Genomic DNA, 72,089 nt, shown 5'->3' with positions numbered 1-72,089 from the left:
CAAAGACAATAAAGAATGATTTACAAAGCAATACATAGCAGGCAGTATACATTAAAAAATAAAGCTTTAAAAGACACTTACAAAGCGAGTGATTTCCACGGTTGGATCAACACAAAGAGAAGTGCATAGACAGAGGTTCAAACTGCTGCATACCACAACTAACCAGATCCAGAGGTTTTTATACCTTAAAGATATGCTTCAGACGTGACCGAAACAAGAGATAAAGGGGTGTCTATGTGAGACACATAGGGTGTATTGAATTCAAATGTTTATTATGGGACCTACATGCTTTACGTGAGTTTCACAGACTTTTATAGCACCACTGTGAGTGTGGGACGTGACTGACTGATGTGTTAATAAATCATAAGATGAAGGGGGAGGACAGTTCAACAAATAATAGCTAACAACATGTGGGGAAGAACATGCACCATGCCAATGGCATTCTCCCATGCTTGTGATGACATACAAGAAACAACCGACTAAGTGTGTTTTTTTTGTCTTTTTTTGCCTAGACCTACATTTCAAATTAAGAACTTTTCAAAGATGACTTGATCAATCATTGTGCCACTTGGACCTCATTGGGTAAAAGTGAACCTAAACCAAATAGACAAGTTGTGAAATTACATTAGGTATAACAATAGTTTTCTTTTTTTCATTCACTTTATCATCAGTAGGTACAGTTTATTTATTTATAACCACCCCCCATCACCATTGATTTTGCTAACTTCTATTGTTTAGACTCTCAATAAGCTATAGATTGTTTTAAAAGTAAAACAGGAGAAAACTAAACATCACACAAAGTGTCATAAATCGATCTGTACACACAGTCAAATTAGAACAATTTCATTCAGTCAGACTGAGAAATTTATGATCTGCAGAAGGCAGGCATACTTCCTTCAGAAAACCCAGAATTCCAGTGAGAACAGGGAAATATAATAAAGAAATCACTGCTGTGAAATAAGACCCAAACACATTGAGGCTTGTCCTTCACCACTGCCTTACTTTTTATTTTTGTTTCACGAAAAGTAAATATTGACACAGTTAACAGGTTTTATGTGCAGTATTAGTTTTGAATTTAAATGTTATTGTTAATTTATAGTGTGAGCATTTTCCCAATTGAGAATAGATTAGACATGAATTGTATCAAACCATAAACATTATGCTCCCTTTGGCATATTAAATTGATCAGGAGCTGCAGAAAGGAAAATTATGCATATGGTGAGAGCAGAAGGCTATACTGTAATATTTAATTGGCCATTCTGGAGTTTTGTATTATTTTGTTTGTTTATTTCATCCTGTATATATCCTAGAAGCTAGTTATATTTATTGATTTTTATGAGGCATGTACAACCACATTTTTTTATAAATTATTGTGGCGGGTTGGATAATGGATGGATAAACTGAAATGAACACAATTTATTGCACTTGCATTAAAAACATCTCTTTTTTTCATTCTTGGATTGATGCATTTTTTGTTATCTGTGAGCAGAGGTAATTGAGTTAAAGTGTCGCTTCTCCTTTTTTTAACCTGAAAAGGAGCATTACCCAAGGCTGCAAAGTCATTAATATGATTGCTCTCAGTAAACAATTTTGTTTAATTCTATAGTTCTTGACAGTAACTATGGCTGACAAAAACCACGGGAGTTTGTTTTCTTTAAGGATTAACTTTTTCATGCTGTACTGACTACAAGAAAATAATTTTTGCCATATTATGTTATACATTTTAGAGATGTACTTTCCGTCTTTTCAGACAGCAGTGTGTGCAAGGCAGTAACTAACCATGGATGGGATGCAAGTGCATTGCATGACACATTTATTCACTCAACGCTATTGAACAGCTCAATATCAAACTAACTGCATATCAATGAACTGTGAGAGGGAGGAAAGACACATCAAGATAGTAAGAACACACAAACCCAACATAGAAAGCTGCTATGGCAGGTAAGAAACTAGAGCCCATCTGTTTCCAATAAGATGAAGTAGTCAATTGAGACAAGCCAAAGTAAGAAACTATGATGCACTAAAGGTTGGACTGCTGAATGTTTTAATTTGGAGAATTTTATAACTGCATGACAAAACATAACATACCATAACATTCTCAAACCCAGTTAATCCACTTTAAGGTTGCATGAAACTAAAGCTACACAGGCAGGAACCTCTGGAGTGCAAGTAAGGAACCTGCTCCAGGAGGATCAGCAGGACCCACCAAATTACCTTTTGGCAAAATTGCTCCCCAAGATCTTTTGTACTGGAGTAGTATGTTGGAAAATGTTGTAGGATTTTTGATTGATTAATAATCAATAAGACGGTAACCCAGAAGGATGCCGTAATAACATGGGATTTGAAAAAGAAATTTGAACTTGGTTAATTATTTATCAGTGTTACCTTTGGCAATGCAGATAATTCATCAAATAATTCTGCATTTTTTTATTTTATTACCTTACCTTTCTCTGTTGTAGGAGGGGTATCTGACCTTTAGACTTATATCAAGGTTACTGAAGCGCACTCATTTTAAGAAATAGAATAATGCAATTTATTAATAAACACAAGGTTTATAGAAATATTATAACTACATATATATGCAGGCAGAGTAGATAGACAAACATATAACATATAGACAGGCTTTTTACTGGTATTTAGAGTTCTACTTTGTGTTGTTGCTCCAGGTTCAAGTGGAGGATTCTTCATGTGTGGGAGTTCACTCTTTGTCTTTGCTACATGATCCTTGTTTGCTCTGTGCTGCCGCTTCTTCAGTTTGCCTCTTGCTGCCTTTTTCCACTTCATAGGGAAAAGGCAATACTCATTCTGGCCCAAGAGTTTATATGTTGAAGTTCCCTTTTTGAAGTAATCGCTGCTCCTAAGCAGACAGATCTCAATGCCTAGCTTGGCAGACTGGAACTCGGCTCTCAGGCTCACAAAGAGGAAAGTCTGTCAACTTCAGCTCATAGCTTTTAGATTCAGAGATCAGGATTCAGATATTTTCAGTCATTTTGGAGAATCCCAGAGAGGTTGGCCAGAGAGAATCCCCAGGGATTTCAGTGAGTGTCCATTCTCTCCTTTCATTTCACCTAGTTTTAGAGATGGGTTGCATGTGGCTTTAAAGGAAGGTTGAACCTTCTCCTGATTGGATTATAGTCACTTCCAGTTACAAAATCAGTGTCTTTTAGTAGGTGGTTTCTTCTGTGCATCCCTTGAATTAAAGGTCTTTGTCATTGCTTGAGTCCATATTTTAACTTCTGGCTTAAGATGTCTGTAGAAGGGCCTCTGGTGAGATGTCAGGTCAGCTCTGATTTACACCTTTATTATCACGTGAAGTCCAGGAAGATCCTGGTACAAGTTGGAGTTTAGTCATTTAGTTTGGAATGCAAATGGAGGTTTTGTGCACCTGGACACCTGCAACCCTGTTAAATCTGCTTTCTTATCAGGCCTGGTGTGCCACGAAAGACGAGCAGAATGGAATGCTTACTTTGTCCTGTAATGTCTTTATAAATTAAAGGTTTACTGTCATGAGGACGTCCATTCATGCATAGCTTCTACATTAGCATATTCATTATTAAATGTAACTACCTTGGGGCACACACGTTTATATATAAACTAGCTGTGTGAACCCATGCTGTAAAAAGCGCAGGGTCCTAGAAACTATTGAAATTGTCAGGAAAAAAAAAACGAAATATAGAGATGTCAGGTACTTAATAGGAACTACTCTGGGCATCTCTCTCCTAGGAGGTTTTGTTTTGCTGATGTAATCGCATCGCTTGTGCATTAGCAGCGGGAGGAGAAGTAAAAAGGATACCATTTTGCCGATGTTGTCTTTCTTCTGAGGTTTCATTTTGCTGAAGTGCTGGCCCCACTTCTGTTAGTGGCTAAGCAAGATTTCTGTTTCCTCGGAGAAGGACCCCTTAACCCGACTCCACCTCTCACTTCCGGGCCGGACAGACACACACACTTGCACGCATAAACGTTTATATATAAGAAAAGCAGATATTTTATATAAGCTGGGAGCTCGAAGTGCTAAGGATGTTGCTACAATTATTTTAATCAATTCAGAACTAAGAGCCAGATTACCTATAGGAAAGCTACAGTTTTTTTCTCTATTCACCTTTTCCATTCCAAGGCCATTGCTATAATGTTTAAGAATTCCAGGAGTTCCTTTTATTTTGAAATGAAACAAACAAATATATATATACACGTTTAGATGGTGTCTATTTGCCCTGGAATCAAAAGCTGTGAAAGTGTTGGTGTATGGTAGAAACTGGTTCAGCAAATGGACAGATGGATAGGTTGATGATTAAAATTATTAGTATGAGGTCCGAGTTTCAACAAAATGGGTTAGCCATTGATGAGCACCACCCGCTCCTGGTAATAATCTTATATTTTATTTGTTAATTTGCATATCATGAATACAATGTGCTATTTGTGTGTTTCTTTTTCTTCACACCGCCGCAACAATATTGCATCTTTTTTCTGCCAGTTCTTTCCAGTATGAAATTGAACTTCTTGAAGGAGAACATTTGTCTTGTTTTTTATTTAAAGCTGATAATCCAAGTTGAAGGGGGAGCTGGATATGTTTTTCAATTCTTTTTCTTTTTTTTGGATGCACTGTTGTCATTTTATTAATACTTTAAAGGTAAAATAGATAAGGAACAAGAGAAGCAGCAAGGCTTTTTGGGAGGTGCATTTGTTGTCTATATTTCACACTGCTCATGTCCTCTCAGACTGTATTCTTAATGCCATAATTAAGAGTTTAATTAGCTTCAACCATTTGTGTCATTGGCAGTCAGTTGTTCATATACTGTACCCCAGTGCCAATCAAAGCCTCTATGGAGCCCTAGGTGATGTTCCCCTTACGTTTCCAGAGCATTGCCTCTTAATCTTATGTCACTTAATGGATTGACCGGCTGAACTACTTCCAGTTGCTGTCAGTGTAGAGTGTGCATCTTCTCTCTATGTGTTTCTGCTCTGGTTTTAATACAGCTTCTGAAAAACAGTTAATTGTCCGTGTATGTGTGTGTGTGCACATGTTTGAGCTATCCCAGCAACAGACTGGTGTACAGCCAAGAGCTGCTTCCTGCTTTGCACCCAGTGTACCAGGATAGGCTCTCGTACCCCACATCCTTGAATTGGAGTAAGCAGGTTTGATTATGTTGTGTCATGAAATCTTTAGACTTACACATAATGAATACTTTAATGGACTCCACTTGGGACTATACTTTAAATTGTCACCTCTGTATGGTTTGAAATGTGTTTTCAGTTCATGACAGCTCATTCCTCAACTAACTTCAATCATGGATTACTGGACATACATTTTCAAATTCTACCCTGCCTAATAAAATACTCTGCCAGTTTTTACCTGCAAGTTTTTACCATGATCTCTCTATCTTGTATAAGAGGGGTGTTTACTGCTTAAATGTAGTTTTTACTAAAACTTTGTACTTGTCTGTATAATTATTGACTTTTTTCCACTTACCTTACCTCATTAACTATTGTATTTATCACCATTACTGAATTAGTCATCTCCTCTTTGTATGGAGTAAGAATTAGGAAATATTAAAATAGTAATAGACTGAATTAAGTTCTGTATCTTCAAGCTATAATAAGATTTATTATTTATTCTTAAAAGAACATATAGTTTATTTTTTTTAATGTTCTCAACCCTTGTCATTTAATTAGGTCCTGCAATGTGGTAATAGATTAGAATACCCATGTTGTTGCAGAGGCGGCGCAGTGTTAGCGCTACTGCCTCGCACTTAGGAGACCTGGGTTTGCTTCCCGGGTTCTCCCTGCGTGGAGCTTGCATGTTCTCCCCGTGTCTGCGTGGGTTTTCTCCATGTACTCTGGTTTCCTCCTACAGTCCAAAGACATGCAGGTTAGGTGAACTGGCGATCCTAAATTGTCCCTAGTGTGTGCTTGGTGTGTGTGTGTGTCCTGCTCAGGGTTTGTTTCCTGACTTGCGTCCTGTGTTGGCTGGGATTGGCTCCAGTGGACTCCTGTGACCCTGTAGTTAACATATAGCGGGTTGAATAACGTATGGATGGATGGATGTTGTTGCAGAACTCAATTTTAAAAGTTTAATCTTGTAAGCTTTTCCTATCTGCCACTTCCAGTCTTCCACAGCACAAATCCATATTGTAGTTTCTTCTTGATATAGTACTCTGTTATAAGCAATATATTCTTATTTTTTTTTATTTTTGTGGTCTTTGTTTCGCTTGATGTAGTGTTACTAAATGATAACTTGAAAGTACATTTCCTTCAGTTCAGGCCAGTGGTAGGGTACTGGAGCTATAATTATGCCACTTAATGCTAAATGTCTTCATCATTTAAGCATATACATTTCTTTCCTGTACTATTCTTATTATTTTGTATTCCATAATGACCCTGGTTATTTATTTACTAACTCTTTTGCAACTATGACCCAAATTTCTATACCCATTTTCATATCACCTAATAGAGCACACAACAGTGCAAACCTTGGCAATCTGATCTGAAGGAACAAAGGATATGGAGAAAGTTTTGTATTAAAATCTAATGTGTATCACCCCATCATTTGTAGAGAAGTAGTCTGTAATTTAAAGCTCTTAAATTTTACACCGCAACTTGGCTCTGCCTACCCATCTAACTATACAGAATGTCAGCTAAAGGACAACAGTACTCACATGATACACTAAGATCTAACAGATTCCATTTGATTGAACACACGATGAGCTGTGCTGCATACCAGTAAAATACTACTACTACAACTTTGATCCAGTTTGAAAATGGCTAACTTGTTAATTAAACAGTGGCCGGCCTGTTCCAACCTCTTTTTTTATATGTTATTGAATTTATTACATGCAAATAACATTCCAGTCAAAGTCAAATTTTACCAAACTAAGTTCAAATCAAATCAACTCCCACCCTTGAGAAAGAGAGCTAGGCCAACAGATAATTAAATAAGGGGCAGCCGGTGGTGCAGTGGTAGCTCTGCTGCCTCACAGTTAGGAGACCTGGGTTCACTTCCCAGGTCCTCCTGCGTGGAGCTTGCATGTTCTCCCTGTGTCTGCGTGGGTTTCCTCCCACAGTTCAAAGACATGCAGGTTAGGTGGATTGGTGATTCTAGATTGTCCCTGGTGTGTGGGTGTGTGTGTGTGTGCACTGTGGTGGGCTGGCACCCTGTGTTGGCTGGGATTGGCTCCAGCAGACCCCTATGACCCAGTAGTTAGGATATAGCGGGTTGGATAATGGATGGATGGATTAAATAAGGGAAGAGAATCCACTTCCTCAATGTAAATGCTTATTCTAAAATGTTATTAATTAGATCCTGCCTGGTTTTAAAAAAAAGTTTTGCACAGATCCTCTAAGAGAGAATTAGATTTTTTCCAATTTCAAATAATATATAACATCAGTTACCCACTGCCATAAAAGAGGTGGGTTTTCTTATATATGCCTCCAGGTTCTTCCATAATACATACAATAATAGCTGCATTGCTGAATCATGTATCTCTATACTAACTAACATCAGTTTCTACATACATTTTAATATATAAATTAAATGTGTTTAGATCTAATTCTTTTATGAGATTTTGGTGTTCCTCATAGTAATTCAATTTACAATAAAAGTACTGTAGATTGACCCCCATTGACTTATTGATGTTCAATTGCTCCCTGCAGAATTTGGATCATGAATTTTTATTCCTGCATTGATTCATTTTACTTTGGCTTCTCTTACATAAGCAACTTTACAGGAAGTATGAATTTAACATTTGCTCAGTGGGGAATAACTAGAGGTTTGATACAGTAGGTGGTTGTTAATGCAGGGAAATGCAGAGGTGTTCATTATTCATAGTTATTCTTTGTCATATAAAGAAACAGCTATATGACATCAATTTTTAAGGCCTTTCCTCTTTGTACTGTACTCAGTGTGTATGTTGACAATATTTTGCTTTGAAATTTCCAATAATTCTCCTGGTTTGAAAAAATTGTTCAGTATAAATCAAGGGACATTACGCTCAGCTCCTATAATACACAAGTGAGTCCACATGTCGAGTGCTGTGTACAATCTGATTACACTTCAAAAAAGACATGGCAGCAGTAGGACCTGTAAGGAGAAGAACAGACAAGTGCATCAACCCTTGATAAAAAGGATGTTCTACTTTGTCATGGTAAGGGCATTTTAGTAGAGAAGAATGAGAAGGGAACCTAATGCAAGTCTCCAAAATTCTTAAAGCTTAAAGTTAAGAAAATTGGTCTAGAAGAATTCTGTCACTAAGTAGTGAATCACACAATTGAAGACACCATTGAGAATCAAGAGAAAGCACTTAAAATAACAGAATCAATCAATCAACATTTATTTATATAGCACATATTCATACAAAACAATGTAGCTCAAAGTGCTTTACAAAATGAATAGAAAAATAGAAGACACAATAAAAAATAAACATAAGTCAACATTAATTAACATAGAATAAGTAAGGTCCGATGGCCAGGGTGGACAGAAAAAACAAAAAAAAAAACCCAAAGCTGGAGAAAAAAAATAAAATCTGTAGGGGTTCCAGACCACGAGACCGCCCAGTCCCCTCTGGGCAATCTACCTAACATAAGTCAAACAGTCCTCTTGTTAAGTCAAGAAGTCAAGAAGACATTCTTCACTCAGAGTCAAACCTACTAAGCCATTTGTATGAAATGGAAACCTTGACAACTTCAAGGATTAAGGTTTCTCAGTTAGTTTAGAAAATGGCAAAGAAGGAATGGTCTCTGCTTATTTGTATAATGTCTTGAAAATTATTTTACACATACATATTCACATTACTGAAAAGAATAAAGCAAACTGCATTTATTTCTGACTATAGAGAAAACAGAACCCTCAAGTAAGTCTTTATACAACCAAGCAGAACTGTTGTAATGCATCTTTGACTAACAGAACTAAACATTCCTGCCATTTTCAGCCAAAGGGCCGCAAGATGAGGTCCTATGGAATTGCTCTGAATTGCTCATTCCACTAACTAACTCCCAATCTAACAAAGAAACTCTACGTATCACCATTATTATGAATATCAACCTAATCTATGAATGTGGCCCCATTACCTTTGCTTTGAGTAATGCCTCTGGTGCATTTCATAAAACTCTGAAAAGCTGAACTCCTACAGGACAATGTTATTCGGAAGAATGATGCTGGTCTATTTTAATGCTGATGGTTTATAGCTCCATGCCATGTTTTGAGTTTCATGTTATGGTAGCAACATTGCAGTCTTTCTTGGCTGATATACAGAAATGGCTTACTGTACATTTCCTTAGGATAAAAATGTAAAAGTGCAATCACTGACAGTCCTACAAAAATTTGAAAACGTATTTCTCTTTTGATTGATAACCACACTGAATGGTTATTTGTATGTCATTTTGTTATTGTCCCGAACTTTAGGTTTACACTACAGTTCCATGTAGGCAATGTAAATAAGCCATATCTTGTGACTTCTCTTTCCTGTTGTCTCCTCCTCAATAATGTTTTTAAATTAATTGATGCTAACCCGTCTTCACAGCTGGACTACTACTTGATGCTACAAGCCTGTCTAATTCAAAAAACATTTGTCAAGCTTCAAGAGTTCAAATTGCTGCTTCATTAATAATATGATCTAAGCTGAGGCATCATGCCGCTTCAATCTTATGCCATCTGTTCAAGCATTCAGTTTCATTTGAGGTTAATTTGGAATCATTAACTTTCATTTTAAATACCTGCATAACCTTGCTCCCTTCATATTAAGCTGAATTTCTGTACTCATATACTGTATTCTTTGCTACTCTGCATGGCTTTTAAGAATTATTCTTTTTAACTTTTACAAAATGCATTTTGCAGGGTTAGAGGAAGTATTGAGGTCTTTTAACTCTGACTTCAGAATTCAGAAAAGACCTCCTTTTCTTTTGAATATTTGCTCACTTTCTGAACACAAATATACCATTCCAGGGTCAAATGAAATCAGGACCTGTCTGAAAAATGTTAATTGCATATGAGGAGTGAAAACCTTGGTAGTGTCCCAGAACAAACACTCACACATACAGAATCATCTTGTGGAAGGGCAATTCCTTGGCTTAATGGGCAGGGGCCCATTTTTGAATAAATAAACAAATAATGGATGTGGACATTTTGAGGAGTGGAGCAGATGCGAGTGATCTGCTGAGAAGACGGCCCATCTCTGGGTTGATGCAAGGTAGTTAGCCATCCATGCGTTGCCTTGCTGGCATGTGTAGGCGGTCTGATTGTCTCATTATCAACCCAGGGAGGCAATCCTGCGATTGCACCTGCAACCACTCCCCAATATATAAAAGGGGAGCACAGGATCAAAAAGGGGAAAGACAAGAAATGAATGGAGTCAGTGAGGCTCAGACTGGGAGCCACAGAGTGAGCACCATGGCCTTTGGGTACCTGGGCCTTAGGTTCGGTTCAGTAAGCTTTATTGCAGCCATGGAGTGGCAGGGGCCTGGACAAGTAGAATAATTGTTGTGCCTATAGATTGTCATTGTAACGACATTCTGCTTTTTGAAGCACCTTGGATATGTACAAATATGAGGCATATTTTCCACCTGATAATCTTTTCATTCGCTTTCTTTCAAAGTCGTTCACCGTGCTCAGGTGGAATGTTGACATAAAATGAGGCCAAGATAGCCAGAGAAAGAGCTATTACTGGACGGGACTCCTGACTGATGAATTAGGGGAGAGGCAGATCTTCAATTCCAAACAACATTCTCATTGGAGTGCACTCCCCATTGTGTCTTTGTTATCTCTGTTCCCCAAAAAAACATAAGATTCAAATACTACTAATAAAACAGGGTAAATAACAGATAAAAAGTAACTATTTTTGGGTTGAGTGCTTCATTGATGACATGTTGTTTGATGAATTTTCATTTCAAAATGTAAATATGTGCAACTATAAAGGAGCGTGTCTTCGTAATATTATACTTTAGTAAGGATTCCTTCTTTGGCTGTGGTTCAAATTCATGTTTTTTGTCACTTTTGTTCAACTCTTGATTCTTTTATATACGCAGATAATGTGTATCATTCTTCGTTTTTGATTTTGTCTATGTATGTAAGCTGCCTTTACAATGTTCCATGTGTTTTGAGGGTGGGGCCACCTGCCAATCACCGCCAAATACCGCCCTCCGCTCTGTAAAACCACAGGGTCTCCCACAGTTCCAGGTTGTTCATTGTGAATGCACTCTGGAATTGATAAATTCTTGTTGTGCTTTGTGGTTTTCTGAATGACTTGATTTTTGATTCTCTTGCTGTTTTTTAAACCACTCTTTCTGGATATCGCACTGGGGCTGTGTTTACTATGGATTGCATTATTGTTTTAGCAGCTTTGCCTTTGCCCTTTGGAGCTTCATTCTTGTTACACCTAAGAATTTCCACTGCTTTATGATCTTCAGCACTCTGTGCATAGACTCATTGAAAAGCACTTAATAAAAATCAGCTGAATTGAAACTGAATTGAATCATTTGTGCCAAGGTAGACACAGGCTTCATGTGTATTGAAAGCATGTACTGAAAGTGCTGAAAGAAAATATTAGGCAGTTAATACAAAGGTTGCCCAAAATGTTTTGCATTAAATTTTTTCTTGCTAGTATATTAGCCAGTATTGTTTAAGTGTGATATCGACATCATGTTGCATGTTCGTCAGACTTGCAAGTAAGAAATTCACTATACTCTGTACACATGACAACTATTACTACAACTAAAATCAATTTTTCTACATCATTTCTCTTAACTTTAACAGCATTGCACCAGTAAAAAACAAGAATGGGTACCTCCTTTCAAAAGAAAAAATAATGTGGCTACTGTTTTACAGCCATACTAGAGCAGGTCTGTGAAGTTCACTTTTCATTTCTCAGTACTTGCAATATGTTAAGTTCAATGACTAGCACTGTTTAATTAAAGAATTGTCTCTGTATAAATTGTTTTAATTTTATGGTGTTTATAGATCTCATTATGACAAGTAACACACCATGTTCAGTCAAGAATGCAGGTAAATGGGTAATCTGCATCCTGCTCAAGTAGATTTTATACGTTATAGTCAAGCTAGATGAGTATGATATACAGTTATTAGCTGGAGGATACAATGATTTGACATTTAAACTGAAAACTCACTTTCCCAATTATTTCCAAAAATTATCAAGGGGTGCACATCCTTCTACAGATCTACAGGGACCTGTCAAATTAACCACAGAATAAATTACAAAACATTTCCTATTATTTTCAGGCATAAAAATGGTTGTAACCTTATTTGGTAATCTTCACAATTTAATGAGGATTATGTAGTTAGTTTTTTTTTTTCAGGACCCATATATTGTGCAACCCGCAGCTCAGACCTTAGTTGAGACATGTTGCTTGGACATCCATGGACTGTTACAAGAGATGGAGCAACCTGGAAAAACCATTAAAGTAGCCCAAGCAGTGGATGGAAAAGACAGGCATGAGTTGAGAGAACTTACTTGCAAGATCTTCGGAGGCACATCTCCGTTTCGAAGGTCTGTTGGCCTGGGTGCATGGGCACCAGTGAGTCTTGGGAAGAACCTGCCATTGGATTAGCTCATGGAATTGAGAAAAATGAGGCGGAAGGTGTTACCTGAGATTAACTGAGTTATGTGAGATGGAGCCAGCAGCATGAATGAGCAGAAAGTGGGTGAAGTAGTTGAAAATGCGTATAATAGAATAGCAGGAGTTGTGGAAGATCAGGGTTGCAACAGTAGAAAGGAAATGGTAGTTAAGGCCACAGAAGAACCAATAGTCTCTTTAAGGGACAATCAACCAGATGTTGACTAATTATTGAAATCATTTCTAACCTGGGGATGGTATGATGTTATTGCTGTAGAGCCAGAGCCTATCCCTTGGAGTAGGACATGGCCCAGATTTGGTGGGATGCCAGTCCATACCCTGTACCTCATACTCAAACAAGACCAATTTTGACTCTCCATTCAATGTGTCCTCTACAACTTTAGAACATTGGAGGACAACACAGAAAAATAACTTGTGTAGACATGGGAAAGACATGCCCACTCCACTCAGAGATTGACTAGGAATTTGAGCTTGAGACTCTGGCACTCTGAGAAGGCATCACCAAATACAGTGTCACTCACCAATACATTCATTACAGAATATATTAAAAGAAGACAACAACTATGGTAATTTCTATCTGTATAATGAATAAAATGTTTTAAAGAGAATTAAAAATAGATTAAACTTTTTCTATCCACTGCTCAGTCGTGAAGATATTATCTAAAACAGCTGTTTTCAACCTTTTTGTCTTGTAAACTGAGAAACTCTCCATGGGTCAAGGAGATGAAAAATATAATAAACTTCTGAAGTGGAAATTGCCTACATAAATAATATCAGAGATTTTACCATCCAGATTTGTTAACATTGGATCAGAAGTGCGGGTCCTTCCTTAGAGTTTCCTGTCTCCAGATATAGTAACATTAGATGAGACAGCGGTTTTATCTTTGGTGTTTTGAGCAACCAGAGAGAACATGAAACCATTTTTCTTTTGAAATGTTATCTACAAAGTGTTCACATTGGCTAAAAAACATCATTTGGGAATTCTCTGATTTTTGCATAACCATGGGCCGTCGGTAAGGAAACATTTTTAGGTTCTAAAATAATTATTGAATTACATAGTGCTTTGTGGATGAACTTTGCATTTATTTATTTAAAGTTTATATTTGTAACTGGATAAAACAATTTAGAGGCTTTTAAAATTAAGATAAAAGAAACTATGTGGCAAAACACTCAGAAACTGACAAAATTAACTGCACCAAAAGTCAATTTTAAAGTTTTAAAAAACATTTAATGAGTCAGGAAAACATCAAATATGTGTCTCATTTAGTGGAAAAACATGTATTCTATTTGTTCAAAGGCAAAAGGAAAATATGAAAAAAAAAATATTTCATGAATGATTTTGGCTAGCCTGAATTAAAAAAAAATGCAGTATATATACTCTGTTTAATATATATTCTTATTAATCATCCTTTCAGCTTCTGTGCCATTGCCTCTAAGCTGTTAATAAATCAGGGGTTGGCTTGGAACATGCATTTGATATTCCAAGTCTAAAAGGAATTCAAACCAGTTAAATATACTGACAGCCATTTGTAGAAATTCTGCTCTAAATTTGCCAGGTGATTTGATTAATACTGCAAATAAACTACAGTCTGTTTCATGATAATATAATCAGTAATTTCAATTCGATTGCTGTGATAAGTAATCTTGCCAAACGAACTGTAAGATTTTTAATTGAAGTGAATATGAGTATAAGGCAATCTGTCAAATAAATACAAAGGAGTTTATTAATATGGAAAACAGAACTTTGCTTACAACAACAGCCAGTAAATGATGAAAACCACTGATACAATCTGATGCCAGTGTAACAAGAAAAAGCCACATGTGATATGTAAAATGTACATTTAAATACTAATTATTTAACTCTATTGAGCCCATTTAGCTTACAGAATTCCTGGTTCTACCATATGAATTAGTCTGTGTCTTAATACCTAAGCAACACAAATATTTGAGAATGGCTGGAATAAGACACAATTTGCAAAAAAGGATAAATTATAAACTCTCCATCTGGGAAAACTCCCATCAGTAATATGTAGGGAGATACAGTGATTAATGCTGTTACTTCAGTGCTCCAGCGGACTAGGTTTGATAATCAACTCGGTCTTTATTTGTGTGGAGTTCACATATTCTCCCCTTGTGTATCCCTCATTTTTCCTCCCACATCCTAGTGAGATTCAGTCTAGAGATTATCTGGAAAAAAAAAAATCCTGGTCTAAGTATGTGCACATGAGTGTATATGACTGTGTGTTTCCTGCGAGTATCTGGAATCCAAAGCCAAGGTTGGTGGCTAGTATACTGTATGTGTGTGTGCGTATATATATATATGTACATATACAGTATGAATAATTTTTTATTTGATTTTAAATAATAGGAAGAGGATAACAAATTAAAAAACACTTTCATATACAGTATATAACTGAAACCCCACCACTGGCACCTACCTCTACCCATCCTTCCCTGGGGCTATACAAAAGAGAACAGAATAAAGTTTAAATTAATAAAACATGTAGGTCCCTGAATATATATATCTAAAGGTGCTAGATATACTGTATATATAAATGTTTATTTGCAAATATATTATATAATATGTGTGTAGTAGTGTGCAGCAAACAACGTGCAATTACAAGTATGGAAGATACTTGTCAACAGTGGTGCCGACCAACTGGCAATGTTCTTCAGTCGAATTGTTGATGAAGGCAAGGTCTCCAAACACTGGTCTGCTGGCACCATGATCCTGATATGGAAAGGTAAAGGAGAAATAAGTGAATGTGCAGCCTACTGCCCGATTCAACTATTCTGCCACACCATGAAGATCTTTGAATGAGTGCTGGATAGATGAATATAAAACATCACGACCATCACAACCAGCCAGTGTGGTTTCAGCGGCCGTGGTATGACTGATTCAATACATGCCTTACACCTCCTGATGGAGAAGCATCAAGGAAAGAACTGACCACTCCACCTGATCTTCTTGGATCTGGAGAAACCATTCGACTGAGTCCCTCATGATCTTATAAGACAAGTAGATGAAGATTCTCTATGACAAGTCCACCAGTGTCATATCATGACTGGCATTTCACTACCTTTCAACATCAGTGTGGGTGTCCACCAAGGACTGGTGCTCAAGCTGTTCAATTTATGTATGGACATGGCCACAGCGGATCTCCAGATGCTGCACCCATGGACACACCTGTATGCTGATGACATTGCACTCACGGATGAAACCAAACAGGCCATAGAAAAGCCTCACAGAAAGGTGGAAAACAAGACTCGAAGTAAATGACCTTGGCTTGAACATCAAGAAAAGGGAACACATGGAATGTGACGCGCAGATCAACAGCAATATACAGATCAATGGCTAGGAACTCAAGAAGGTCACCAAATTTAAATAACTTTGCTGATCTGCAGTGACAGCGATACGCTGCCAGACACCAAAGCCCGAACTAACATGGCTGGCTGAAGTGGCAACAGGTTACAAGGGTCCTCTGTGATCGCAAGATTCTAAACTGTCTCAAGGTGAAGATCTACAAAGCAGTGGTCTGCTCTGTGGCCAAGTATGAAGCCGAATGTTGGCCAGCCATCACCAAGCATGAACAAGTGTTATGCAATACATCATGGAGATGCAAATGCTGTGGTGACTCTTGGCCTAGCCAGATTTGACCATATCATGAATGAAAATGTTCAGGGGATCCTGACTGTGGTGCCAATCAAAAAGAAGATGCACAGTGCACACCTACAATGGTATGGCCACGTCATTCACAGTGATGACAACTCAGTGGCCATGAAAGATTTACGATTGAGCCTACCTGGCAAATAGCCACACAGGAGACTAAATCTAGGGAAACATGTGACAAGTTGATTTTGCCCCCAAAGATGCCCTCCATAGAAACAAGTGGCAAAAGCTCTGCTCAACAGCTGACCCTGCACATGCGCGGGTTAAAAGCTAGGAAGAAAACGAATTGTGTGTAGACATGTGTGTGTGCATGAAAGACAGATTAAGGGCTTTGATGAAGGTAATTTTTCACCACTCCAGGCACTGTTTGATTTCCTCACTCTCTAGTAAACAAGATTGAAACCTCTGCACCAAAACGTCCAAACTCCATTTTTTCATTTTCACCTATTTTATGAGATTGAAATATTTTCAGTTATACAGTGTTTGCCCAAGGACTCTGTTCTCTCATTGCACTAAGCATGTTTACTAGTGACACAGCTTTAAACTAAACAGCATCAAAGGATGGATAAATAAGTGCATTTATCTGAAGTGCATTTATTTGTTATCTGAAGGTGTAATATAAGAAAGTATGAAGTAATTATTTAAATATTTAGGAGAAGGCTATGAATGTTTATCATACTTTTAACATAGCGAGAGAAATACTTAATGCATGGGCCCTGCTATTGATCGTCATTAGTGTGGGATGCAAGTTGGGGCTTTTACCCTGTAAGTGTTCATCAGTTTCATGTGATTAAGCAGGTAGGGATCCCCAGGGTCAGTTGGAATGGATTCATTATCAGGAAGATTTTTGACTGACACAATATGCACAATTAAGTATATATTTAACTATACACTGAATGTGCAGTAATGTCATTTTTGGTACATTTTACAATAAAATTGCCAGCTTTGTTTTATTTTTATTTGTACAAATGTGCTTTACCTAACTATGCTTAGGTCTGAACAAGTTAAGTCTGGGTAATCATTAAACTGTATAGTTATGTCACACTCCAAAGAACAATAAACAGAATCTGAGTGTTGTCTCTTATATATCTGTAAGCAATTACAAGCACATATTATACATGAGCATCATTATATTATTATGAAAACACAGATAGTAAATCCTAAACCTACTTTTAGAATAAAATAAGACTAATAAGAGCTGATAAATATATTGTTAACTATGCTGTGGATAGCAAACAGATTGTACTGTTTAACAAAATAATGCATACTGCAGCACTAAGTAAATCTGTTATGCAGTCATTCCCTTGTCTGACTATCTTTTTTTAACTGTCCAAATGATGTATCACTTCCCTAAACATGCTTTCTGCTGCTCTGGTCTGAATTCTACATCAGATTCTGCAAAGGGAAATGTTTTATTACCTTTTATCAATACTGTCATTATTCATTTTGGTTCAGAAGCCACAGGTGCATATATCTACACAGCTGACCTTTAGAAGCACCTCTGACTGTTTTAATTTTTTAATATAAGAATTAATGTGTCACAGCTCTTCAGTATGATAGGGGAAAGAAGAGTTTATATTATAATACTTAACATGTTGTATGCAAAGTGTGTAGTTTGGGCTCATTTAAGCTCCTTTTAAAAATGTATAGTTCCCCAACAGTTTGGATACCATTTTCAGATTTCAAATCACGTATAGTAAATTTACTTCATCGCTTTAATTTATTGAATTTACTTTTCTTCCAACAACAATGAATGTTTATAATGATAGAATCCACACTTTCAAATTGCATCAAACTGTGAATTTTCCAAGAATTCATTCATATCTGTGCCTTTTTTGGATCTTTGAGCATTTCTGCTTCATAACATGTTCCTGTTCTCTCAGCTCACCCACCTTTGCCTCAGTTTTGGTTTCTCAGTGTCTGCTTCATTTAGTTTTATACACAGAGCTTCATTGCTGGCCAAGCACTGTGACACCTGTTCCTTCAGGAGGCGAATATCCTCCTGCACTGCTCGGTTATTTTGTACACATTCACCGATCTCCACACCTTTTCTGCCCATCTGCTCTTTCACAAGCTTTATCACTTTTAAAGCATCTTCCTGGGTGTGGAGTGCTTCTCTCAGTTGACTCACCTCTGCCTCTGCCTTCTGCTTTGCTCTCTCAGCATGCATCAGCTCTGAGCAGAAGGATTCATTACTGGCCAAGCACTGAGAAACTTGTTCCTTTAGGAGGCGAATATCCTCTTGCATTTCCTGATTATTAAGCACACATTTGTTGATCTCCTTATCTTCTCTGCACATCTGCTCCTTCATTGATCTTATAACATTTAAAGTGTCCTCTTGGTCCAGAAGCACTTCCTTCAGCTCACAGACTTCTCCCTCTGCCTTTTTCCTTTCACTCTCTGCATGCTTCAGCATTAGAGAGAATGCTTCATTACTAGCCAAGCACTGAGACACTTGTTCTTTCAGGATGTGAATATTCTCTCGCATTTCATTATTGACTTTCTTCATTTGCCAGATGTTGCCTTCTATTACCCACAGTTGCTCTTTAATGGATGTCTCAGTGTAACTGTCTAGTACAATTCTTTCCTTCTTGTATTCATCTTCGTCAGTTAATTTCTGTCTGCAGTCCTCCGGTGACCTGCTTCGCTTCATACTCAGGTCTAATGCTTCTAACTCTTTGTCACTGGAGTCATTCATTGAAGTGCTTTCCTCTTCATTCATGTCTTCCACTTTTACATCTTCCTCTATGCTGCCTTCCTGTGCCATATTTTCTTTTAACATCATATCCTCCACTTTTACATCTTTTTCAGTGTATGCACTTTCTGTTTTTTTTGGTTCCTCTACTTTTAACTTCTCACTCAAGTGACAGAGTGGCTTTGGCCTCTCTGTGGGGGCAAAGGAGACGTGAGCAGTTGTTCTTGGTCTTGTTGACCTAAACCTCCACTGTTGACCTACAAATGCAACAGCAACTGCCACAAGCATAATGCATACCAGTGCCAAATCAAAAATCTCAGTGGAGCCTTCCAGTATTACAGGATTTATCATATCAATGAACATGGTAGATAGAGTGGCAGAGCTGAGTGCAGTGTTAAAAAAGGCACACATACTGGCAGACACCCTAACACACTTATACAGCTGCTTATCTGAATACAGCCATGGGAAAATGAAGAGGGGAGTTGTCATACACAGCTTATATGCCTCCTGGGTTGCTAGGCAACATCGGAACACTTCAAGACCTTCTAGGTTGGGTTAGGCTAACAACCCAAACAAGAAAAAATAATATTTAAACTGGAGTCATTCCTGGACAGATGTGTTCAGATATATTGTGGCCATACTGTCAAATGCTGCTGGTCTGGCCTGGCATATGAGTGCATGCTCCTAAGCACACCCCAGCCCCAAGCAGACTGCTTTTTTTTTTTTTTTAATATCCATTCATTTATTGAACCTGATTTTTCTAATACAGAGCCTGTCATTGTGTCATCAGACAGATACAAAAAAGGATTGAATGCCAGCTCAGTGGTTTACCATATATACTCTTGTTTAAGTTCTAATGCGTATAGATTGGGTCTTGATTTTACCATATAATTTCCAGTATTTTACAATGTCCATTGTATAAGTCGATTGCAGAAAACTCACGCTATTGGTCCAAGAGATTATGACATGCTAACGCTCACCTGAGAGAATAACCATGGAGCACACTGCCTTTTTTTTCTAGGTATTGTGCCCGAACTATTCTGTAGCGACATTTGCACTGTTTTGTGGTTTTTTTGTATCTCACACCCTCTTACACCTTTATTGTAAGAGCATCCGTTATCTATGATAGAGCGTTCGATCAGAAGAAAATATGAAGCTGGTTTTAAATTAAAAGTCGTTGAAGTACCAAAAGAAATTGGTAACTGCACTGCTGCAACAAAATTCAATGTGTCTGAGAAACTGGTGCGAGATTGGAGGAAGTAAGAAGATGTAAAAAGAAAAATTTAAGTATCGTTATTTTGAACGGGCATATAAGTCGAGGTCTGATTTTATGATCAATTTTTTTGTGTTTCAAGACCTAACTTATAAGCGAGTATATATACAGTATTTATTTGTAGACGCAATACAACCAAAACTTCTCAAAGACCAAATCATATCATGGAATGGAATGCCAGGACATTGCATGCAAAAAGTGAATTTAGCCATATTTAAAAGCATATCTTTAGAAGGAACAAATTAACTGCTAGAGAAATACGAAGTGAATAAATGAACATTAACTAATAAATACATTACACACCCCAATTTAAAGGCAATCCGAAAACCTAAAACTGGACAAAGAATCCAATCATGGTGAAAAAATACATTAACACTTCTAGAAACTGGTATTATGAAGGCATTTTCTGCATTTACATTGCCATTACATAAAACAATTTCAGGTATGTTTTTACTACTTAACCATACACATAACCGTAAGATTCTGAGGTTATGCTCATCAAATTCTATGTACTACTACTATTACTGTAAATTTAAAGTCAGTGTTGTAAATCAACATGCTATATTAAATGTATTACATTATTTTCAGCACTCCGTCCATATTTTGTTAAACTGATATATAAAGTATTACTTTTCTACTACAATTTAAAATGTGCTATAAAGTCGGAAAACACAAACTAATATGAAGAGCCAGCAACTCAAAAAGAAGCATATCATACACTAATGGTCACTGGCTAATTTTAAATGCTGACAAAACTCTTGTTTAAATGTAATCACTGACTTCACCACGTGGGTAAAGCTAAATATAAAATGCATTACTGTTTATAAATATGTTTAGGTATTCAAATGTAGTAGCCACAGTAGAAATATTGTAACATGTACAACATAAAGTGAAATGCAAGACATTATCTTACCAGTGCAGTGATTAAAAAGAATGCCTCGATGTTCCTCCGAGCTATGTTATCTGAAGATACTGTATATACTCTTCACATGAAGGCTGTTCCCATGAAAGGAATACTCCATCTGAAAAATAATTTTATTTTTCATCTCGATCAAAGTCTTCATCATTACATTTTTTTGAATATCTCATTATTATTGAAAATATTTGGTGAATAATTGATTTTGGGAAGATGCACTCTGGTATTTTTTTTAACTCTTCTTTTATTTGTAAAATGTTTCTTTGTTAGATATATGTTTTATTACAATCATTTCCACACACTGTGTATTGTGTACTAACATTTCCCAAAGATTATCAACCAATCTGTAATGAATATGAGATACTATGCTTACTTGGGGTAGTGGTTTTATTGGGAAGGCCAGTTTTGAGAATGCTTGCTTGGCATAAATGCAAGAATAAATTAAATGGTTGGGAGGAGTAGAAGGTACTTCCGGTCTTTTTTAATATTATAAAAATGTAGCGGTGCCACATAGGGGCTTTCACTTGTTAATAAGTATATCCTGTTTGGTGACTGTTACATGTTAATAACAACACTGGTCACACAGATTCCTGTTTTAAATATGGGGTCTACATCTTTAAACAGGTTTACATGGATGCGGAGGGGCTCATGGAATTTGTAGTTTGGGGTTTATAGGCACATAAACCCAGAAGAAAAGGAGGTGGAGGGACTTTTTGGATTTATTCATTTTTCTAGCCGACTTCATCTTAAGCAGCACCTAAACCCCTTGTATCAACTGGATAATCACAGCGGAGAAGGATTGTGCATGGCCACCAGATTTGCAAAGTGTATCAGGCGGTGGCTTCTTTTTTCCCCAATCCAGTCCACCGATGTTCTTCGTGAAGAGGCACACCTCAGAAGACCATTTACCTTGTGGACTGGTGATAGGACTGTGTTATCTATCCATGTTCTGGGAAATAGTTTAATAAAGGAAAGTATTCATATGGAGGTGCAGAGCAAGATCTGCGTTGCTAGAAGCAGAATATGCTTCTATGAAACGACTATTAAAGTGACGAAATTATAGCTAAAAGTTTTTATAAAAAGGTTCAAATCATCACAATGGAAACATTTATTCTGTACAAAAGGATACCATTTTACAAAGATAAAAGTCGAGCTGATGTTAAAAAGGTATAAAATCAATATCTAAATATGGCAAGAATGTCTAAATTATTAAATAATATTAAATAATTTTTAATGTAACTCCTCTTCAGATTTGGTATTAAAGCAAATGCTAACCCCCAGAAAATAAGTATTTGCTATAATTAATTGGCTAAAGCTGGTGTCATGTAGTGGGATCAATCACAACTACGGTGGAGATCCCAGTAATCCTAAACTAAAAAGGTTACTTAAGAATAAGCTAAGCATTAAAAGTTACATTTTAATTTAACCTCCACCTTGACAACTACTCAAGAGATTCTTTCAGGGATAGCCACACATCCTAATGTTTAATGGACTTAGAAATGAATTCACAAAGTCAAATAATACTGCTAGAAAGAATGAAGGCAAAAATGATGCTTTATAAAGTCATAAAATAGCTTTCAATCACAATAAATTGTCCTGGATAATGCAGGAACATTTTTTAGAATATATTTCTATTTTCTGTGGATATAAAGATTACTGTGTGGGTTAAGGTATAATTTTGTACTTCTGAAAAACAGGTTATGCTACAAATTAACAAGAAGTAGTCAAGCTATCAAAGATAATGACCCCTCAGACAGACATGGCTACCTGCAATATTAAAGTTAAAGAAGCTACAAATTACATGTGGCACTGGTATAGTAAAAGGCAAAATTCATTTAGGCAGCTTGTTGCATATACTGTATGTTACATTGTGCCTATGTTGAGTTTTTGGGTGTGTTGAGATCTTCTTGTTGGGATTGTATCAGTGACACTATTAAGATAAAATATTTTTATAAGATTTTAGTGTACTACATACACATAATACACTTTAAGTTAAACTTGATAAACCATACTTTATCATTTACTTCTTTGTTACAAAATACAATTATGAACACAGGAAGAGTCTGAAATTCAATTTTTAGGATTCACTAGGACAACTTAAAAGCTGGAATTTTTCCTTTCTGTCTTCTGGATATCATGCTTCTTAAGTGAACTTAGTTAAATACCTAGGTGGCAAACACTATTGAGTCAAACATAAAACAAGGCTTATACCTTTATTAGTTTAGGTTAGATTATACTTTATTTGTTCCCAAGGAGAAATTAAAATTTTACAGAAGCTCACAGAAACAAATGAATGAATGAATGCATACTGTAAACAAATAAATTCAACAACACAAATTGCCTCCAACTCCTCATAAGATACACATAAAAACTCTCACCTTGACAACTAAGACCTGCTGATGCTAATGTGGACGTGTAGGTGACATTAGGTTAAGATCAGACCTGCACAGAATGTACCACAGGTTTTTTATATTTAAATTCATTAATATTTGAATGAATATCCTGGGTATGACATTATACTGCATCTGGCCCTGCAAGCAGTCCTCCAACTTCCTGGGAAATCATGGGGGTTGGTGGCAGGATGGCATTCCAGCCACTGTAAAAAAAACTTCACACAGCTCTGAGATGACAGTAAGGACTCCTTTTTGCTCTCAGTGGGAGTAGCTCTGTTGCAGCTGCCCATAGGAAGGCTGCTCGCATCATGAAGGGTGTGGGGGAAAGCCCTTGTGGTGTTATGGGTCCACAGCTCGTTGTGCAAAAGCCATTCGTTTTAAATAAATGATCGCGGCTTAGCGAGGGGACGTTAGGCCATAGTGGGCCGCGGGACGATCCGTAGGGTGGGCGTTTCTCACCTAGTGGACAGGTGAGGAACTGCCCACATTTGTGATTGTCCCGTGGCTAATGCTGCAGCTGCTGTGGCCCTCGTCATTTAAAAAGAAGCGTGAGTCGGTTGTAGAGAGGATGAAAAAAAGAATGAGATCAGGAAAGAAATGAAAGGAAAGGAGAGGACGGAGGTTACAGGGAGCGAGGAAGCAGGCGGTGCGTGCGTGGTGAGCGCGCGATCGAGCGCTCGAGGGCAGCTGTGAGGAAGCTGGGTGTTAGGCCGACACCCAGGTGTTTGAGTTGATGTTGCTCCCGCTGAGCAAACATGTAGCGGGAGTGCCCAGAGGATAGCGACGAGCCGCAGAGAGGCCATGGAAAGGCAGCGGAAGTCGGGAGGCTTGGTGGTGGAGTCCCCAATGTGTGCGTCCTGGTCATTGGTGGACATCAAGTCTCGGGGACTAGGATGAGAGCCAAACCGAAGCCAGGGATCGGGAGTTCTCCAGTCTCGCGTGTGTGTGTAAGAGGGGGGCAGCTGCAGAGAGCGTCTTGCCTGCTGCTAAGCCCAAACGGGATAAGCAGGTGAGACGCTAATAGAAACGATGCACCGGATTTGTTGTTGTTTTAAAGACTGCTTCCATGAGAAGATTTTAACCTCTGATTTTTAAAGATTGTGTTTTTTTTTTCTATTTATTGATTTTACCCTCCACGTTCTTTTATTGGATTATTATTTATTGAATTTGAAACTACTGCACTATTTATGAACACTGTTTTGTTTTGATGGACAGTTTTAAATAAAAGCACTATTCACTTTTTGCACCACCCCTTGCTCAATTGTTTATTTGCCTTCACTGACTAGCTCACTCGGTTTCATTATCGACGGTGTTGGGTTCAAGTGCTTCCAAATCAGATGGGAGTGTGGAGCCAGAACCCACATCGTCACAGCCCTCTGGAGCCCCATCCCTGGAAGAGTCAAAATCATTGGAGAGCCAATGGGATCAGGTCTGTTGGGGATTGGAACTGGTGTGGTGCTGCGGTGTCGCCCGCTGCATGGCAGCACTCGGGTCCCAATTTGACGCTGCCCACATGGGTAGGTGCATGGAACATCTTGTCTCTCTGACAAGATGATCATCTTCCTCTGCTGTTGGAGGAGCTGCGTAAACTCTGCATTTCAGTGGCAGCACTCTCTGAGGTGCGTAGACCGGGGACTGGCCTGATTTCTGTAGGTGGATACACCTTTTATTGGTCTGGTTGCTCTGATGGCTGTCATACTCGGGGAGTACCTGTTGCTGTAGTGGATTGGCTTCTTCCAAAGGTGTCCGATGTTACTCCTTTCAACGAGAGTATTATGGGACTCAGATTATGGCACTCCCTGGGTGCCTTGTCTGTTGTCTCAGTGTATGCTGCAACTGCGGTTAGTGATGTCTCGGTGAGGGAGACATTTTATTCACAACTTCACTCTGGTTTATGTGTGCCCATGGGGTGACACTCCTCTGGTTATGGGTGACTTCAACGCAGCCACTGGAACTGACAGGGCTGACTATGAGGATTGTCTCAGTTCCCATGGTGACCGTGGTGAAAGTGGCTCCATGTTGAATTGCTGGATCCTGGTTCCAGTGCCCTGAGCCACATCGTTTGGACTTGGTACTCCAATACTGGTGGTGTAGTGAAGGAGATCGATCACATCCTCGTGGGCAGACTCTGAAGGCTCTTACAAAACTGCAGGGTCTACAGAAGTGCCCAGTTTGGGAATTCTGATCACAGACTTGTTGTTGCTACTCTTAGGATCCAGCTTAGGTCCAGTAGGTTACCACCTACTAGGAAAATGAGCCTGGAATTGGCCAGACTCCAAGACCAGGCCTTTTTTAACGTATTTGCACGCAGTATGTGTGAGGAACTTTCAGAATTGGGTATGACTGTTGATCCTAATGTGATGTGGGAGACCTTCTGTGACAAGACCCTGAAGGTTGCTGAGGGATGTGTTGGTGTTACCGGTGCTTCCAGAAGGAGGTGTTTCATCTCACAGGGCACCCTGGATATCATTGAGAGGAGTCGCAGCGCACGGCTCAGTGGCAACTCTGGTCTGTACCGGGAACTAAGAAGGATGGTTGCGAGGGCTCAGAGGGCAGATAAAGAGGTATTTGTTAAAGGAATCTGTGAGCAAGTGACACACCATCTGTGGTCTAGCAACCCACGTCCTGGTTACAATAGAATCGAAGCATTATGCAAATTCAAATCTGTTCCTCTTAAGAGTCGCACTCAGGGCGGCTGATGGAACGGTCCTTATGGATGACACTGCAGTTGTGACTTGCTGGGCTGGCTACTTTGAGCAACTGTTCAAAGCTGATCCTCCGGCTAGGACGTTGGATATCTCTGGGTCCACATTTCATGAGGCTGATCCTCCAATTAGCTGAGAACCACCCAATCTCACTGAGATTGCACAGGTGGTGAACTAGCTGAGGGGAGGAAATACTGCAGGGATCTGTGGTATCTGGAGTGCACTTCTCCAGGCTGGTGGTAAGGCTGTCCTCCTGGCATTGCAAGAAATCTTTGCTTCCATTTGGGAGACTGGCATCATCCCAAATCCCTGGAAAATGGGACTTGGTATCCCTATCTGGAAAGGGAAGAGCGATCGCCTGGATTGCAGCAACTACAGGAGGATAACACTGCTCACGGTGCCGGGTAAGGTCCTTGTTAGGATCTTCCTCAATAGGATCCGTGATCACTTGCTCACCTACCTGTGACCGGAACAGTCCGGTTTTATGCCTAAGAAGTCTGCCATCAACCTCATCCTGGTACTGAGGGTTCTCATGTAGTGAAAATGTGAAAATTGGCAGAGATTCTTTGCAGCCTTTGTCGATTTTCATAAAGCGTTCGACTCGGTTGATCTAGCTGCCCTGTGGGACATCCAGAGGGTTCTCGGGATCCCCTCGTGGTTGCTGGATATCATGAGCGGCCTGTACGCTGGTACTGTGAGTGCTGTGCAGAGTGGAGGCAGAACCTCTGTTTTTTTCCCAGTTGATTCTGGGGTTCAACAGAGGTGTGTTCTTGCTCTTACTCTGTTCAATGCTTGTATGGACTGGATGTTGAGTAAGGTCATGGGGTCCAGTGGCTATGGGGTATCTATTGGTGAAGAAAGATTCACGGATCTTGACTTTGCTGATGATGCTGTGATCTTCGCAGAGGCAATGGAGGCTCTGATCTGAGCACTCAAGAGACTGAGCGAGGAGTCTGAGTGTCTAGGCTTGCAAGTGTCCTGGATAAAAACCAAGATCCAGGCCTTTAATGACCTCTTGGGCACAGCCATCAGCAGTGTGTCTGTTTGCAGAGAGAGTGTCGACCTTGTTGATTGGTTTACTTACCTTGGCAGTGACATTCATATGTCTGGTGACTCATCCTATGAAGTCAGTAGGCAGACTGGGAGACCATGGGGGGTCATGAGGTCGCTGGAATGGGGTGTGTGGTGCTCCCGATATCTATGCAAAAGGACGAAGGTCCAAGTCTTTAGAGTCCTGGTGCTTCCTGTCTTGCTATATAGTTGCGAGAGATTGACGCTATCCAGTGACCTGAGATGAAGACTAGACTCCTTTGGTACTGTGTCTTTCCAGAAAATCTTTGGGTAACATTGGTCTGACTTTGTGTTGAATGAGTTGTTGCTCATGGAGTACCGAATGAGGCACATTACCTGTATTGTGAGGGAGCATCAGTTACAGCACTACGGCCATGTGGCATGTTTCCCCGAGGGTGATCCAGCTCGTAGGATCCTCATTGTTGGGATCTAAGTGGCTGGACCAGGCCAAGGGGTCACCCACGTAACACCTGGCTTTGGCAGATAGAGGGTCATTTCCGTAGAGTGGGACTGGACCGCGTGTCTGCCTGGGGGGTTGCCAACCGGGATCCTGAGTTGTTTCGTTGTGTGGTGGGTGTGGCAACACACTGTACCAGTGCATGCTCCCCAACTTGACTTGGCTTGAATATTTGAATGGAGCAGGTCAAACTTCAGGGGTCCACAAATGGAACATTCCTAATAGACACATGATTTCTTGTTTGAAGTCACCAGCATTCAGAATAATTCATCATTGAAATATGGGTACAGAGTGAATCATTTCTGTTGCTGATGACATAACTTACTTTCTTGGGCAGTGATATGGATGAATTCAGTCTGAATTTCTATGGCTTGATTGTTTATTTTAGTTTGAATTGTACTGTGTTCCATTTTTCACCATTGCTCATTCACATAAATCTCCAGTTCCCTTCTTGCTTTTTCCACTAAGTCTGATGAAACCCACGCAGCGTTAAAATAGTGGCTGAAATAAAATATCACAGTACCTGAACTTGCCATAACTAACAATGAAATAGAACAGTTCAAATAACTTATATGAAAGCAACTGAATATTTCTCATCATATGAAGTCAGGTCAGATTTCAATCCTTTTCCACCTTATTTATATCCTCGCTCCAGATCTTTGCCTCTTCCATCTCCAAATGAGTTTGTAACTGTTTTTCTTGCTGTGGGTATTGTCACTTTTCATTTTCAGGAGAGCAGCTCTTCCAATTAGATGTAATAGGGCTCTTTAGATGGCAGTGATTGTAGTGCTACGTGGTGAATATAATAGATCCCACTTTAAATTCTTCAAAGTCTTTTATATTCTCAGAAGTTATAGATGTAGGTAGAGCCATCAGATCTCTTATGCTCACCTTGTGACACTTCTTAATTTCGCAGCTTGTCCGCAAGGCAGTTGAGGTGAGCAGATGCACAGGTCTACGTTGACAGCAGCATCTCTTCAGTTTACTTAACATTCAAAAATGTATAGTAACACGTCAGAGGCCAAATATTAATAATTAATAACATTAATTATTTACATTAAAACATGAATAATTCTAAATAAAAAAAATTAAAAGAGCTTCTGTAAGGGCTGCCACATGGAGGATACTCTGTTTGAAAGTAGAACCACCAAAACTCTGTGCCAGGGAAGGTAAGAATTACAATTAGAAATTCAAAATACACATTAGATCTGGTTGTTTTAAACAAGATTACGTTTGGAGCTCTTAATCAATGAACTTGCCAGGGTAAAAATGAAGGCATCTCATTGAAATGCCAGCTGTTACCCATGAGAAAAAGATTACTGCAAGCCTTGAAGTGCAACCATCAAAGTATATCACCTTCTTATCAGGCTGCCCAACATGAACTATATAATATTGTAAAGGACATGGGCAACTAGTAAGCAAAGGTCACCAAATTTCTAATTTTATCCGTCCTTAGCTGTGCCTTTGTCTGTTATAATATATCCAGGACTGCTATTGAATTGAGTTTTTGTTTTCCCCTCCTCAGTTGTCAACTGGTCATATCTCCATTATAATTTTATTTCACTTATTATACTGTATTGTCATTGTTATGTTAAAAGAAACTAAATGTATTCTATATTTACTGTGTGATTAAAATAGTTATTATTTTTATGTATGTAATTCATGAAATTTGCATTATAGATATAACTTTGTTATAGTGCCCTACAAAAAAATTGAACTGAACTGATTTAATATAATTATGTTTGTTTTTTGCCTATTAACACTACAATTACCAAAGCCTACAAAAAAAACCTTGTAAACCCTGCCCACCTTAAATCCATTTGCACCTCTCCATTCAGCGTCTTTTGTGTTGTAAATGTGTCGATAAGCCCAAGCAGCAAGCAGCCTGCTATCCCCCATTGCCACAAAAAGGGCAAAATGCTCTCCCAGCTCAAGCCTTGTTTATTAGTGAGTCAGGTAGTACCTAGAGCTGTATAGGCTAAATAATATATTGTTACTTGGAACACATGCATTTCATGTGTGTTTCGTGTCTACAAAGATCTATGTAAGTGTAGCAGGACAGGAAATGCAAGAAATGTTGAACACATACCTAAAAGACAAGCTTTTTTCATGTTTTAGTACTAACAACAATATTTTGACATGAAGTATATAATGTGTGAAGACTGAAGTCCAATTATCTAATAAGCACTTTCACAAAAGGTACAAATATAACAGAACAAGTGCACTTTTATTCAAGACTTTTACCGAAGAAAAAGAAATCAGGTTAATGCACTTCGTTGTCACAACTTCTTTGGTAGTACAGCTGCAAGAACTCCTGACTCCTGTTCAAAAGGTCAAGGGTTCGAGTCTTCCCGTGTCCCAAAATAAACATTTTGAGTAGTGAGCTGCTCTTATTGTTACTCTTATACAAAAAATACATATACAGTGGTACTTTAGTATACGTCCGCTTTGGAAGAAGTCCAACTTGGTATACGTCCTGTTTGGATGTGAAAAATGTTGCTTGGTATACGACATTTTGTTTGGAATACGACTCACGTGCTAGAACACCGCGTACTACCCTTGTTTACCTCTCTTGAGACAAAGCCACGACTGCCCACGAGCGTCAGTACGCCAGTTGCTAGCATTCAGTGAACAACTAAACTCTTCTCAGCAAGGTAAAGTGAGGTTAAATTTTCATTTATTTCCTCTAATTGCTTTTGTATTTATGTATTCTGGTATTAAGCGGTGTTTAAATTGTTTTATACAACCCCGTCAATGTATAATATGCCAATAACAATAGGATTTTTTTTAATGGGAACGGATTAATGATTTTCTCTGTATTTCTTATGGGAAAAAAATTGTTTGATATAAGTCCTGTTTGGTATAAGTCCAAGGATCTGAAACTGATTAAGGACGTATACCGAGGTTCCACTGTATTTGATTTGAGTCTGAAACAGACGGTGTAAATGTATGGTACTTGTAAACGTTTGTGTGTTTTTTTGTATTCAGTTTTATTCTCTGTCGCGTTCATGCTTGCCCTAATCTGACACTGCTGTTTTCAAATAAAGACATGCTATAACAGAGGTGAACTCAGATGATGATGAGGGTTCTACATCGGAGAAAGAGAAAAGATGCCCTCCCCGCAAGAAATGTCCACTCACACGTAAGAACAACGCAGCTGCAGCAGGCGTAAATGTGAAAGATGACACTGTTTGGATGTAGCAAGAGGTCTGGCGTCATCCTGCCAGTCGGTCTGCCCCACACCTCTCCTTCAACGAAACAGCAGGGCTTACAGAGCTTGCCAATGTATCGGACAAAGTCCTGATTATGATTTTGTTTTGTGATGGTCTTTACATAAAAAAAACATTTATATGTTACTTATATAAAAGCCAGATCAAATGTTATTTACCTTGATTTATTTACTTATCTTCCTACAGGGTAAAGTCACAAGTAGACTGCTCAGCTTCCTCTGTTACACTAACCTGATTTCTTTATCTTCATTTAAAGTCTTGAATAAAAGCACATTTGTTCTGTTATATTTGTATCTTATTTGCTTTTTTGATATTTGGACTTCAGTCTTCATGCATTATACACTTCATGTCAAAATATTGTTGTTAGTACTAAAACATGGAAAAAGTTTGTCTTTTATGTATGTGTTCAACATTTCTTGCATTTCCTGTCACGCTACAGTTACATAGATCTTTGTAGACACTGAACACACATGAAATGCATGTGTTCCAAATAACAATATATTATTTAGCCTATACGGCTCTAGGTACTACCTCACTCACAGATAAACAAAGCTTGAGCTGGGAGCGATTTTGCCATTTCTGTGGTGGTGGAAGGATGGGATAGCAGGCTGCTTGAGCTTTTAGACACATTTACTAAACAAAAGACGCTGACAGAGAGGTCTGAACGGATTTAAGGTGGGCTGGGTTTACAAGTTTTTTTTAGGCTTTGGTAATTCTAGTGTTAATAGTTTTTTTTATACTTGCAGATTTTAATTCTGAGTTCAGTTTTATGTTTTGTTTTGAAAATATAAACTTTATTTATTTATTTAATTTTACTTACTGTGACACCATTTTTTATTGGGTCATGTGATTGCAGTTCTCATGGTGATGATGTCACAGGAGGGCGCCTATTAATTGAGTGACCTGAATATTTTTCTGTACCCCTCGGTGGATACTCCAACGTCATGAACTTCATGATGGTAGTTTAATTTTTAAGTGAGCCCTAGTGGTAGTGTTCTTTGTTAAACGTTTGTTATAACCCTCCTTTTGACTTATCCTTTTGATCCTGGTTTGCCTGATTCAGTTTGCATTCCCATCTATAACTCTCTACCACTCTATATGACATCTTTTCCTGGTTCAGAAGTTGTCCCCTGGCCCTTTTCTTACTCACAATAATTCTCTGATACCCTGTGTGCCTGTAACAGCTGAAATAAATGTAACCAGGCAGGCAATAGCTGTCTTCTTCGATGGGCAATTGAATAGACAGATGATATAATTAAGACCACTGCTGCCTACAGCAGGTTTTATAGGAGTTCTGCTAGCTGTGAAATCAAGTCAGAGTCATTGCCTTTTATTGGAACAGTGAATAGACTGCAACATGACTGCTACATTAACAACACTGGCAATTGCAAGGAGTTTTTCATGGCTAGTGTAATTATAACAGTTTCAGATTTTCAATTTCAGGAATATTATTAGGAGTAAACAGACATATACAAAGTAAAGTACAAATAATGCATCACTAGTAGTAACCAGGAGGACTGTGTAAGCATCCCAGAGAGATTTTATGAAGTTGGAGAAGCTGTCCAAATCCATCACAACAATGGTGATCTACAAAGGAACACAAAGATGAGAATGTAAGGTGTTTTGACATATCTAACTGGCTTTTTGTTGGTATGTTTATATGTTTGCATGGCAAAGATGTACCACCCAGTGTTTGCTTTTGTGCCTGGCAACAATGTATTTAACTAAATGTCTAAATGAATAAATGAAAAGTAGAGAGTGTTGTGTTAAAGATAACTTTTTCCTGACTTGTATTTATTTTCTATTTATGGCTGTTTTGTTTATTCTTAAATTACTATTTTCATGTTTTTGCATTTTTTCTTTATAAGATGTATTTATAATTTGTTAATGAAGTACTATGGTTTTAAATGTGCTGCCATTTTCTGTGCTTTGTGGATGGAGCCTGAGGAGGTGGGTCCTCCCTAACGTCACTGCTGCTGGATCTTCCTTCTGGATTTATAAGGTGACCAGTAAAAGAAACCCAGCAATGGTGCATTGTGTTTGTATAGAAGTTAAAGGGAGTATGGGTATTTATCTGATCTATGCTAATTTCTGGATTTTGTTCTTGTTTCTTGGATATGTGTATTTGGACTTGTTCGCCTTCAGATTGCTTTGAAGGCATAGCCTCTCTTTGTTGTTAATTTTTTTCCTACATTTTGTTAATTATCTTTTGAACCCTTATATGATAATCACCTTTTTCTACTCTCTCAAACTCACACAGTATTTAATATTTGGAAAATGTCTGTAATTAAAATACTTAGAAAATTGTACTATATATAGATCATGTCTTTGCATCTTGTGAACAATTACACTTCAAATTTAACTTCCCATCAACGGAATTTTTCAATTTCTTTCGATTCAGAAACTTCACTAAAAGGAACCTACCAAATTTCCCTCACATCCCACCCATTTTTTATTCCAGAGGCAATACTGATCAGTGTTGAAGACTTAGACAGTATGTCAATGATATATAAAAACATCTTAAAAGTTTCTTCCTTTTAAAATTTCCTGAGTATGATGGGGAAAGGATCTTTCACTTAATATCTCTGAAAAAGAGTGGAAGGCAGCCATGCATATAATTTACTCTTGCTCCATATGCGTAAAGTATTCAATCATTCGACTTCAATCTTTTATCAGGCATATTTATCTCTTTAAAATTGTCCGAAACGTAACCCTGGCAAGATTCAACTTGTGAACCTTCCAGTCTAGTTCCAGCCATACTAGGCCACATGTTTTGAGAGTGCACCAAATTAAACATCATTTTGGACAAAAATCTTTGAATGCCTATCAGACAGCCACGGCGTCGCAATCACTTCTAACCCAATGGTGTACTCCTGGATGGGCTTAAAATAGAGAAGGACAAATTGATTGTAATTCCAATACTAACACACAGACTTAATCTTGCTCAGCTGGAAGAATCCCAGCCCTCCTGTTAGCAGTCAGAGGGTAACTGATGTTCTACACTATTTGCAATTGTAACAAATTAAATTCTCACTTAGAGGATCTGTTCAAAACGTTTTTTTAAAATATTGCAATATATAATTAATCACATCTTAGAATAGGCTTTTAAATTGAAGAAAAGGACATTCTTCTCTCTCTCTCTTTTTTCTTTTTTGGTGTTGTTTATTGGCCCTCCTAGCTTAATTTTGGCCTGGGGTTGAATTATGGTTTGTTAAGTTTGATACGATTGTATGGAATATTGTTTTCTTCAAATAACAGCAATAAAATTCATTAAAAAAATCAATAAATGTCGCTATTAAATCTTTATTTATAAAGATTTCTGTAGGGACCTGTGTCTACATCCAGAGTTTTTATAGTTTCTCTTTCTTGTGATGCATTCTTGATATCTCTTGGGTCTCTTTTGCTATTTTGAACTTTGAAAGTCAGTTTTCTCATTTTAGTTATGCAATTGGGGGTCAAGTTAAATTAGAGTAAAACTCTTCTGAGTTTTCAGGGAAGATTCTGGCCTGCTTTATGATCTTTTGTAGGTCTCAGCCCCTTTTTGTCAGGTTTGTTACTCCATCTCACAGCAAAGAGTAGCTTACAGGCTTTTATTATTATTATTATTATTATTACATAAGTTTTTGAAAAGTCTTATCTAAAAATGTACTTCCTAAATTGAATGTTAAGCTTTGAATTTTGCAAACTAATGAACAGAAATGCATAGTACATAGAAGATTTCAATATTCTTTAAACAAAATCTCTTTACAAAGAGTGCTTTTAAAAATAATATGAATATAGTTTTAAAAAAAAAATACAAAAGCCAATAAAAGCATGGAAGCTGTGATTGCTCTCCCACATACTGTAAAACAAGATTCACAAGTTATAGATACCTGTAAGGTGAATAGTTTATGATGAATCAGAGATCTTTGTTCTCACTGGTCATTACAAGTAACAGTTTTCTGAGAATCCTGGACACATTTATGCAATGTTAAAAACATTCTTTTATTTTTGGACATTGATTATTTTCTGATTTCTTTTGTTTCTTCACACCAGCAAGTGTGTGATCATGTATGGAATGTCAGGCCACAGGTGTTGTTGCCACACGTGAAGCATAGCCAAATGTTTGTGTGCGTCAAGAATAAAAGCTTTAAAAAGCCAAGCTGCACATCACTCCTCCTTATGCATGTGTTTAAAAATAAAGAAGATATTTGATTTCTATTTTGGGTGCAAAATCTTTTGTTTACCTATGCTCTGAGAGGACAGCTCCCTCTGATCTTTTTTCCTTGGGCACTGCCAGTGTTTCTTTACTAAGCAGCAGCTGCAATCTTTTTGAGTTTTTTTTTTTCTGCTTATTTCTAAATGAGTAACATCCATGCATTTTTGAATCCATACAGCCACATTCCAGCCCTGTCAAGTGGATTGAAATGGCCTTTTCTTGTAGTCTGGTCTCTCATCATTGACTAGATTTTGTTTTGCAGGTGTTCAGCTGAACCTTTTCTCCTGTTTATCTTTGGGGCTGTTTAGTTCATCACACCAGCAACTACTGCATCCTGTTTGTTTCCACAGCTGGCTTATTCCTATTTTGGCAGTTGAGCTTATTGCTCTTGTTTCTTTTGCACAGCTGGATGATTTGTGAATGCAAGTTGACTGCAGTTGATCCATTTTTTTCCACACTGCTGAGTCACCAACCCAGGCATCAGCTACCTTATGTGTTTATCCATACACAGTGGAAGCAGTCCGCACTTCTTTTCCACTCTTACTGGATCATGGATAAAGCATACTTTTAAGTTTAAAAAGCTTAGATATACCTTTACCGGGTCATCAGGCAGCTTTTTTCATTTTTTCATAAGGAAAGATTCTGTGTCTTATTTGCACAGTATACGTCTATTAATAATAATAATGATATCTCTTATTTAACATCAATATAAAGTGTGTGCACATTTACAGTATTTAATGGGCGTAGTGCAATGATGTAATGATTTTCAGGGTTTGTGGAGGTTAACTGAATAGTGTGGGGGTATATTTATTAGCAAGGAAATCCATCTATTCAATGCAGCTTCAGTGGCCATGAGCAACTGGTTAGTGTCTCGTTGCATGTGCACCATTACCATAAGCATTGAATGTTAATCTGTAACATATACAGAGAAGATTTTGAATATTAGTTTTCTAGTATGTTTAATGTGCCTTGGCAAAGAAGAACTCCTTCTCGTGAAACAACTTTAAAGAGGTTTGATAAAGTTGCTACTGGTAAGTAAGGCAGGATTAAGCACAGGTCAAACACGTGCAGAAAGAAATCTCTCAATCCAAAAGTTCATTTTAATAGATTTACTGAAAATTCAAAGCAAACAGTCCACACAAGAATAAAGAAAAAGGCTGTTACACACATAGAATAAAAGGCAAAAAATTGGAAAAATGTCTCTTCTCTAAACTTAGTTTTTCATGTCAAACTTCGGTTCTTTCTATAGTTAAAGAAGCTTTACTTCGCCATCAGTACGCTCTAAACATACGGCACTGCACGTTCAATAGAACACATTGCCTTTCATACTATTGGACACGTTAAGGCACAGTATAAAACTGTGCGCCTTCCATGCCTTACACACGGCAAGGCAGGTCACTAACTGAGACTAATCTATAGTCAGAGAGGCTAGAAACAGTTACAATATACTAATTCAATTCAGCTTATGGGATCTGTAAGAACCTCCCATAGACTACATTAATATTTAGGCAAACATTTAATATAACTTAAATAACTAGCAAATGGCTCTAACAGATAAATTTCAATGTGATTGTACTGTGAAAAGTATGTGTTTGTTAGATGTCTGAGAATTATAAGAATGATAACATTCAGTTCATAGCATTAAATACTTCAAACTGATAAATAAGAGAAAGTAAATAAACTGCATTGATTAATTCATTATTTGAGTGGTTTATCTCTTCTGTACCTCAATCAAACCATTCCTGCGATCCTTTCAAAAAACATTACATAATTGCTCCATATCCATTATACAGTATGTGTGAATAATATACAGTATGTATAGAAAAGAAAAGTTAAAGGTGATTTCCACACTGAAATAAAACGAAGGTAAAAGAGACAATGGTTCAACTGTTTAGCCTTCATCAGGTATGCAAATGGAAAGGAAAGAGCAGGTAACATACATAAAGGAGCAGAGCCAGGGCAGATGGAAGAAGAAAAGCTGCTATTAGAGAAAAGGAAACAAGAGATTGAAAAGTTATTTGGTCATTAAGACATAGAGAAATATGTGACCCCAAGTTTTGCTTTGCTAAAGGAGGGAGTCAAGTTTAACATTGGTTATAAAAATTTGAAATGGATAAACTAATGTTTAATAATTCATTTTATTATGTTTACAGCTTCATAAAATGTAATCTATACAAGAAGAAATTTTGTTTTTGTTTTTTTTTTCGATTAAAAATATTACTTCATTTTTCAAACTACCTGTTTCTCTTTGTGGCCAATGGAGTTTTGTGCGCAAAGCCTAGCAATTTATTTAGCAAAGGATAAGTGCTCACTGCTCAAATTGCCAACCTGCTTTAAAGACAGCGAGTGTATTATTTTAGTACCATTCCCGGTTATGACCCTGTCTAATATCTTCACCATGTTTTTATTTTTCAGCCAGTTTAAAATGTCCAGTCACATCATTTGTGCATTCATAGTTTTGACCCCTGTTTGGCCTTGACACTGTTTACTTCTTTTTTCATAATTCTCTGTGAAGGAATTGCTTTTAACAATACTCGTTTTTTATTTTTCTGCTGCCACCATCAGCGAGACTAAAAGAGAAAAGTAAAAGATATTGTTTCTTTTTTGTTCTTCTCAATTAAATATAACAAGAAATGAGTAATCTCTTCTGCACCATAATAACTTGTCTTGTGTTCTTTAATCTTCTTTCAGCTATTCCGATTAGGGGTCACCACAGAGGATCATCTTTTTCCATATCTTCCTGTCCTCTGCATCTTGCTCTGTCACACCCACCACCTGCATGTCCTCTCTCACCACATCCATAAACTTCCTTTTAGGCCTTCCTCTTTTCTTCTTGCCTGGCACCTCTATCTTTAACCAGAGGTTCTCCCAATATACCCAGCATCTCTTGTCTACATGTCCAAACCAATCCAATCTCCACTCTCTGGCTTTGTCTCCTAACCATCCAACCTGAGCTGACCCTCTAATATACTCATTTCTAATCCTGTCCATCCTCGTTACACCCAATGCAAATCTTAACATCTTTAACTCTGCCACCTCCAGCTCTGTCTCCTGTTGTCTGGTCAGTGCCACTGCCTCCAACCCATATGCCATAGCTGGTCTCACTGCCATCTTGTAGACAATTTTCCACCCACTCACCCTGTCTGCAATCTCTTCTTCGCCTCTCTTTCACACTCCCTGTTACACTGTACCGTTGATCCCAAGTATTTAAACTCATCCATCTTCGCCAGCTCTACTCCCTGTATCCTCACTATAACTCTGATCTCCCTATCATTCACACACATTTATTATGTCTTGTTCTTACTGACTGTGCTGTATCAGTGCATGCTCCTAACCTCACTGTCTCTCTCTCTCTACTGTTTGTTAGTCATCTCCTCTCTAGGGTGCATCTCCAACTCTCCAAGGTCTTCTCAACCTGCTCCCTACTCTTGTTACAGATCACAATGTCATCTGCAAAGATCATAGTTCATGGAGGACTCCTGTCTAATCTCATCTGTCACTATTGCAAATAAAAAAGGGCTCAAAGCTATTATCTGATGTAATCCACCTCTCTTGAATGCATTTGTCATTCCTACTGCAGACTCCTACTACTCATTCTCTTCAGTCATCAACCTCTCAAAGTACTCTTTCCATCTGTTCAACACACTCTCCTCACTTGTCAGTATGTTTCCATCATTATCTTTAATCACCCTAACCTGCTGCTCATCTTTTCCAGCTAAGTCCCTCTGTCTAGCCAATTGGTACAGGTTATTTTCTCCCTCCTTATTGCCCAACCTCTCATACAACTCATCATACACCAATCTTTAGGCTTCACCCCCTCACTTTTCACCTTACACCTTACATCTGCTTTCTTCATATTTCTGATTACCCCACTTCTTTTTCAGCAGCCTCTTCCTCTGTATACTCTCCTGTACTTCCCCATTCCACCACCATGTTTTCTTGTCCTCCTTCCTCTGTCCAGATGTCACACCAAGCACCATTCTAGTTGCCTCCCTTACTACTTTTGCTGTAGTTGCCCAATTATCTGGTAACTCTTTACTGCCACTCAATGCCTGTCTTACCTTCTCCCAGACCACCTTACAGTCTTCCTTTTTCAAGTTCCACCATTTGACCCTTGGCTTTACTCTCACTCTCCAGTTCTTCTTGATCTCCAGCATCCTGCTATAGATCACCATCCTATGCTGCCTAACTATGCTTTCCCCTGCCACCACTTTGCAGTCTCAAATTTCCTTCAGACTGACTCTCCTGCATAGGATATAATCCACCTGTGTGCATCTTCCTCCACTCTTGTATGTCACCCTGTGTTCCTCTCTCTTCTTAAAATACATATTTACCAGGGCCATGTCCATCCATTTTGCAAAATCCACTATCATCTAACCACCTGCATTTCTCTCCTTGACACCATACCTACCCATCACCTATTCATCCCCACTGCCCCCTTCACCTACATGTCCATTGAAATTTTCTCCAATCACCACTATCTCTCCCTTGGATACACTCTCCACCACTTCAAACAACTCACTCCAGAAATCTTTTTGCTCATTCATCACACACCCAACTTGCGGAATGTAGGTACCAACAACCTTCATCGTCCAGCTTTATAATCATCACTGTGTTCAAAACTCTTTTCAATTCCAAGACACTCTTGACAAGACACTCAGGATAATCCCTACCCCATTTCTTCTCCCATCCACACCATGGTAGAACAATTTAAGCCTGCCTCTGATACACCTGGCCTTACTCCCCTTCCATCTGGTCTCTTGCACATGCAATATATCAGCCTTCCTACTCGCCCTTATATTGACTAACTCCGTCCCTTTACCAGTCATACTGCCCGCATTTAAAGTTCCTACCCTCACTTTCACTCCCCTTTCTTCCAAGGTTATTATAGTTTTGCCTTTTTATATTAGTTTTTATTTCTATATTTTTTCTGACCTTACTTGGAAATTCAGTTTAGTTTTTCTACATCGTGTATTTTTAGTTTTAATTTAGTTTTTACTTTACAAAGACATTTCTATTTTATTTTTATATATATTAGTTTCAGTTTTAGTAATTATGGTACGGTTAAAGAGATACTATGGAGTTTAGTGTTTGTGTCACAATAAGACAGAACTGTACAATTAATGGGTTTGGATATAATATGAGTTCAGTGTTAGTGGAAGCTTACTACACTACACGACACAGTTTACTATTTGGTTTTGTTTTTGTCTGACAAAAATAAGCATAATCAAAACCAGGCACTGAATGTGAACAATTTTACACAATTTTATAATTTTTTAAAATATTTTCTATGTCATTTGTGCTGAAACAATCTGTATTGACTGTTGCCACATTTTTCTTTTCCTTTTGTTGAACAGAATGGGCCAATTTGTAATGAAATTTAGGTGAATTTTAAGGTTTGAGGGTTTTTACTCTAAATGTCTATAGCACACAACATATCCTGCACTAATGACAATGTGCTTATAATGAATGCATTCAAAAATCTCCCATACTGTGCTTTATTTTCCACCAGCCATATTGATCTCTGATTCCATCTCAGGCGCAAACAATTTATAGAGAGAATTTTGCCACCTGCAGGCCTGAAAAGATATCAGAAATTAGAAAACAGAATCTACTGTGTTCTGACAGGTGTGACCATGAAAATCACAGGGGCTTAGGAAGAACAGGGCTCTTAGGCTTGAATCAGTGTGCAGACCCCACCTAGCTGTATTGAAGGAAACAAAGAAAAACAAGCATGTAGTTTCAAGGTTAGGGGCAGTGAGACTTGAATAGCCCATGTATAAGAATGGTAAACCCTTAATGAGCACAGTAAGAGTAGGTAATAAGAGTATGGAGAGGCACAAAATCGACAGAGAAAGCATTTGAGGTTAACATATACATTATCTAAACCTGTTTATCCAGAGCAGGATCACAGGAAACCTGGAGCCTACCCCAGCACGTTTGGATGCAAGGCAGGAAAAATCCCTGATATGCAATATGTATGATATGGCTCATGATAAGAACAAAAAGAATATGATGATTTCAACTATCTATTTTGAGAGAGAGTGAAACACTGAACAAATGGGGAGAGATATTTTAAAACATATTTCTGCTACTGGATTATTCTTACAATATCAGGTATTTTAAGCTGTGAATATTCACTAAAAAAGACAAATTAATAAATATAGCATAAATACAAAAACACATTAGTGTGTTTAGCTTTTGATCACTTGGTAGACTCTCTTCTCCTACCTACCTGTAGATTATAAGAGACATTGCCAACTCAGGAATTTTACAAGGTTTGTATCGCTTCGTTGTTAAACAACGTTTTTAAAGCAAAAGTGATTGTTCAGCAACAATATGCTGATCTTGTATGATCAGTGCCGTTTTATTTTCAAAAATCGAGAGTGGTCTCCCCTAGACTTTCTCATGTACTCAGATATGGGGATGGTTATTAGAGGAGTAAACCGCAAGACAATGATTATATTATATACATTAAAGGACCATCAACAACAAACAAATTAATAATATATTGAACAATTATTATAAAAGTAAAGTAAATCAGACTCTGCAGCTGCATGAATAAAAAAAAATCAAGTATGTGTTCAGGTAAAGTACCACTTCCGGCTGATGAATTTGGCCCAAAAGTTAATATAGATCTACAATTCTGGTGTAACACGCACATGCCAATTTTCATCCATCTATCTAGTTGCGTTTTTGAGTTATCGTGTTTACACATGCACATACGTAATTCCAAAAAACTATTTTCGGACTCGGGGAGGTCTAATACGTCAAGATTCAGCAAAATCTTGACTTTTTTCATAATTGTTATACTTTCTGTATACTTAGTGTGCGAAGTGGCAGGTGAATAACTGTCAACAAAAAGCAGGCACCAGAGAAATAAACTGAAACTTTACTCACTTGTGATTTTTCTGTCCATACGGTAAATTAAATTTTGATATACTACAAGTGCAAAGAAATGTGGCAAGTGTGGAGGATGGCCGGCTGTTTATCCCGGCCAATACCCCCAAGCCACCAGGTCGAGCCCTCCTTGCAGCATGGAGGTCCCCAGAAGACCAGCAGGGCATCATGGACAATGGAGTTTTTATGCACCGCCCTGCTGGATGCCATGGGGGCCACGAGAGGGAGCTGCAGGGAGGACTGAAGAGTTCTTCGTGCCCTATGACCCGGAAGTTCGTCATAGGAAGAGCGACGGGCTTCCGGGGTGAGAAAAGCATTGTTTACCCTGACCCAGAAGGAATAAGGACTTATGGACTGTTGGATTGGGAACACTTCCGGGTCGGGGAATATAAAAGGACTGTGGGAACTCCCAGGCAATGAGCTGAGTTGGGAGGCAGGGTGGCTAAGCGTCTGGGAGTGGAGGATTGGTTTATTAATTATTGTATTGTTTATTGAGAATTGTGGAGAGGAGCGTGCTTTGTGCACATTATTGATATAATAAATATCCTTATTGGACTTTTACCTAGTGTCTGACGTGGTGTCTGAGGGTGCAAGGGTGCGAGCAAACCCTAATCTGTCACACAAGTAAATCACTTTCTATTCCACAGGCTTTACGCACGTATTCAGTTCGCTCTGTCACTGGAAATGCTGTGTGAACACCCGCCCTCCGTCACTAGTGGCTGTTCAATGAGTGAATATACGCAGGTGGCTCGTGGTGGATGACGTTCAGTTTTAGAGTTAATAGTTATAAGGGTTAAAAACTAACAGCAAGAATATTCATTCAAAAATGAAAATTAAAATTAATTTAGTAAATTATTATTTTATTTCAGTTATTCTTTCCAGCTACTTTAATAGTTTCATTTAGTTTTAGTTTTTCATTTTGGTTTTGTTCATTTTATTTCAGTTTACGAAAATGTTTTTTTAATAATAGTTTCAGTTTTGATTTTAGTTTTTGTTAACTATTATAATCTTGCTTCCTTCTCTTCTCCTGCCTCTGGACATGCCTTCCCCTCATCTTCTCTTTTGACCAACAGCAGCCCAATTTCACTAACCACCCTGTTGGCTAACAGTACTGGTGGTGGTTGTTGTTAACCCAAGCCTCAACTGATCTGGTATGGAAATCTGTATTGCCATCTGCATATTGATCTGGCAAAATTTTACACCGGATCCCCTTCCTAACTTAACCCACCCCAATTATCTGGGCTTGGGACTGGCATGAAGAAACACACTCGGTTGTGCACCCCCCCAGTAGCTGGGTTCTTTAATAAAAAGTTTATTTACCAGCGGATGCTATTTTAAGTATGTCATTATTTTCTGATAATGCACCTATCTTATGAAAGAAGAAAAATATGGATTGTTTATATCAAAAAAACAAACAGCTGGACTCAAAATCTGAAGAAAAGGGCAAATTAAATTAATTTATCAAGGAAATAAGTCTTGGAATAGTTGCCTAAATGGATTTGCAGTGTGTGCACATAATATCGTACCCACGCTTCAGAATTGTTTTCTCTTTTTATCTCACAAATTAATGATAGTCCAGAAACACACCAAAACACACCTCAAAACTGTTTACAAAAAACAAAACACATTAACATTACTTAGCTCAAGTTTTAATAAGCATTAAACAAACAAGAACTTCTACTACAACAGGTACTGGGTACAAGTTGTTAGTTTGAGACTTCAGATTTGCCTCTTTTAATGTATTCAGTTGTGAGTACCACTCTGTTTTGTTGGCAACAACACCTGTTTCTAGTTACCTGGTTCAAACATGATATGGCACATGACATCATCACATTTCTTCTGTGAAATACTATTGCAAAAATAAAAAATCAAAATTACATCAGAAATTAGGGAGAAAGTAGCCTGCTTTCATTTAGAACTCTGTTTTGTAGTTATTCTTTTTCCTTTGATGTTCTAATTTTCTGACTCAAATCACTGATGACTGCTTAGTTGATTTCTCACTTTAATCTAATTTGCACCTATGCTGTTCCAAACAGACACATGGGAGTCCCTTAACATTGCAGGCAAGATTTAAACAAAGACTGCTCTCACCAAGTGTGTGGATTGAAACAGACTGGCTGGCTGAAACAGGCAATACAAGGTGAGTCTGAGAGACTAACAAAAGCGACGTGTCAGAAAAACAGAGCAGGACTGGTGCAAAAAAACTGGATAATTATCCCAAGCAAGACCTGTCCAAAATGAAAGAAAAGATTATTGATGTCTAGCTGGCAGGAGACTGACCAAAAATATAGGAATTACAAGACAAGCTCTCAGTTCCGTTAACACGACTGTGACTATATCTGTAAAAGAGTGGACAGAAGACACTCTGTGAGAAAGAAACCAAATCAAATCGAAATCAAAAAAATCAAGACAGGATGCAGCCACCACTCAGTGAGGAAACATGGACAGTACTAAGGAACAAAACATGGAGTAAGGAACATTTCCACACACAGAATAAAAAGAAATAAAAATGTTTCCATAAAAAACAAAATCTTATTTTGTCTTTGTGTGTGTATTTTTAAAAAGGCTCCTCTATGCTGCTTTGCTTACAGTTCAACTGTTTATATATGTGGCATACATTGGCGATGTCACATCTGAAATAAAAGATTTGGCAAAAAATGCATCCCTCAACCTAAATAACCTTATACTTTGTGTTTTACAAAAAAATACCTTTCAGTTAATGATTTAATCCTATTTAAAATGGAGTGTTAATAATCCTGTATACAAATTGTTAATGACTGTGAGGAATTACTGTGTTGTTATATACGAAGCAATATTTACAATAAATGAGCAATAAAACTAGATATTGCCAGCAAAAGGTTATTTCCAACTGGCTACCTTGGTTCCCAATGGAATGCCAACTTATCTGTGAAGTACGAAAATCCTAAAATTTATGTAGTTACTGGTTTATACAGATGGATGAAAAAAGATCATTCAAATAATATGATACTTGCACTTTATTATATTATAAAATTTGAATAAAGGACTTGAATGGTTTGGTTAGATGAATTGTCTGTCTTTTCAGTTGACATTTTGGCAATTTTGTTAGCTGTACATCAAAAATCTAGTGGTCACTTTGGTGGATTTATGACCATCTGTTTTCCTTACAATATAAAATTAATATTTTCATGGATATAATAAAAATATAAACAAATGTCTTGATTGTGAATAAAATAAAGGTGCTTTTTTTATAGATTCTGCCACATTAAGAAATGAAAGTAAAAAAGATAATACAGTAAAGCAGACTTTGAATAACATTTAGGTGGATATTGAATTGCCTTTGGGTAGAAGTGTAATGAAGAGTATAATTAAAAATAAGATTTTGAATGAATGGCCAGCAATTTTGGGTTATAAGTAATGAAGGCAGATACTTGTAACAATTGAATCCAATAGATAGTGATGTATATAAAGACAGGTACTATTCTAGAAGACTTTAGTTAATGCAACAAAACCAAGACTGGATCAATGTGACCCACTTAACAATGCCTTCATTATATTGGAAGGTATTTAATTGGAATTTGTCAGTATGTAACCACTAGTATGGTATCATTAATTAATTTAAAAATTTGCAGAGGAAAAAAATAGTTTCAGAGTTTAAATAAAAAAACAATGTTATTTGTACTAAAATACAGAGAATACAATTTTTCTAGACCCCTTCATTTCTTTCTAAATGAATCAAAAATGATTGATAATAATAATTATATTAATTACAATTATAATAATAATGACACAATGATGATGTTAACTAATAAAATTGGTAAAGCTTGCTTTGTGCTATAGATCTGCATTTCCCAACCTTTATGGTGTCATGACACCGTTTTTTACGTTAGCGGGTTTGTAAACCACCAGTGAATTCAGCGTGATTGTCAAAGTGGAAAGTTTGTCCCATGCGAACACCAGCGTGTCAGATTGTTAGATGAATCAAGTGAGATTGTCAATGCTTTTCCTTGGTGAATCAAGCATGATCGTCAGACCTTTTTTGTCTGGGGTTGGCTGTGGCCCATCAGCAATTCCACCATGGCCCACCAATGAGTCACAGCCCACAAGTGGGGAAATGTTGCTATAGATGAAAGCAATAAACTATTAAATGATATCTCAGTCTGCTAAACAATATAAGGGAAGAAAAGTGTTAAAAATGTTTAGAAAATGGAATGTGCTTCATTTATTTTTTGTAATCAAACTTTTACTGAGATGAAACAACCAGGAAGAATAAAAGCAATCAATTTCCAAACAATTAAAAAGCCAAACCATTAGCATTTTCTCAATTTTCCTGTTCAGATCTGCATTTCCCAAAAATAATTAATATTAACCGTTAATAATCAAACTTGAAAAATTCATGTAAATAATGTCCAACTTCTTTTTCAAGTTTCGCAGAGCCCTTCTTAAGTAACTAGTATAAAAGTGAGCATAAAGTACTAATTTGTTAACCCTACCTCTGAAGTCACCTACAAATAAGCATCACAAGTTGATTGAGAAGCAGTCGATTGTTAATAATTATATGTTTTTGTTACTGGTCCCCCTGTAGAATGAAATAAAACTGTGAAAGTAATATAAAAGTAATATAAAGTAAGCATGACATCAGTGTTATTCCCATTAGTGAAAACTAAATTGAAACATTTTGTTAATAAGACAATAATAATTTCTTATCAGAAACTAAAATAAAAATGAAAAAATGTCTGAAAACTAGTACTAAATGAATACAACAAAATAAAGATCAAAACGAAACAAGTTTATGTAATCTTAATTTTGATTTTCACCACACTAGTCTTTGTGCACAATGTACGTGTGAGCGTGTATTTGCTGGCATATTTAGAAATATTACCAAAAGCTGGCCAATAAAATAATAATTTAGAGACGAGCATTGATTCATGTGCATATATGATTATCACTCACTGGTGGCATCTGAATCTCTCGATTTCATTGGACTTTTCATCAATCAGTCAACTTTTCCCTCTAGAACTTATAGCGAATACCAAAGCCTCATCACTTGTCAATAACTTATTCTGTAGATTTCATTGGCCATAATTGACCATCACGCATAGATCCCCCGTTTTCAGAGAATGGCAGGCAGCTTTCACCAAACTTCAATGAAAAGGCACTTAAAATATGAAACACATAGCTTTGGAAGATGCTCTGAATAGTCTGAAAATTAGTGCCAAGGAGGATTTGCAAAGCTTCAAATAGCCACCTCATGCTTCAAATTCAGTGAGTATTTAGATTGAAAAAAACATTATCTTTATAGACCAAAGAAAGTAGGAATTTCAGCAGTCTCACTTTTTTCACACAGATATTGCTCATTGTTTGATGGCATATTTGCAGTGTGATCTTTGGCCGGCTTATCATCCCGGCCAATACCCCCAGGCCGCCAGATGGAGCCCTCCCTGCAGTACGGAGGTGCCCTGAAGACCAGCAGGGAGTCATGGACTTTGTAGTTTTTATTCTCAGCCCTGCTGGATACCACAGGGGCCGCAAGAGGGAGCTGCAGGGAGGACCGAAGACTTCTTTGTGCCCTATAACCCGGAAGTGCGTCAGAGGAAGAGCGACGTGCTTCCGGGGTGAAGAAAAAGGACTTGTGCCTGACCTGGAAGTGATAGTGAATCACGTGGACTGGGGACTGAGAACACTTCCGGGTCAGGGAATATAAAAGGATTGTGGGAGCTCCCAGACGGAGAGCTGAGCTGGGTGGAATGGTGGCAACGCGTCTGGGAGTTGGAGGATTGTTTATTATTGTATTAATTGTGATTTGTATGAGTATAGTGGAGGAGAGGGTGCTTTGTGCACTGTGGCGATTTAATAAAGTCGATTATTGGACTTTTACCTGGTGTCTGGAGTCGTGGACAGGGGTTCAAGGGAGCGATAGCGCCCCCTATCTGTCACAGCAGTGACTATTTAAGCAGATGCATAGCATAGCATTCCATCAATGTTACTAACTGAGCCGACGTTACACGTGTACATGAAATTTAATCAGGTTATTAGTACTGGGGTTTCAATGTGGGTAGCTGTAAGCATGATGTGTTTGTATTCTCAAACAATCCTTTGCCATACTTCTTAGTTAACCCTTATGAAGTCAATGCCTGTAAGTTGTCTTGTTTTTGGTCAGCGAATGTTAACATTTTAACATGGAAATTTACTGAGGTTTCGGTTGTTAACCTCTTAGTTATAAAATGCTGCTATATTTACCTTATGTTTGTACATACCGCTTATACAAGTACTTATTAGTGCTTTGTTTGGATTTGTATTTACAGTCTCGCACCACTTATGCGATTAAACATTCCCAACTTTGCTGCATGGTTCTGAGAATTATTACATGAAGGTCTTTAGCTTGCTGGATAATTGAACAGGAGAGTCAGTGAGGCCAGTACACACAGACTGAAAGTGGACAGCCTGGACAAGTTGTAAATTCTTTGTGTATATATTGAATGTATGTAAAACTTTAATGGCTAACTCCTTTTTGTTGTTTTACTATTCATTTGCCCTTTCAATCATAATTTATTATATTCTAGTTTATTGTATCCTATACTGACAATTATCAGTAAGCACAACAGACTCATGAGCAAATGACACTTAATACTAAAAGGCTCCAACTGTTCACCATCAGACCCATTAGTGATCTCTTTAGTAAATAACGGTTTAAATCAGTGTTTTTCAACCAGTGTACCGCGACACAGTGGTATGCCATGAGAGCTACCTAGATGTGCAATAGAAATAATATTGTAGTGCAATTGGTTCTGAACCTTAGAGGGACAACCTCCTCGGGTGGTCAAGACTTGTCTGGAGAGGACAGGACTACAGGAAGAAGCTGGCATATACTGTACAGTAAGCAGCTCTGTGATCGCTATGTTGCAGACACAACACTTTGATCACTTCCGGTGCGCCTCCAGGCTGCTGGAGTGTGGGTCATCAGCAAGTCTCACATCATTGATGGATAGTGGGCATACGAGTTACCTCTGAGACAGAGAGGGGCCTGCATAGGGACAAAGCAGCTGGGAGGTGCTGACAAAGTGCTCAATAAGTGCTGTGTCTGCGAACATTGATCTCGGAGCTCCTTTATTAATGGCTTCTCCAGCAGTCCCATCCCTTTGGACAGTTGAGGACATGTATCAGATGTAATGTGTATGTGATTAGTAAGATAGTGGTGTGCCTTGGGATGTTTTGGTTACAAAAGTGTGCCAGCAAAGGAAAAAGGTTTGAAAACACTGATTTAAATAACCAGGAAAAGCGGGATTAAAATTATGTTGATGTCGAAAATGTTAAAAACCAAGTTAAACAACAGTAAATATTGTAAAGTAAAGTGTTACCCACTGGAAAATAAGTTGTTTAATTCGAAAAAAACTTGCAGCCATGTGTTCCCAGGACTGAATTGGTGAATCAATAACCTAATTATATGCCCAATATATGTTTCTTAAATAAGTCAAAGTTTAATTAATCATACTAAAATATATGAAAATTAATCTGACTTTTTCATTTTACAAATGTTCCTCAATTACTCCTTAAATGATATTACATTTTGCTTTGGTTTGTTTTCATGCAGAATTATTTTTGCACAAAAATTAAGGCAGAGGATTACCTAGTGGTTTGTGTGAAATAGGCAATAACTAATATACAGTAGAACCTCGTCATATGCATGAGATACTTTGTTGGGTATGACATATAAAAGAAAGTTATATGAAGTGGAAATGTCCCTAGACATCCCCTAACAGTTCCTCTAAAGTGCTCTGACTTTGGTTTTGTGTATAATCATTAACATTTATGTTATGTATATCTTATTCATGTTCAGACCAACTGAGTGCTGTTCCCCAAAAGTTACAGTTGGTTGGCCAAAACTTACACATATGAAAAAAGCACAGGGATAGGACTCATATAGTGGGGTATTTGGGGGGAGAGGGGTTGCACATCTTACTTTCTCTAGCGCCACTGTATGAGAAACCCTGCTGAACCAATTTTGTTAAATTTTGATACACTCAATCTTGCTGAAAAACTTCCATTGATTTATCTGAAAGTGTCCTGTGCAAAATTTTTGAAATTCCAAAAGTTCTCCTTTAGAAAGCATTGTCTGTCTTAAAACAGAAATATTCACCTCAGTCTCAATTACTGAGTAATTTACTCATTCAAATGAACATTGAAAGAGGTCACTAGAACTTGTATATTTCATTTTTTAGGTTTTTAATTATTCACTAATGTAAAAATATTTGATAAGTTTCAACTTGATGTAGTTATCTTTGATGAAGATCATAAACAATAATTAAAAATGCACCAACTACCAAAACAAAAATAATTAGGTCACCAAACATACCTGAATGTTACGCCATGCGTAGATTTTCTTAATTCTTTATATTTCACTGCCAGTTCGTGTACAGTAGAGGTGAACTTTCAAATTGCATCATTAGAATATGTTAAGATTCTATTTTATTTATAATCCATTTTTTATTAAACATATCTTTTAAACTTAAGCATATTTTTCTAGGCACAAGACAAATTTTAATTGCTTTTATAGTTTCCATCACTTTTTTTTCCTTTAATGACTTTTTTCTATTTTTTAAAAACAAGTATTTCAAAAACTATTTTTGTAAATAATGCATTAAAGTGAATGCATTTTTTTTCTTTCCATTGTGTTCTTTTATGGAAGTTGAAAACACATCTGCCTTGCTTCTCTCCCCCCTTGTGGTCTATGCTTCTTCATTTATTTATAATTTTGTAATACAAATGACTATGCCTCCTGAATTTATTACAAGAAAAACAAGTACATGCCTGATTGAAATAATGCAATTGCTCTATTGCTTGTCAGGCTTTATTTCACATAACATTACTTTTTAATTTTACCAGGTGGTCTGCATTGCTATACATATTTAAAGTATATTGTCTTGAAATTAATCAAATGAAAATGTCCATTCAAAAATTCACATAAACAAATGCATTGCTTTGCTTTATGGTTCATACTGCAATAGTGAAACACGTAAAAAGCAGCTGAAGGTGAATGAAACTTAAGAGTGATGAAGGTGGAAATACCAGACGTGATTGCTTTTGCAGCTATTTTCATTTCCAGTGGATTAATAAAGACAGGCAGGGCCATATATGTTGCATTGTTTTGATCGTTATTTATGATTCATCAAATTGCAGGTGAATGATGCGGAGGTAAAATGTAATAAACTGCTGTCATTGCATTTCTAATGCTAGAAAAGGAGCCCAAAGGATATTTTCAAATGTGAGAAATAGAAATGAAGACAAATGTCAACAATGCAAACTGTCTTGCATAATTATTAGAAATGAGCATCATGAATATATTTATACAGTAGTTTTCAGAATGCTGCAGCAACATGAAATGAAGCATCTCATAAATCATTGCTATTTGATCAAAAATAATTTTGGCAAATATTAGAAGCAATTTATTAGTAGTTATGAAGTATGTGATGGTGTTCAAACCTGCATCCAAATAATGTTCTTTAGAAACAAATGGTGAAATTGTCCAACATTTAGTGTTTCAAAATATTTCCTTCAAGATTTTTCCTTCAATTTACTTTGCAAAAACAAAACAATTTTATTTTTAGAAACATAACGGTACATTAAGGTTTGTGCAAAATGATTTTTTTTTTTTTTAGATATTTGTAGAATTTATATCTTTCTTTTTCCAGATATTCCTTTTTGGTTATTGATTGTTTTCCCATAAGCAATAGTAATACACCAAAGAACTGGGAAAAAAGGTAAGATTGCTTTGGGTGGCTGAAAAAGAAACTCTGCATCTATTAAACACTATTACATTTTGTCTGTTAGAATAATTCATTCAGTTTACAAATTTTGTTATCATTTTTACAAACTGGCCACTGAAAACATTCACTTATAGAGAAACATTACTTTTATCATGCTTTTATTTAGGTCATGACATTTTATCAGAAATGATATTTAAAACTTTTTTAGTAACCCATTTGTTTAAAATTACATTTAAATTTAATATTAACTACGAAAGCTGAGAGAGAATGTGCAATATCATTATTTTTTTAAATTGTTTCCTTGAGATAACTGACTAATTTTATCAAGATCTCGAGAAAACGAACTTTGTTTTCTCGAGATAATGGAATAATTTTATTGAGATCTCAATAAAACAAAAGATCTTGTTTTCTCGAAATTATGAAATAATTGTGTCTAACGTTTAGGTTATTGAAGCCACGTCCTGTTTGAAATGGCAGAAGAGCAGAACTGTATTGAACAACGCATCACATTTTTGTTCAATCAAGGGTTGACGCAGGCTGAAATATGTTTATGCCTTAGTTTAGAAAATAATAACGTTAGTGTCTGTCATTTAAGAAGATGGTTAGCAAGGCTTCAGCTGTATCAGCGTCGCAATCTAAGTGAGTCTGATGCCAGAAACAAAGGTTAAGTTTCGTTTTCTCGAGATCGCAATAAAATTATTCCGTTATCTCAAGAAAAGAAATTTTCATTTTCTCAACATCTCGGTAAAATTATTCCATTATCTCGAGAAAACGAAGTTTGTTTTCTCGAGATCTCAATAAAATTAGTCTGTTATCTCAAGGAGGCAAAAAAAAACAAAAAACGATATTGCATGTCCTTTCTCGGCTTCCTTAATTAACATCTTTGTCAAAGTATTCAATTAAAAAAATATTTCCAGGGTATGTTGTTACTACTCAGCTAAACTATATTGACTTTATTCATAATGAGCAGGTTTTGAGTTTTTAATTCATTAATTACATTTATATAATGCTTTTCTCAATACTCAAAGTGCTTTACATAGATGATGGGGAATAAAAAACTACCACCTATGTGTAGCATCCACCTGGATAAAGCGACGGCAGCCACTTTGGTGCCAGTATGCTCACCACACATTAGCTATTAATTGGTGAAGGGTTGAGAGAAATAGCCAATAAGGGACAGGGGTTGATTAAGGGTCTAGAATGACCAGTTCATGGTGGGCAGTTTAGCCAATACATTGGGAAACACCCTACACTTTTATAACCACAGAGAGTCAGGACCTCCGTTTTCTGCCTTACCCAAAGGATGGCACCAATTTTGCAGCAGAGTGCCCTCTTCACTCCAGTGGAGTGTTTGAATCCACACTCAGACCACAGGTTATGCACACATGATGGGCTCAGCACCTGACTTAAATTTCTTAGGTGACATATTTAAATATATAATTTACACAGAAAAAATGTAAAAGAACTTCATTGCTCTGATGACATAACCACTGACAGAAATTATTCTGGGGTATTTTGCCATTACTCATCTACTCAAAACAAACATGTTTAGGACTATTACACAGCTACTTTAGTTGATTCAACTAAAAATGGGCATCTTTGTAGGGCTTACATATTCATTTCCAATATAGCTGAAAACAGTTTGTTGGATTTCATGAGTGCTGCGTTCAAGTTTGTTTAAAGAAAGCAAATAAATCTCATTGAGGTAGAATCACCAGTCACCTTATAATATCCCACAGCCATGTTCCCAAGTTTTGCAGATTACCCCTAAATCATTAAAGCATTTTCTATGAGGGAAAAAAAAAACATTCTTATCAGGTATTTTCCACCAAGTTTGTTTGTTTTTTTTTCAATTGAATTTCTTACCAAAAATAAAATTAATTGCTTACACTCTCCACTATGATTATTGTGAATCAACTTTAAAAAAACTAGATGTCCAGAAACTAAAATAAAGATTTAGTAACTAGCAGATGAAAAGTGAGTTTGGTGAACAAGCAGAAGACATAGTCACATAGACAGACAGGGGTCAAAAATACTCAAAGAGATGAAAATAATGAACAGAAATTCATAACAAAATGTCTTTTAAAAACTTGAAATTATTTAGCTCTAGTCAAAAAGATTTTGAAAAGAAACCATAAGAATTTGAATATTTACCCCCACAACTAGGACACCAGTTAGTATATGCCATTTTTTTTTAATAGAGGCAAGGCAATAATATCACAGATCACGTATATCTCATGGCTAGCAACTGGGTCATCATGGCAAGCAATATGCTGGTGCCCATGTATCCATGACATGGCTATATGCTCAGACAAGAAAAGCTCCCTGAAAAAGGGTGGTGTGTTGACATCATTGCAATAAAGTTATCTATACTAATAAAAGGCAAAGCCCTCACTCACTCACTCACTCATCACTAATTCTCCAACTTCCCGTGTAGGTAGAAGTCTGAGATTTGGCAGGCTCATTCCTTACAGCTTACTTACAAAAGTTAAGCAGGTTTCATTTCGAAATTCTACAGGTAACGGTCATAACGGTCGGCAGCGTCCGCCATGTTGAACTTTCTTATTTATGGACCCATCTTCAAGAAATTTGGTAGGTGGCTTCCCTGCGCTAACCGAAACAAATGCACGTACTTATTTCGATGGTATGACGCCACTGTTGGCCGCCATATTGAACTTTCCAACATCACTAATTCTCCAACTTCCCGTGTAGGTAGAAGGCTGACCCCATCTTCAAGAAATTTGGTAGGTGGCTTCCCTGCGCTAACCAAAACCGATGTACGTACTTATTTCGATGGTATGGTGTAGGTAGAAGGCTGAAATTTGGCAGGCTCATTCCTTACAGCTTACTTACAAAGGCTAAGCAGGTTTCATTTCGAAATTCTACGCATAACGGTCATAACGGTCGACAACATACGCCATGTTGAACTTTCTTATTTATGGCCCCATCTTCACGAAATTTGGTAGGCGGCTTCCCTGCGGTAACCGAAACAAATGTACGTACTTATTTCGGTGGTGTGATGCCACTGTCGGCCACCATATTGAACTATTCAATGGTCTTTGTTACTTATGGGCCCATCTTCAAGAAATTTTGTACGCGGGTTCCCAACGCTAACTGAATCCTACTTACGTACATATATACGTCCATAGCCTGCAGCTCGGTCACCGTGTGAGGCGGCGTTGGGCCATCTCAGGTACACATTCCCTTTATCATTCCACCCGTACCCCCATTAACATGTCTATCGAGGTGATCACCATCGATCAAAGAACTGTCACTTACCGAGTGGTTTCCATGCCCGGAGATGCACCTACCTTTTCCATTCTCTTTGTTACATATTGCACGGCCATATCAGGCTCACTCTTGATATCCGGAGGAACATTGTGTCTTATGTATTGAATGACTGGGACAGGTTCAAGGTGTGGACTGATGACGGTACAGGAGATAATTATACTACACAGGAGCACTATAAGAGTGAAATTCTTAAGCCCTTCACCTATGGTTCTGCATGTGAGTTGATGGCTGCCTCTGAATTGTTTGGTTGTCGCTTTCAAGTGTACCGAAATGGCCAAATATTTTACACCTTTCGACAACCGCCAATGCCTCTTAAACATCTTAGATTCACAGGTGACAATTTCTGTAGTGACCGCCAGGGAAAAAGGGGAGGCGGTTTGGCGAACATTTACTCGAGCCAGTTAAAATGTAAAGATGTCAGTTTTGGTAAGTTCAAGTCCTTTGAGTATCTCGCAGTTGTTATCCATGGAGATTCTCAAGTTCTAGTATTATCCGTGTATAGACCTCCAAAATTCAACGCGTCTTTTTGAGGAATTCTCTGACTTAATGTCAATTTTAATTACTAACTATGACACACTCCTAATAGTTGGCAACTTTAATTTTCATATAGAAAATCAGTGTGATCTAAAAGTAAAAGAATTTATGAACCTCCTGGATTCTTTTGATTTGAGACAACTCATAAATCAGCCTACACATAAAGCAGGTCATACGTTAGACTTAGTGATTACTAAAGGACTGAAAGTTGATATAAAACAGATCATTGATATTGGTCTATCAGACCATTTCTTCTACTTTTTAATATAGAAATAATGATAAAAACACCCATGAGAAGCATATTGTTAAAAAACGCTTCTTTGACTCAGCAGCAGCTTTAAAACTTACAAACATTCTAAGCAATCAGTCCGTTTATAGTGCCAACTATAATAGCAAGGTAAATAGTAAGGTGGAAAGATTTAATACTAAAGTGAGAGCTGCTGTTGACATAGTTGCACCTGAAAAGACAGTGAAAAAATCTTCTAGCATTGTTATACCATGGAAGACCCAAAGAGTGTTGGATTTAAAGAGAACATGCCGCAGAGCTGAGCGTAAATGGAGGAAGACTAAACTTACTATCCACTATGAAATATTAAAAGTTAAAATAACAGAATACAATAACACTGTCCGTCTTGAGAGCGCTGCTATTTCTCAAGATTATAAATAACAATGCTAGTAATCCCAGAGTCTTATTTTCTACAATTGATCGCCTACTAAACCCAGGTAACTCAAAGGAATGCCTCCTAAGTACTTCCAGTAAAACCTGTGAGGCTATCGCTGTATTTTTCAATCAAAAAATTAATGATATTAGAAATAACATAGTATATCCCTCCAACACTAAGGATCCTCCTAAACCCCAGCATCCTGTTATAAACAAATTAAACTCTTTCACTAGGATAGATTTACCTGATTTACAAAAAATAATATCTCAATTAAATCCTCCACCTGCATCCTTGACCCAATACCAACAAGGTTTTTCAAAGAAGTATCAGGCGTGCTAATTGATAATGTTCTGACATAGTAAAATCGTCATTAGATACGGGGTCTTCCCAGACTGTCTTAAGACTGCTGTAGTTAAACCCCTCTTAAGAAACATAATCTTGACCCTCGCTCTTGAAAATTTTAGACCCATCTCTAACCTGCCTTTCTTAAGTAAAGTTCTGGAGAAGGCAGTCATTATGCAGTTAAATGACCACCTCAATAAACATGCTATTCTTGATAAATTTCAGTCGGGTTTTAGAACAAATCACAGCACAGAAACTGCACTCGTTAAAGTAGTAAATGATTTGCGGTGAATGCAGACAGAGGCCATTTATCTGTTCTAATCCTCTTAGATCTGAGTGCTGCATTTGACACCATTGATCATAATATTCTTAGAAATCGCCTTAGTCAATGGGTGGGCCTCTCTGGCAGTGTCTTAAATTGGTTTGAATCCTACCTGACAGGGAGAAAATATTTTGTTAGTTGTGGTAATTACAACTCGAAGACACATGAAATCCGATATGGTGTTCCACAAGGCTCTATCCTGGGTCCGCTGCTCTTCTCAATCTACATGCTTCCGATTATCTCAGGGCACAACGTGAGCTACCACAGCTATGCTGATGACACACAGCTGTACTTATCAATAGCACCTGATGACCCCGATTCTCTTGATTCACTAACACAATGTCTGACTTGTATCTCAGAATGGATGAATAGTAACTTTCTCAAGTTAAATAAAGAGAAAACTGAAATCTTAGTGATTGCAATAATGGATACAATGAGGCTATTAGAAATAAACTGGATACATTAGGATTAAAAGTCAAGACGGAGGTAAAAAGCTTAGGGTAATTGTTGACTGTAATCTGAATTTTAAATCGCATATTAATCAGATCACTAGGACAGCATTTTTCACTTAAGAAACATAAGTAAAGTTAGACCTCTTATATCACTGAAAGATGCTGAGAAATTAGTTCACGTTTGTTTTCAGTCGACTAGATTACTGTAACGCACTCCTCTCAGGACTACCCAAAAAGACATAAATCGTTTGCAACTAGTGCAGAATGCAGCTGCTAGAATCCTAACTAGGAAAAGAAAATCGAACACATTACTCCAGTTTTGATGTCACTACACTGGTTACCTGTGTCATTCAGGATTGACTTTAAAATTCTGCTTATGGTTTACAAAGCCTTAAATAATCCCACCCCAATCTTATATATCGGAATGTCTGACACCTTATATTCCAAATCGTAACCTCAGATCCTCAAATGAGTGTCTCCTTAGAATTCCAAGAACAAAACTTAAAAGAAGTGGTGAGGCGGCCTTCTGCTGCTATGCACCTAAAATATGGAATAGCCTGCCAATAGGAATTGCCAGGCTGATACAGTAGAGCACTTTAAAACACTGCTGAAAACACATTACTTTAACATGGCCTTTTATAACTTCATTTAACTTAATTTAACTTAATCCTGATACTCTGTATGTTCAATTCCTCATAATAACTACTCATGGTGGCTCTAAAAATGTACTCTTTTCTGTTTCTTTTGTGGTGGTGGCCTGCGCCACCTCCACCTACTCAAAGCTTCATGATGCTCCAACAATGATGGATGGATTAAAAGGCAGAAGTCTACGTGACCATCATCATCAAGCCCTTCCGTGAGAACCCTAAATCCAAAGAGGACTGTTTCATTTATGTTAGGTAGAATGCCCAGAGGGGACTGGGCGGTCTCATGGTCTGGAATCCCTACAGATTTTATTTTTTCTCCAGCCGTCTGGAGTTTTTTGTTTTTCTGTCCCCTGGCCATTGACCTTACTCTTATTCGATGTTAATTAATGTTGATTTATTTTGTTTTCTTATTGTGTCTTTCATTTTTCTATTCTTTAATATGTAAAGCACTTTGAGCTACTGTTTGTATGAAAATGTGCTATATAAATAAATGTTGTTGTTGTTGTTGTTGTAGTGGACACTTTAATGTTTATGAATGTTTAAACTCTCAAAAGCTGGATGTGAAGTTATCGATGAAACCGGTTGTATACTTACAACGCTTGACAGATGCCGACTGTCACTTCAACACAAGTCCTACAAATACTGTCGTAATTGAAGCAAACCATGAAACTCAAATCGATTATGAAAAGCAGCAATCCAAGCTGTGAGATTTGAGGCAAGATTGCTTTTCACATGGCCAACTGTATGTTGCATGCTCAAGAGTAAGCTCAGTGCACAGCTTGGTCATATTACAATCGGAGGGTCGAACTCACAATGTGGTATACAAAGAGATCCTTAACAAATGGTATATATGGTATATTTTCCCTCAGTTTAAAAAGGTTTAATTTTCTTCTTAATAAAAATTTGAAGGCAGTACTTCGCCGCTGCGAAGCGCGGATATTTTGCTAGTCTATACAAATAAAAGGCAAAGCCCTCACTGACTCACTCATCACTAATTCTCCAACTTCCCGTGTAGGTAGAAGCCTGAAATTTGGCAGGCTCATTCCTTACAGCTTACTTACCAAAGTTAAGCAGGTTTCATTTCAAAATTCCACGCATAACGGTCATAACTAAATCCTACTTACGTACATATATACGGCCATAGCTTGCAGCTCGGTTGCCGTGTGAGACGGAGTTGCGTCCCCCATCACCACACCTCCCACGTAGTTGGCTGCCTGCCTATATTGCGTCCCCCATACCCACGCCTCCCACGTAATTGAGTGCCTGCCCATATAAGGCCGTCCGTCAGCAGCAATCCAATAGACATGCTGCCGCTACGAGGCGTTTGTCATGCCTAAGACGAATATGGTATTCACAAGATATAAGTTTAGTGAGAAGACGCAATGTATAAACGAGACTTTTGATCACTTTGTGACAGAGTTAAAATTGCTGGTGAAGGATTGTGCTTATGCAAACGAAGATAAGATTGTCAGGGATAGAATAGTGTTTGGCACAAACTCAGCAAAAGTGCGAGAGAAACTTTTAAGTGCTGGGTCTGAGCTAACATTAAATAAAGCCGTGGACATCGCAAGATCGCACGAGATAGCACAAGCACAGCTGAAAACCTTCGATGCACGTACTCTGAGCGGCTCACGTGAATTGACTGTGAACGCAGTACGCAGACAACAAGCAAGGGCTCCAAAGAGAGCTGAACAAAAAACGCATTACACAATTGAGAAGGCAGCAAAAGAATATGAAGCGAGTGACGCATACAAGCATATTCATGTGTGCTGCTACTGTGGAAACAAAGCACAAGGTGGAAGAATTCAATGTCCAGCTAAAGGAAGACAGTGTAAAAGTTGTGGTAAATTGAACCACTTCGCTAAAGTTTGCAGGACTGGGAAAGGTAAACCTGTGCATGCAGTGTGTGATGTCTCAGATAAAGAGGAAGATGAGCTGTTTATTGATACAGTAAGAAAGGAACAACCCTCTGAAGCTGAACAAGCCTTTGTAGACATACAGTATCAATAGGAAAGCAAGGTGTAAAGCTTAAGATTAAATTAAGTTCATAGACACGCTGCAGCTAACTATTCACAGGCAAATCCATACCAGGAATACCTGTTAAACATCTTAGATTCAAGAGTACCGATTTGGGTAGTGAACACTTCGATGAATGAAACCTGTTATCTTTACAACGGTTGACAAACACGGTATGTAACTTGCACACAACACATCCTCCAAATACGAACCTGATTGAAAGAAATAATGATAATCAAATCCTTGATGACAGCAACAGTCATAACAGTCACAAAACAAGTACATTGTGTGGTCTTTGGCCGGCTTGTCAGCCCGGCCAATACCCCCAGGCTGCCAGATGGAGCCCTCCCTGCAGTATGGAGGTGCCCCGAAGACCAGCAGGGAGTCATGGACTATGTAGTTTTTATACATGACCCTGCTGGATACCACAGGGGCCGCAAGAGGGAGCTGCAGGGGGGACCGAAGACTCATTTGTGCCCTATAACCCGGAAGTATGTCAAAGGAAGAGCGAAGTGCTTCCGGGGTGAGAAGAAGGACTCATACCTGCGTCGGAAGTGATAGAGAATCACGTGGACTGGGGATTGGGAAAACTTCCGGGTCAGGGAGGATAAAAGGACTGTGGGAGCCCCCAGACGTCGAGCTGAGCTGGGTGATAGGAGGGCAACGTGTCTGGGAGTGGAGGATTGTTTATTGATTGTGTATTTTGTAATTTATATGAGTATAGTGGAGGAGAGGATGCTTTGTGCACTGTGGAAGATAAATAAAGTCAACTCCTGGACTTTTATCTGGTGTCTGGCATATTGGACAGGGGTTCAAGGGAGCGATACTGCCCCCTATCTGTCACAATTGACAATCATGTTACGTTATTTTTAAAATGTTTCCTTTTTTTTTTAATAACTTCTTTAACACACTACTTCTCTGCTGTGAAGAGTGGGTATTTTGCTAGTAGTGAATAAAAGAAAATATGCAACATATGCACAAATAGCAAAACAGATTCACACATGTGCCAAACTGAGGTTCATGATAATGGTCTGCTAAAAGAAGTCCATAAGAAAAACAGTTAATTTATTTAAAATTAAATTTTTCCTCAACCTGACATTTTAAGCAAAGAACAGAATGGAACATACTGAAGAAAATGTATAATATTCCTGTTGTGAAATAGTTACCTCCTTTTCTTCAAATAGTGGACTTTTTCATCACATGTTGGCAGGCTTCTGGAATTTTTAGAAATTTCTGTTATCATACATTTTTCAGAGTGCTGTCTCTTAGACCTGGCCAACCAGGTAACAGCATTTGTTGTTTTCTTCATGCTGTCAAAGTCTCTTGAGCAGTCTTTATAGACTGTATCCAATGATTACTTTGTTCACAGTCCCAACGGCTGAGCCATTTATAGCAAGTGATAGGTGAGCAGGTGACTGTTTTCTGAAATCTATGATCATCTCCCGAGTTTTTATGTGGCTCATTGCTGCCACATGATTGGCTGATTGGATAATTGCATAGACAAGCAGGTGTACAGGTGTAGCTAATAATCTCCACTTATGATTTGTGAGTATCCATCCATCCATTATCCAACCCAATATATCCTAACTACAGGGTCAAGGGGGTCTGCTGGAGCAAATCCCAGCCAACACAGGGCACAAGGCAGGAAACAAACCCTGGGCAGGGTGCCAGCCCACAACAGATTTGTGAGTATACAAAACCAATATCTGAATGAGATCAGGTTTGGTTCTCATGTCTAACTTTATTGTTTAATTTTTGGTTTTTGCATAAATTTATATTACTAACCGTAGTTTGAGAGGTCCAAAGGTTACATAACCTCTGATTCTCAATTAAGATTTAACAATCACATGAGTGAACAGAGGACATATTTTTTCATTTTTAGCACCTGTATCTTTGCATCACAATAATTATGGCATTTTTTTAAAAAAGCTACTCAGTAATCAATCGATGACTACACAGTCTTTCTAAATAGCTGAAAAGTTCTGACATGTATGTTATAAATCTCTCGTAGTGTTATAAAACAAATTTGAAGCACTAACACAACAAAGAAAGAAAGCAGGAAAGAAACCTTGCTTGGACTTAATTAAAAGTCAATTTTAAAGCACACTGCTTAAACCAACATCTGTGACCTGCAATAATTGTAACCCAAACCTGTTAAAAAAACAATTACTGAAATTTCAAAATGCATATTGTAATATAATGATTATGCCAACAATGAGTAATTTTGAGTTAAGTTTTTAATATTTAATTAGGAAATACAGAACTATTTCTAGTGTGCTGCATAAAATATACGTATGTAAAGATGTTTAACTGCTTAAATTATAATTTACTTGTTCTGAATTATGCATAAAGGGTTTTTAGAGCTGTCATCAATATCTGTCTGGGGAAAGATGATGGAAATTAGCCTTGGGCTAAAAATCATCAGCTTGCAGTGCATTTGACATTGCATTCCTTTTAGAATTTCCACTGTTATAACTACATTTTTGACTTTAATTAAGCTACCTAAATGTATCACTGTCTTGTTTTCTTGATAATTATTTTTGGAGTCTTTGGAGACATGTATTATCTTGATCAGAAAGTGATAACAAAAAAGGAATCTGAGAATAGCAGTGTTGCTTAGCAAATGATTAAATGCAGAGGAAACTAATAAAACGTTGACCCTTATGTCAAGATACAGATGGTGAAGTATGTGTGATATATAGAAGGTTACTTGCTAAAGAAAGATGTGGTTACATACTGTATACATATGCAGGAATAAAATACAGAATAATAACACTTAATTGGAAAGAGTTAAAATTAACTCTGATATGGAGATTTAAGTCAATATTTCTCCCACAACGTTGAACCAAATATAGGAAGAATTACAGGCAGTACAGGTAAGGCAAGTCTCACCCAGTATCCAGTAGGCCACTATAAATCATGTTAGAAGTCACCAATATCACACCGGAGCTATTGATGCAACAATTAACTGACAGACACAAAGAGATAATTAGAGAGCGATCAAAAAGTCATTTTTGGGAATCGTGTGAACATTTGAATGTGCAAGGTACTGCAAATATGCAAGTTAGAATTTAAAGTTGGAGAATGTCATGTTACCAGCATCCTAAAAACCATCTCAGATTAAATATATATCTGCATTTGATTAAGTCAAGCATGAAATACTTTGTCTTTATAGTGTTTATGTTGGAATACAAATCACAGTAAATTCACAAATAACTTCCTTTAGTTTTTATTAGCATTTCCATACTGTCCCAACTAGAATTGGGGCTGTACTTTTCAAAAGAGGAAAGATAACAAAATAATTACGTAAATGATCCTATCATAATTAAGTATACATTCAGCCAATTTTGATTAAATGGCCTGTATTTGATATAGCGCCTAACTAGAGTTCAAGAACCCCCCTAGGCGCTTTACAACACAACAGTCATTCACCCATTCACACACACATTCATACGCTGGTGATGATAAGCTACTATGTAGCCACAGCTGCCCTGGGGCACACTGACAGAAGTGAGGCTGCCGAACACTGGCGCCACCAATCCTTCCGACCACCACCAGCAGGCAAGGTAGGTTAAGTGTCTTGCCCAAGGACACAACAGCTGCATTCTCATGCCGGGAGCCAGGATCGAACCTGCGACCCTCCGATTGCTGGACAACCCGCTCTACCGACTGGGCTACTGCTGATTACTGATTAGATCGTTTTTTATGTACAGTATAATCTCGTAACACAGGCTATGGTAAGATGATTTAGGAGGAAAAGAAAGAAGTGAAAAGTCAAGCAAAATGACACCTTTTATTGGCTAACTAAAAAAATTACAATATGCAAGCTTTCGAGGCAACTCGGGCCCCTTCTTCAGGCAAGCTTGCATATTGTAATCAGTGGTGGCTGCTGAATGATTTGGCTGGGTGACAGTGGCATAAGGTGGCAAAAGTAGTGATTAGTAACTGGAAAAATCAATCCTTATGACTAACTTACAGTTGTACTTTAATAAAAACAGCCATGCCCTCTATTGTGAACAGAAGCAAAGCTAAACATATTAATTTTAAGCCTTTTACAACGGATGTGCTAAAAACAAATTAAAACAAGACCTATTTCAAAAAGGTGTTTTGAGATGTTCCAAAGTGTACTAGAAGATAGACCCACCTGTTTTTATGATTTATTCTCAGAACATGGAACTGGTATCCAGTGTATGGGCATTTTAGATTATAATCAGAGGTGTACAGTATGGAGACAAACATTTCTAAAGGTACATGTTTGTTCAGAGCCTAATATACAATTAAGATTATTTCAAAATCAGTTCTGAAAGATCAGACAGCCAATGTAATGATGCTAACATTGGTGAAATACTGTAGCTTGACATGTTCTCTTTATAGTTAAGATTCTTGCTTCTTAATTTTGAACACACTGCAGCCAATTTAAATCTTTCCCTGGTAAACCCAAAAGATAATCCTGCTGACGAAATACTAATGTACAGGTTAATTTTTCAGCATCTTGAAATGATCTAAAGGACTGAAAGTTCCTTTAATGAAAAACTGCAGTAGGATTTAAAAATTTGCTCCGAATCTATAATCACATTACTTCAGGCTTTATTTCAAAGCTAGTTAATCAAGTTTTCCCCTAGGTTCCTCATCTTCTTAACTGTAGCCAGTGACTAGAGTTTCTATTTTTCCCCAGTTGAGGTTAAGGAAATTCCTTTTCATTCATGTGGTAAGGCTAGTAAGTCATTCAATCAAAGAACTGAAAAGTATTAGGGTTGGTATATTTCATCCAGGATTTTGTTCCCTGGCTTGGCTTGTATTTTTTTTCCTTTTTTGCATTCCTGTTGATTCCGAATTGTTTATCATGTGTTTTTAATGTTTCATTTAAATATTATATAGTAGTTATGTATTGTGTATTTGTGTCTCATGATGATATAAGTATCCCATGTGTTTTGTGCATGAAACCCCAAAAGTCCATCATGACATAACTGCTGAGGGACCACCTTCATCATTTATATTCAGGTTTTAGAATGAGTCCCTGAGATTGTCATTGAGTGTGGTGGAGTTATGAGATTTTATTGTAAGTACTGATTGGGTATTTCTGGTTCGGTGGATTTTGATTCTGTTTTCTGGATTTTTGTCTTTGGACTAGTATTTATAAGAACATTGTTTTGTTTTATCTGTCAGGACAGAAGGTTTACAGTCATCCTCTAAATTTAAGCCATTTTTTTGTATTTAAATTGTTTTTGTTGATTTTGCCATTTTGTGTTGTGGCATCATAACAGGGGTGATCATGAACTATAGAAAGAAATAGCTGTGTGTTATCTGCTTAGCTGTTGTAATTTACCTTATGTTTGGAAATGTTGTGACCTAACAGTTGTACATAAAGTGAGAAGGATAATAAAAGGCCTAGAACTGATTCCTGAGGTATATCATATTTTATATCATTTATTTTGGACTTAGTAATAATAATAATAATAATAATAATCAACAATTACAAAAATAGTATTGAAAATTGGATCAAGACCAAAGTCCAACATGCTGTCTAACAAAACTATGATCTACAGCAGGCATGTCAAACACGCGGCCCGCATGACAGATCCTAGTTAGCACTGAACTTGTACAAAATGATTACTGTCATTTGTGATTGAATCATTGTGCATCTTTGGCGTTACTTATTGACTTTTCTTACTTCTGCCTTCTGAGAAAAGCACGTTTTCAAATAGCATTAGGTACCGGAAACGTCATCTGCTAGTATAGCCACGAGCCTTGACCAAAGTTAATGAGCCGCAACATCACAACTGAAGTGCTAGGCTGCAGCAGGGGCAGCCTTAGGCATTAGCAAACTGTGCACTTGCACAGGGCCGCCAAATCCCAGGGGTCGCCACGCCAATATATATTGAATATAAAACAAAAAGAGAAAATAACGACACAGCTGACGGCAATATGGCCGAAAAACATGGTGTTTTTGTTAATTAGTATGCTGTATTTACTAATGTCGGAGCAGTAAGCTATATGTAGTATTATAACGTTCTGCCGTAATGAGAATATCATGGGCCGCCACTTGGTTTTCAAGTTATGGACACGTGCATATAGAAGCGTGTCATGAGCACGAGGCGGCTATGCAGTGTCCGCAACGGACGTGGCCGTCCGCCGTGCTTAAGATACCATATTGACATTGGCGGGTGAAGGGGCCATCGATTCTTTCTCTGCCCAAGGGTGTCGCCATGAGCCTAGAGCCGCCCCTGCTAGGTTACACTACTAGCTAGGCTGCTGAGACTGGCCATTGGGCAGAACTGACCATCACGAGTAATAATAATAAATAATAATAATAATTCATTACATTTATATAGCGCTTTTCTCAGTACTCAAAGCACTATCCACACAGTGAGGAACCAGGAAGCGAACCCACAATCTTCCACAACCTCCTTACTGCAAAGCAGCAGCACTACCAGTAGAAATAGCTTGCATATTTTCACGTTTTTTTGCTCTAGTTTTATGTAATTTTGTGCTAGTATTTTAACAAACAGTTAGTGCAGACTACAGCTGAAGATCTGAAGTGGAAGCGAAAAGTTGGTGAGTTGTTTATTAACATATTTTTGTGATTTTGAGTTTGTAAAATTAGTGTAAGTCAGGTGGCTTTTTGCATATCAGCTTATTTTATAATATAAACTTTGAAGTAAACTTAGTAAAGTAAAATTAGATTTTTGGAGCATTAGTTTTCCAACTTGAATTACTGAGCAATGAATTCAGTGAGCGTTTTCGTGATTTCAGTTCACACGAACAGGACTTTGTGCTATTCTCTTACAACGTTGAGAATGCGCCTGAGAATATCCAAATGGAATTGATTGAAATGCAGTCTTATTCTATTCTGAAGGCAAGATAAAACAAAGTTGGTGTGCCAGGCTTGTATGCTTACCTGCCACCCACGTATGTGCAGATCCGTAAGTTGGCATCGAGAGTACTGTCTGTGTTCGGAAACACTTACCTTTGTGAGCAACTGTTTTCGTTAATGAAAGCTACCAAAACCCCACATCGCTGAAGACTTACTGCCGAGCACCTTTCATCCCTCATAAAAGTTGTTGTGTTACATTTTTTAAAGTTTTCAGTATTGGAAAGAAAGCTACAGTAACTTTGTATAATAGTATTTGTTACAGTGCGGCGTGCTGACGCACGTATGGCAGTCGAATCGGCCCACCAATAGTAGTGAGTTTGACATGCCTGATCTATAGTATGAAAAGAAGTGCCCAAACCCAGGAGAACAATGACTGACACAAGCATTAACATAAGTATTAAGTTGTAAGACATTAACTAGTTTGACAAGAGCCAGTCCTCTGCTATGATTGGGTCTAAAACCTGACTAGTACTTTTGAAGAATAACATTTTTATGTTTTTTAGAATTTTACTTAACAAGGATGTGTTAAACATAGGTCTAGCTGTATGCAAAACAGACCTGTCCAGGTTATTTTTCTTAAGAGTTCTCAGTACTACAAGTTTTAAAAAACTGGGGAAAAACACCAGACTGTACTGAGCAATTAACTTTATCTAGAATGTTGTCAATAAGCAGTTAGAGACATCTTTTTAAAACTCTTGCAGGGAGTGGATCAGGGATTCATTTGAGTAATTCTTCTGCCAAGTTCAACTACATTTTGCAAAAGGAATTCGGTTCAGTGTGATAACAGGAGAAGGTCAGTACTGGTTCTGATTGGAGAGATGTACTGACATGCTGACATCATCCTTTCAAATGAAAGAGAAGCGACTGAGAGTTTTTGCGTTTTCTATGGTGGGAAAGTTAATTAAAAATTACATTTTGCTCCTAAAAACTTTGTGTTTTGGTTGCCACTAAGGAGCCCTGCCAGAAATTTTAAAGCATACCTGTTCTTGAACCTCAATTCTCCACTGCCGTTACAAATGGCAACACTGTACAACAGTTACGTGTGTTAATTGGTGAGTTAGGGTGCCAGATAGGTGAATCCATAGTCAGCTGTTTGCTGGCTAGTCAACACCCACTCACTCCAAGTCACCCGCCACCAGCTGAGTCAGCTAGGGTTGAACCGCCTGACACAACCCTTGTCCAAAGTGAGCTTAGTAGTGAGGCCAGATATCAAAGAGCCCCCGATGTATCGTGACAATGGTTCAGACAGATACTCCATTCAGGAGTAGATTGAGCTAATGGAGGTGTACCTGTATAAAAAGGCATTCCAAGTCATGAACAGGGAGATGAGGTCCTAAACCACCTCCTTGGTAAGGCAAAAAGTATATAGTCAAAGTAGGACTGAAAAGCAACTCCTCACCTGGTGTTACTGTTAAGCCTGAGACAATCTATGCTATAGTGAGACGCTGCTTTAACGAAACCCATGCTTCATGTCTACCACTGACCAATTTCTATGCCACCCAACCAACAGAAACAGAAACGCCAATAGATTACTGGGTCAGGTTGAACACAACTGCTGAAGTGGCCAATAGGCACTTGGGATGTCAGGGTGGTAAATTAGAGAATATGGATGCAGAAATAGCCATGATGTTTATCCAAAACTGTCCTGGCCGTAGTCTCGCATGTGTGTTCAAGTGTAAGCCTACAAGCAAGTGGTTAATCACAGAGGTGAGAGCCGCTATTGATGAGTGTCAGCGAGAATGCTGAGCTAAAAGATCAGGTGCAAGCATGATCAATTCACATGCTATACAATTAGCCACTGCCATAACAAGTAGCAGTGTGCCAGAACCCAAAGTTGCAGGTGCTCATGTGAACACAGCCACGTGCAGCCCACCTAATCCAACCAAGTCAAGTGAGGCAGTCATTTCAGAGCCAAATGTTCTGGAACATGTGCTAAGTATGCTGGAGAGAGTGTTAGAGTGTACCAACCAACCTGTTCATGCTACAGCTAGACCACAGGCTTCAACCCCAGCATGTCTCCCTCCATGCCAAGTCTGTAGGGATGCCTCTCACTCAACATGAACACATTGTATGCAGGAGTGGAGATCTCTAACCTGTTTAGAAATAGGGCATCAGCGGAAAGACTGCCCCAAAGCCGTTACTGCACAGAATGTTAGTTCACCTGATCAAGGAAACTAAGTTGCTCACACACGGGAGGGGACAGTGTGAGTAACAATGTTGAACCCCTCAACCTTGAAGATGTGCAATTTGTGTATATGAAGTGCCTGAAATCTGCCACACCTGGAACTGCTGTACTGTTTCAGAACATGATTAGACTTGATAAAGCTGACAGTCTGATTTACACCAGTGCACAAGTGGGTGATGATGTCTCACTACTTCCGTTGTTAAACACTGGCTCTATGGCTTGAACCATTAATGAAGAAACTGAGCAGGTGCTAAAGAATGCTGGATTAGCACTGGAGATTGACAATATCCAGATTGATGTTGTGCTCATTGGCTGTGGTGGAGATCAGGTTAGGCCCAAGTGCATTTACAATTTAAGGATTTATTCATTAGATTGAGATTGTGTATAAGGCACCTTCTTACGCAAGTGAATATTGGAAGTCTGGCCAGCTTCTTTTTGACACTTTCCCTTTTGGTTGGGAGACGATTTTGTTGCACATAAAAGAGTACTGTGATGTACCGTGAGAAAACCATGACATGCTATGCTACCGTTATTCAGAACTCTGCCATTACCCTACCCTCAGTGTTTTGAGAAGTTCAGGGAGGAGTATGTGGCTGAGTCAGTTTATTATGTTTTATTTTAGCGAACCTTCTCAAAAATATGGATTTTTTTTTATACTGAAATGCTTTTGTTTTGTATACAGTAATCCCTCCTCGATCACGGGGGTTGCGTTCCAGAACCCCCCGCGATAGGTGAAAATTCGCAAAGTGGAAACCATATGTTTGTATGGTTATTTTTATATATTTTAAGCCCTTATAAACCACACTGTTAACATTATTAGAGCCCTCTAGACATGAAATAACACCCTTTAGTCAAAAGTTTAAACTGTGCTCCATGACAAGACAGAGATGACAGTTCTTTCTCACAATTAAAAGAATGCAAACATATCTTCTCTTCAAAGGAGCGCTGTCAGGAGGAGAGAATGTCACTGAGAGAGAGAGAGCGTGACAGAAAAGCAAACAATCAAAAAATCAATACGTGCTGTTGAGCTTTTAAGTATGAGCACCGCAATAAAGCAGCTGCAAAGAAGGGGGCAATGTGAAGGAAGTATTTCAGCATTTTTTTAGAGTAGCGTCCGTATCTTCTAGGCAAACAGCCCCTCTGCTCACACCACATCCGTCAGGCACAGATAAATTCAGAGAGAGTGAGAGAGAATGAGAAAAGCAAACAATCAAGCACCGCTCGGGAAGCACATCGCATATCATTGAGGAGTTTTATTTAATACGTAATACATGCTCTGATTGGGTAGCTTCTAAGCCATCCGCCAATAGCGTTCCTTGTATGAAAACAACTGGACAAACAAACTGAGGAAGCATGTACTTTAAATTAAAAGACCCATTGTCCGCAGAAATCTGTGAACCAGCGAAAAATTTGTGATATATATTTAGATATGCTTACATTTAAAATCCGCGATGGAGTGAAGCCGCGAAAGTCGAAGCGCGATATAGTGAGGGATCACTGTATTGTGAATTTTGTTTAATATGAATGCAATCAGTGTATCTTTTGCATTATAGTTTTTGTTTACCTGTTGTAGCGGGGGGCTTTAATTAATGAAACACCCATAGGGTGCACATGTAGCATAAAAGCAGACTCCCGGCAAAAGCTGGATGATGCTGTTGCAGGTAAGATGCTTCTCAATACTCTCTGTCTCTCGTGTAAACTAACAAGTTTTGAAATAGTGTATTCTGTCTCAAACTGCATAGAAACATCACGTCATGTGGTTATTGATGTATCTTGAGGTTCTGCTGTCACTTTTGGTCAGCAGAAATGGATTTTAAAAGTGTTTAATTTGACGGAGATCCAGTCTCACTAGCGTACTGTTAGGCTTGCTACAGAAGAGAGAGAGCCTGTCACTGTGCGTGTTGACTGTGCCCCTTACTGCTTGTCTTATAGGTATGTTACAACGTTAATTATACTTTGTCCTTCATTGTTATTGTTCATATGCATTTGTTAAATTTGTATGGTTTTGAAAAGTTTCATTTGGATAACAAAAAGTATTTATTTTTATGGAACACATATTTTGTTCAGAAGGAGATATTTTGCACTTGTTTGACCAGGATTTGATTTTTGTTGAAATGTATTTGTTTCATTTGGTGTTAATTTCATTATTTATTTTGTGTAATTTTATTTTCATTGTATTTATATATATATATATATACTGTATGTGTATGTGTATATATATATATATATATATATATATAATCAAAAAAAATGTGGATGACGCTGCTGCAGGAGACTGAGAGAGAGCCTGTTGCTGCGTGTGTTGACTGTGCCCCTTACTGCTTCTCTTATAGAGCAAAATGCAGAATCTGGATATTGGTGTGTCTGTCTTCCTTCAAAGCATCAGCAACCATTTTAAAACTGCTACATTAGGGCATCTTTATTTGAAAACATCAATGTCAGATTGGGGGAAGTAGGAATGTGACCAAGAGAATAAACCTAAATAAAAAAAAATGCTAACCTTTACAAGTACCCTAAATTTACAGTTAGGTCCATAAATATTTGGGAATTTTCTAATTTTGGTTCTGTACATTACCACAATGAATTTAAAATGAAACAACTCAGATGCAGTTGAAGTGCAGACTTTCAGCTTTAATTCAGTGGAGTGAACAAAATTATTGCATAAAAATGTGAGGCAACTAAAGCATTTTTTTTAACACAATCCCTTCATTTCAGGGGCTCAAAAGTAATTGGACAATTGACTCAAAGGCTATTTCATGGGCAAGTCCATCATTATTTCATTATCAATTAAGCAGATAAAAGGCCTGGAGTTGATTTGAGGTGTGGTGCTTACATGTGGAAGATTTTCCTGTGGACAGACAACATGAGGTCAAAGGAGCTCTCCATGCAGGTGAAAGAAGCCATCCTTAAGCTGCGAAAACAGAAAAAACCCAT

The sequence above is a fragment of the Polypterus senegalus genome, chromosome 3, assembly GCF_016835505.1.
Source record: "Polypterus senegalus isolate Bchr_013 chromosome 3, ASM1683550v1, whole genome shotgun sequence".
NCBI lineage: Eukaryota > Metazoa > Chordata > Cladistia > Polypteriformes > Polypteridae > Polypterus > Polypterus senegalus.
Note: the sequence above shows the minus strand (reverse complement) of the source record.